This window comes from Mesoplodon mirus (genome assembly GCF_964341445.2).
Source record: "Mesoplodon mirus genome assembly, chromosome: 16".
Taxonomy (NCBI): Eukaryota; Metazoa; Chordata; class Mammalia; order Artiodactyla; family Ziphiidae; genus Mesoplodon; species Mesoplodon mirus.
Window position 1 is genome coordinate 51,079,844 of NC_138992.1, and position 72,089 is coordinate 51,151,932.

At 36.0% G+C, this 72,089-nt stretch overlaps 2 protein-coding genes across 2 annotated transcripts; both read right to left on the reverse strand.

Moving 5' to 3' along the window:
* Positions 1-649: 649 nt before the first annotated feature.
* Positions 650-35,208, reverse strand: LRRCC1 (leucine rich repeat and coiled-coil centrosomal protein 1). Its single transcript, XM_082601624.1, has 19 exons — positions 35,035-35,208; positions 32,581-32,786; positions 32,203-32,268; positions 27,024-27,191; positions 24,869-25,044; positions 24,560-24,769; positions 20,123-20,319; positions 19,709-19,847; positions 18,609-18,757; positions 14,262-14,466; positions 13,594-13,733; positions 12,006-12,207; positions 11,278-11,463; positions 10,360-10,534; positions 9,292-9,455; positions 6,109-6,317; positions 5,879-6,016; positions 3,228-3,363; positions 650-1,337 (listed from the first exon to the last, which is right to left on the reverse strand). The coding sequence occupies exons 1-19, from the start codon at positions 35,121-35,123 to the stop codon at positions 1,215-1,217; spliced, it is 3,078 nt and encodes a 1,025-aa protein (XP_082457750.1). The 5' UTR covers positions 35,124-35,208; the 3' UTR covers positions 650-1,214.
* Positions 35,209-51,065: 15,857 nt separating this feature from the next.
* On the reverse strand, positions 51,066-65,014 carry LOC309791999 (solute carrier family 7 member 12-like; the record flags this gene model as incomplete). The annotated part of the gene is made up of 4 exons (XM_082601206.1): positions 51,066-51,353; positions 54,102-54,463; positions 57,112-57,243; positions 64,348-65,014. The coding sequence occupies 4 exons, from the start codon at positions 65,012-65,014 to the stop codon at positions 51,066-51,068; spliced, it is 1,449 nt and encodes a 482-aa protein (XP_082457332.1).
* Between the last annotated feature and the right edge of the window lie 7,075 nt (positions 65,015-72,089).

Below are 72,089 nucleotides of genomic sequence, written 5' to 3' on the forward strand. Positions count from 1 at the left end.
CAACTGTTAGTTATATTGTTGCTTTATATGAAATAAATCGTATTTTCTTACTGCTTTCAAGATTTTCCCAACAGTTTGACTGTAAAGTGTCTAGGTGTGGTTCTCTTTGTGCTTATCCTGGGTTTTACTGAAGTTCTTGAATCTGTAGGTTAATCTTTTTCATCAAATTTAGGAAGTTTTCAGCTATTATTTCCCCCAATATTTCTTATGTCCTCCCCTCCTCCACAGACTCCCATTACATATATTGACATGCTTGATGTCCCACGGATTTCAGTATAAATCTTGCCTATAACAAAATGGGGCCCTCTCTTTACATTTACATTTTTTCTGATTCCATTTAATTTTAAAAACTTAGTTCACTGGCTATTAGTTAAGAATTAGGTATTATATTCTAAGGTATATATTAAGTATAAGTATATATTCTATATACTAAGGAGAATAGTATTTAAATCTTTGTTCTGAATACAGAGGAACATAAGAGATGACAAAAGTGAAATAGTAATAAGTGAACTGATATGAAATGGAAGAAAACTGTTTCCAGTTACAAAATAAGAATTCTCTTCATAAATAATAACTAAAAAGGGAAAATGAGAGAGTGACAGTGGAACAGTAGTGTTCCTCTTGAGACAATGTTTATAAAACCTTAATATAATCTTTAATGAAAAAGTCATATGCATTATATAAAAAGGGGTCATTATGAGTGATGTGGAGATACACATGCATTCTTAAAAATACCACATCCTTTATACAGATTTAAAATATTTTTTAGCTACATTTATGAGCATTTCAAAAGAATGGCGCTATGTCAACTAAAGGACAACCAATAAATATAATTAGTTCTTCATCAACACAGTAAGGTTAACAATATTAAAATACTTTCCCTCATATAGTCAAAATACTAATCTTAATTTTCATTAACATATTTGTAGGCAAATGTGTAATTAACAAACAATGTATAGCACAGAAACGAGAAAAAGTGTTTTAAGTTTAGTTATTTTGATAGGTTTTTCTAATACACATATTGTCAACAATTTACTATAAAAAACCTACATATACAATTAATAAATACTTGATCAAATCTTTTAAAATATAATCAGAATGAAATGTGTAGAAAGAGACATTTCAAAGTCATAGCAGTTACTACTATCACAATATTTAATCATTTTTACAATAGGTCTGCTGGTTCATTTCAATTCAATCCATTCTCAGAACCATTACATTTCTTGCTGAATTTGATTTAGAGCAAAAGCAAGTTGCTTAATTTTTATTTCCATTGCTTTTTTGTTCTTGCATGTTTCTTCCAGAAGTCCACGCATTTCTTCTTCAACTTGATGAACCTAAATCAACATATAAATTTTATAACATTTACATTTCTTAATGAAAATGTATTTTAAAAAATGCAAAAAGTGAAAAATTTATTCTTATACATTTTGTATTTTGTGATGTTCATTTAAAGCACAGAGGTTAATAAAATGTTAACTTGTTCAAATACTAATAGGGAAAATGTTATACTTTATACAAAGTACTTACATGTGTATTTTCCATTTATTTCTCATAGGTTCTTGTGATGAATAATACATGGTAATTTATTTTATATTTATTTTATATTTACCTCTATTTTATAATTTAGAAAACTTGTTCAAGTTGTGTAGCTTCTCAGTAGCATATGTGGATGATACCCAGTCTTCTGACTTAATCTTTCCACTGTCCTGTGCTGATTAGGAATGCTGAATCATGAATTTGACTTACCCTTATAGACTTTAAAAACTGAAACAACCTCCGTTTCCAAAGAAACTCTTTAATTTAAATACTGCATTTCTAAAATTGCTGGTGGTGGTTATAAATTACCATCTTTTTGAGAGATCATCTTATGATTTTATTAACCTACATTCTCCTAGGATTCAATGTATTTGATGCTACTGATTTCTGCTTGAAACTCTCTCTCCTATCATACAACATTCCTGAGAGTACTACCAATATCATCATCCCTTTCTGTTTACTCCCCTCTTCCTAATCTCTAATACAGACTTCCTAATTTTTTTCCCTTTGAAAACTAACATTTTTCCTAATTTAAATGATCACCTCTATGATCATTACAATTTTACTCTATTACAATTTTTTTTCATGATTACCACATTTAAGCTTTGGTGAATTTTTTCTATTCTCTAACAAACGCCTCCCTTTGATATTACATCATATTGGCAAGATGTCCATAATCAAACACATTATTTTCCTTTTAGCTAAAGGCCTAATTTTATACTTTATTTAGTAATACCTAATGTACTCTTGTTCAACAATCAGTAGATTTTAAATAAAATATCTGAAACATGTTAACTTGAAATGAAATAAAGAACTAAATTTTGAACAAGTTATATTTCCTTATTCATTGTGATTATTTCCAAAGACCTAAATCCCTCTTTCTGGTTACATAGACTCCTGATGCTAATGTCATTTAATTATACAACCTTGATTATACTATATGAAGTATTACTTTCCTTTTCTATTAACTCTTTTCCTTTTCCAGTTGCTGATTTCTGAATCTCCAGTCTTAAAGATATCTGTTTCTTATTATTACTTCAAAATCAGGGAAAAATGGAAATTCATAACTGTCTGCTCATCCAGTGGATTTTAACAGAGGGGTCATATAAGCAGCACCTGTTGAGAAAAATACCTGGGTCTGATCCCAGTCTTAGTGAATGAAAGTCTGAGGGGGAAGCACATGCATATGTATTATTAAAAAGCTCTGCAGGTAATTCTGATGTTTGACTCTGATTTATTATCATCCTAACCCATTCCTTTGTCAATGATATTAAAATGAGAAACTTGATAGTTTTGAACCCTAATTGATAATAAAACACTCCTTGAGAACTTGTCCTAGGTAGTGATGGATTGTATTTAATACATTCACATTCTCATCTTGCCTATGTGTAACCAAAAGGGCTTCCAGCTGAAATTGGCTAGGGATACAGAAATTTTTATGCAGAGTTCATGGAGTAGGTGCACATCAGAATCAAACTTATAATCTTGGTTTCATTAAAATTATATTCTACAACTAATCTAAGTATTACCGACATTTTGGTCTGGCTTCATAACTGTACTGGCAATTTTCTTCATATCTATTTGGTTATTAAATCATGCTTCCTTTTCTCTTCTATCATTGTCAAAGATCCAATTTACTTAGCTATAACAATTTAATACTGATTATCAGTGAATTTTACTTACAGTACCTTTAAATTTGCAGAATCAATACATTTCTGCTTTTCACTTGCCAGCTGGATTATTTCAGCTTGATGAGCTTCAACAATTGCAACAACTTGTTTTTTAAAGGCATCATCCATACTGTGAAGCTTTTCTATTGCATCCCTTAAAAACAAAACAAACCCACATATCTACTGGTACATATAAAAATTAGGCTGCTTTTTGTCTTTTTAGATGGAAGCTCTTGCATTCATATTTTAATGGAAGCATAACTCCATTAAATAGCAAAGGGCTATCTTGGGTAACTAAAGATATAAGTAGTTCACCATCCAACAGAATCTTAGTAACAGAAGAGAGTAAGGTAACATCAATGGAAGTTTGTTACACTATTACCCTATGAAAGTTAGAGTACATTGGTTCTCATTTATTTTGAGTCTAAGAATGTGGTTTATAAGCACCTTCATAGATGGTACTATCAATCTTTTTTTCCTTCATGTATTAGCAGTGTGATAATAATTTGAGGTATATACACTATAGGAAGGTTCAAGTTTGTAAGCATTTATGTCTGACTTCCCTATGTTAACGCTTAATGGATAAAACCCTATGTTAATAAATTATAAGCAGTATTCACAAAATTTTAGTGCTAAAAGTTTCTTATAGGCCAAATACCCATTCCTTTATATTAAGTATGAATACTTTTATTAAAAACGTTAAGTCCATAATGAACAAACTTCCTGGTTTTGGCACAGCCCATTGTAATAGTGGACTGAACACTGGGACTGAAACTGAGCAGGACCCCGTGGGGCTCCTGGGCATGGAAGCCTTTCTGTGTCCCCATTTCTTGTTTGTAGGGAATAGACTCCAGCCTCCATGACCTTCCCTGAGTTCCAAAGGGCAGATTCAAACAGTTGCTAATGAGGGAAGGGAGGGGATGCAGAGACTAGGGAGAAGACCACCTGACACCAGATTAAAGGAACCAGAGAAGCTCATCAGGAGACCACCTGAGGCCAGATTAAAGGAGTGCAGGCACTGCACACACCCTGATCCTTATTAGCCGTTCCGCCCTTGAACCATTGCTATAAAACTCCTCACTTCCCAGGTTGGGACACAGTTTTTTGAGGCATGAGCCTGTTGTGTCCCCCTTTGCCCAGCAAAGCAATAACGCCATTCTTCTCTATTTCACCCGGAACTCTGTCTCTGAGACTTGATTCAGCACCAGTGTACAGAGGATGAGTTTTCAGCATCAGGACCATGAATCAAGTCTTTTTTTTTTATTCCCAGTTGCAACAGTTGGTAGCTATGTGACTAAGGGCGAGTCACAAACTCTGTGTTTAAAGTTTGTCAACTATAAAACACAATAATCCTGCCTGTTCAGCCAACCTCACAGAATTATTGCTGGGTTCAAAATAAGATATAAGAAAAAAAACAATTTATACATTATAAGAAACTATGCAAATAAAATATATTCTTATGAACAATAATTTACTTATTTTATTAAAATTCCATTAAATTAAAAATCATATTACCAATCTTAGTCATAAAAGCATTAATGTATAAAATCAGGCCTTTATTGTTTTGCTCTTAAAGACATGATAAACAATGCAATATAAGAGATTCTAAAAATTGTCAGGCTTTATGATTCTTATTAAGTTTAGGAACTGCTAGTTATATGAAATGATTGTTTCTTTTAGGATCAAAAGGACTCCAAATTGCAAAGCTGTGACCAGCAGGAGAGAAAACTGCAATAGGTTCCAAGTCAAGGTCTCTGTATTCGTGCTTGGTTGTAAAGCAAAGTGGAACAGGGTCCATTAGCAAATAAACAAATGACTGTATTATCAATCAAAACTTTCTGGGGAGTATAACAACACCTTTTCAAAGAATTAAAATATGAGAAATCAAATTTCCAGGTTCTATTAGACTTGATATAATGGGAACCTACCTCTATATGAGATTTTTGGGCTACCTATATGCCATGTTATCTATGCCATTCTGTATCTTGACATGAGCACTGGTCACTAAACCATGCTACCTAATTTTTAAGGCAGTCAACTTTGTAAATTATTTTAAAAAGTCTAGTTATACAGCTTACAAGGTAAAACCCTCATTTCCTCTACAGTATTTTATAAAATCCATAAAACAATGGCATATATGTATACATTTTCTTCCCCTTCTTTAAAATCAACTCTTATCCTCAGCTGGTGCAGGCCAACTGCTACTTAAACCTGTTTTAGCTTCTTCAGGAGCTCACTGTTCCTGGTAGTCAGTGATTTCCTCCTCTAAACTCCACATACAACAGCCAAAAATATCACTTGCTGCTTTCATTCAAACAGAGTTTGAAAACAATAATCACAGTAATAAGAATGAAATATTTACACAGCAATTACTATGTGTCAGGCACTATTTAAATGCTAAATAACCCATACAAGCCATATATATCTATATATATATACATAAATATACATATATATAAAGTTTAAACCTCACATCAAACATTAATGTAGGAAGTATTATAATCTTCATTTTATAGATAGAATGGAAATAAAGTACTTGGCAAATACCTATGTCCAGCATGTTTTTACCCTCCTCACCCCCATCCCCTGTCCCGTTCTACACAACCCACCCATCCCAATTCAGTTTTATGTTTAAAGATATCCCACATACTTTAGGACTTAGTCCTTACTTTTGCAGTTCAATACTTTTGTCTCTTTCTGCTTTAAGTTTCCTTTCTTTGTTTTCAAAGTTTTCTTTCACTTCTTTTACTTGCATTTCAAGATGACACAGAAGCTCTCCTTTGCCATGCCACTTCTGATTAAGTGTACTAATATGAGAAGAAATAATTTAAAAAATAAAATTGGTTATATGAAATTATTAAGCCACATGTTATTTCTCAACAGGAAATTCGTATAATACCTGTAAGCTCTTCTAATTTCTTCAAGTTCTAATTCCTTTACTTTCAACTGCTGTTTTAGTTTTTCTTTTCTTTCATTGTGTCTTTCTAGTTTCTCAATTATTTCATCCAGTTGTGAAGATTTTTCATCAAGTTGTTCTTGGGTACATTTTTGTATTTCAGTGATCTTTTCGTGTAAAATTTTGATTTGTTCCTCTCTTTCCTGTAAACACTTCATTTTTACAGGAAAAAAATCATTATTTAAAAAAATAATTATTTTTATTAATCTTATATTTTCTTTTTTCTTTTTTTTTTTGACAGTTTTGGCTTTATTTATTTATTTATTTATGGCTGTGTTGGGTCTTCGTTTCTGTGCGAGGGCTTTCTCTAGTTGTGGCAAGCGGGGGCCACTCTTCATCGTGGTGCGCGGGCCTCTCACTGTCGTGGCCTGTCTTGTTGCGGAGCACAGGCTCCAGACGCGCAGGCTCAGTAGCCGCGGCTCACGGGCCCAGTTGCTCTGCGGCATGTGGGATCTTCCCGGACCAGGGCTCAAACCCGTGTCCCCTGCATTGGCAGGCAGACTCTCAACCACTGCGCCACCAGGGAAGCCCAATTTTTATTAATCTTGAATGTCTCATTTCCTAATTAATTCAGTATGATTTAAAATTATTATAAAAACTATAGATTAAAAAATAAATTGAACATTCAAAGAATGTTTTAGAAAAGATTTACAGAACATTTAAAAAATCACAATCAATAAGGAATAGCACTACTACTATGTTTTAACTGCCACTAAGAAAGATGCACTATTTACACTTTTTATTTCATTAAGTTAGTAACTACCAACCACACAGAGGGAGTAGAAGGAAAAGAAAACTGTACAATGAAAATTTCAGTTAACATGGAATACAGCAAAGACTTATGTTCACTGTGCCTGTATGACACAAATTAAAATGCTATTCCTAGTATGCTAACAAGCGTCTTCTGCATGAGGATGATCAAATACTTTAAAATAAAGTATGATTTCATCACTATTACAATGTCACATGAAAATAGGCTCTACATCCCCCAAAACTTCCTTTTATTACATCTTCTATACTGTGAGTCATACTTTATCCTCTATTTGCATATTACAAATCAGAGGATAATGAAAGCCCAAGACCACCTTAGGCACTGTTAAGCGTTTGCAGGTATTAGGCCTTATATGGGTTATTTACTTCAACGAACATGTTTGCTTTTAGCGGGTATGCCTGGATGGCTGGAACAGCCCTGCTATAACACCAACTACTGATATCAGTCTCTGAAAGTGAGAAAAGATGAAATTGGCAGTTTTTGTTTTTACCCTGTTTCCCCTGTCCCACCTTGCCTTTTTTTCCCTTTTGGGAAGAAGATATAGGCAAACAAACAAATGCTGAACAAAGCTAATTTAGGCATGAATTCATCAGTGTTTTAAAAAATGTGGTTCAATTCCTCAGTGTGTTATATATATCTAAAAATTCTAAGCAAAGGTATCAGGTAGTCTTCTAGTCTTGACCAACATTTGCATAAAAGGAATGAATTGTTTATTCTCTCCTCACAACTCTCGTACTTAAGAGTAATACTTAAGTACTTAGAGGAGAGCACTCTTGACACATATTATATTAGGAATCCACAGAAGCTATAGAAGATTCTTATGAAAAACCCCATTAATAAAAAGAATAACATTGTAGCATCAGAGAATTTTGTGATCCGTACTTAAAAGTACCAAAATAATACACAGGAGGAGACCAAATCTCAGAAGATTTGTTTCTGATTTCCAGTCAGAAGCTAACTACAGGATCTACGTAATTGAAAACATTGAACTCCAAATTTTGCAGATTAGGTCATTATCCCTTTAAGTTATTAGCTATGATGAATTTACTGCTAAAAGAAATTATGCCTAGCTATCTCTGTATGTTCTGTGATTAGATGGAATGCACCATTAATGCTCATATCTTTGAGACTGATACAGTGTTCTTTAAAGTAAATGTACTAAGTTGTGAAAAGAAAAATGATGGGTTGAAAATCTGAAAACTTTTTTTTTAACCCAAAATCTAAAACTAAAAGTCATCTGTTTTTTGGCTCCACTATTTATTCATTTCTAGTCATTTCCTCCCAAAACTCTGCTCAGAGATTAATAAGCAGTAGTCTTACTGTGGAAGTAGTTATGTCAATCACAAGTATTTTACCAAGTATAGATTTTTAAAACAAGAAAAAATGCTCACTGCTAAAAAATTTAAATAATTTTCAGTGTAGCTTGGCATGTATGACAGATATAATTGAAATTATGGTTTCATGCAAAACCAAAAAAACCAGTATAATTGTTTAGGGTTATACAGTTCAAGCATTCACAGCCTAAATCTAGCTATGGATATAGCAACATGGTGATAAATATGTTTCTTTATTTTCTGTACTTGATGAAGTTAAGTTCTCAAGGAGTTTCTTAAAAATGACTAAGGGAAAAAAACCCCAAATCTTAGGTAGTTATAATTACTCTAAAGAATGAGCTCCTAACTTTTTGGGTGATAATCTTACTTACAAGTTTCTTAAAAACCTTTTCTCAGCTATTTTTATACCTTAAAGATAATCTCTAGAAGAAAATTTTGGAGTTCAAATTTGATTCACTGTTCAAGCTAACTTTCAGAATATTTCTCTGGAAATTTTCATATAAGATACTTTGAAACAAGTGATCCTGTTAGTATTCTCTCTTAAGATAGGCCATATTGAAGAAGAGGGTAAAAACGGTTTCCCTTGGGAACAAGCTTGAATCTTTTACATTCTTTCTATTCAGATACTTTAAAATACAGGATAGTAGGTTCCGTCATAATTTCGAAACGTGAATTAGCAATACTGGAAGATACTAAACAAGGAAAAGTTTAAATAAAATATTTGTTTTTGTGGTTCCTAACCCTTTATGGACACTACTTCCAATTATTTCAAAGGGCCATAATAACATTTTCCATAAAATTTTGAGGTAAAAGTAATTTCAAGTTAATAAGTTAATAAATAAATGTCATATATAACTTTTAAAAGCAAAGAGGCAAACATAAAAGAAAAAACATGATAATATGTCTTAAATTCCATAACAGTTGGGATGCATTGAGACAAATATTTATTATTATACTTTGATCCACAGATTTTTCAAACTTTCCACATGTTCTTTTCCTATAATAAAATGTCAAACTTACTTCTTTTAATTTTCCAATGGTTTCAGTTTGGTCTTCTACGATTTTGCACTTAATTCTTAATGTGTCATTATCACGTTCATTTGCCTTTCGCAGAGATTCATTCTCCCTACACAAACTTTCAATTTGAGCCTCTAGTCTCCCATGATCTTGGGCTAGAGAAGATCCTAAGAAACAAACATCATCAGTAAAAAACTTAAAAAGACCTTGGAGAATTTATATTTTATGAACATCTAATTTTACAATGTATAATATAGTAAATAAAAAGAAAAGCTGAATAAAGAAACAAAATATATAATAGCACAATATGAAGAAGAAAGGGGAAAAGAACAAAAAGCCCTTCTAATAAACAACTGTGGCTATTTGAGAACCTAAAACCACAAATCATGAACAAGTAACTCAGACATGAAATATTTAATGGGTCATGTTATGCTGTCCAAACAAAATCATATAATAGATTTCTATATGGAATGGACAAATGAACAATGTTCCATTTAGGCCAACACCTACTACTCATAATTTGTGAAGTCTCTAAGAATGCCTTAAAATGGTGTATATCTCTTGCCTTACGGTGACTGGAAAGGGAATGAGACTGAGGGTAAGTTTACCTGAACCTAAAGTGGTTTTCATTCATAAACGATTTCACATTTCTCCACATATAACAACATAAATGTTACCAACATTTTTAGCTAAAAAAAAAAAATGAATGCTGCATATGTACAAATAATTTAAAATCACTAGATAAGAAAGAATTGTTTTCAACAACCTATTCAGTTGTAGCATTGTAAATATATACCTGTTCAGAAACGTAACCAAATTATAGTGGGGAAGAAAACCAACAGCAAAAAATCAGAGCTATAACTTCATAACAGGTGTAATAAACTACTTCCCAATCCCTAAGTATAATTTCATTCCTGTTTGACTGGCAAATGACTACTTCTCCTTTCATATACAGGGTCACCTTCTTTCTTGGTATGTCTAGGCAGAGTTAAGCCCTTCCTTTTCTAATACCCAGATTTGTTGCATTAGCAGAATGGGCTATTTTTTCCCTTTGAAAATTGAGAATTTTACCCTGTTGTGCCAACTCATGTCCCCATACTTTTCTTTCTGTCCTTAAACCATAAATTAGCGATTCCTTGGCTGCTAGTTCGGAAATAAGCTGCATTTTTTCATGCTTGAGAAGTTCTATTTGAATACTCTTCTGCTTGTCATCTTCAATTAAAATTTCAAGTGTGTTGACTTGATTCTGTACACCACCAAAACACATTGAAAAAAATGCAAAGTAATTATTATATTTAAGGGCTTTATTTTTTTTTTGCATTTTATGAGAAAAAATGTTATTTAAGCAAATACAAATTAAATGTTCCTAAATTTTACATCAGAAAATGTTTAAATTTTATTAACTAAAGATAAATGTAGGTCATGAAATAAAAAGTCAAATTTTAAGAGCCTACTCCTTTAAATGCTCTGAATTTTATTTAATATCTTAAAAGAGCAACTATACATGTAATGCTCAAAATTTCTCATGAAATACTGAATATTTATATCAATAGTCTAAAGGTTACTTATAGAAAGTGAGTCCTTTTGGGCAAAATACCACTAATATTTAAAATTGAGACAACAGAAATAAAGTAGTTAAAAATTATTATAGTTAGGTATATGTAAAAACAACCACTACCACAAAATTAATACATCAACAATTCATGTATTTCCCAAACTTCAACCACCTCTATCACTGTAAAACTGGTACATTTACTTAGTATGCTTCTTAAAATTAATTCACTTATTTTACTTAAATACTATTTTAGTGTAAGCAATACAATCTGTGCAATCATGGTTTATCTCCTAATTATATTACTTTTCACACACGTAAGAATATATAAGTAGTGTTATCTAGTTCATCATTGTGTACTTCCTAAAATCATCACAATATTTTTGAGAAAATGACATAAAAAATTAAAAAGGAAATATGATGTTACAATGTCTTACCTGTAAATTTGTTGCTGTTTCCTGTTTCAATTTAGAAACTTCGGCCAGTTTTGTTTTTTGTTCCTTCACCATACTGGTTAGATCTTTAATTAAAGAGGAAGATTCATTTTCTTTTCGTTGAGCCCAAACAAGAGCATGCTTGCTCTTTGCTAATTCAGCTGTGACATTTTCAAAACCATCTTTAACCTATATTTCAAAATTGCATTGTAAATAGCAGTTCTGCAAATATTTAGAAAATACCTGTTTCTGGAAACAGCTTACTTCTTTCATTTTTAGAATGTGAATAAAATTCACATATAATTGGCTTTGCAGGCTAGCCAGGCTGTATGTGTTTGTGTTGTAAGTCCTCAACCCTGCTATTATAACATAAAAGCAGCCACAGATACTATGTAAACAAGTGAGCATGACTCTGTTCTAATAAAACTATTTATAGAGCCCGGAGACTTTAGTTTGCCAATCCCTGCTCTATAGTAATAGAGAATTCAGGTTTCCTAATTCCTATTCATGCTCTCTTTACTTGACCATTTATAACCTCACTTAACTTTGGCAATAGCAATGAAGATTAGCTATTATTTATGTGAAGCAATAAGGCTCTAAGAATTTAAGTAATTTGGTTAAGATCATATAGCCAACATGCAAATAGAGCTAGAATTCTAAAACATAGTCCTCTTATCAAACCATATCTTGTTGATTCTGTTTTCAATAAAAAGCTAGATGCCAATTCTTACATCTTTAAATCTTCTGGCTTCAACAGTTAAAGCAATTCGGAATTCATTTTCTAAATCCATATACTGTTGGTTTAATGCATCAATTTTGTCTTGGTATTCTTTTATAACTTGTTCATGTTTTCTCTCTTCTTTAGCAATTTCTTTAGCTAAGGCTTCCTGGAACTCAGCTTCACTAAGAAACTCCCTTGTTTCAAGGTCTTTCCTGGAATGAAAAACAAATAAAAATCTCAGGATGCTGTTTATCTGGAAAGAAAAACTTTAAAGGTCTTTAAATAGTTATTAAATGTTCTATATTCCCTATTGTTAAAGATCAGCTCCTCACTTTCACACACAGAAAACTAGGGAAAGGGTGGTAGATACAGAAAGAATATGAGTTTTGACTGCGTATTCAGTGGTGACAGGGATAAGAGGAGTATGCCAAATCTTAACTTCACTGAGATAGTTCAGAATCATTTTATGGTTTCTAAAATTCTTTGGGTGCATTCACAGAAGTCAGGTTCTGTCTCACTGCATCTTCTACTTTGGTTGAGTCTTTGACATACAATAAATACAGTCTGACTGGTCCTGGTGGCTGGTTAATTGAAAACAACAGTTATGTGTGAAACTTCACCAATCTTTTAATATAGGGCCAGTTTTTTAATTTAAATGTGAATTCATTCTTCAGAGTTCTCCATTATTTTTCTTGAATAAATCAAACTCATCACACAAAACCCATTATTTCTGGTTTTGGTTTCTTTAAACTAGAACAAGTTAAAAGATATCTGAAAAGAAAATTAAGTGCCAATTTTTAGATTTTTGTGATTATTTGCCCCCCTATCTTTTATAGTTGTCTTGACCACACATATGATGACAGTTTTCCCCAGAGCATCAAAATTTATATATTAAAATTTGATTTACACAAGGACAAAACCAAAACAGGCCTGAGAACAAACACAATTAACTCATGGCAATCATACAATTCAACTGGTAGTAAGCAGATAACTAGCTGAATGTGCTTAAATTACTGTGGACTCTAAAAAGCAGGTGTTGGACCAAATCTGGCCTGCTGCCCTTCTTGTGGGGAAGTAAACTTTGACTGAAACACAGCCACGTGCATTCATTTATGTGCTGTCTGTGGTTACTTCTGTGGTACAGAGATAGATAGGCATAACCTGAAAAGCCTAAAATATTGATATTTTCTATCTGGACCTTCACAGAGAAAGTTTGTTGAACCCTGCTTCAAAGGGACAAAGAATACTGATAATTTAACAAGTAGTTACTTGGAAGTCAATTAAAACAGCTTTCTCTGTATTACAATGATCAACTTTTAGTTGGGCTTAGAGAAATGGAAAATGAGCTTCATTGCTATAAGCCCATACCTCAACCTCAATAAAGTTACTGATTTGTCTTTAAGCTACTAGTTCTAACTCTAAGACTGATTCTAAAGCATACATAAAAATGTCATTCTCCATGAGCTAACTGTGCCAGACTTCACCACTGCTGAATCACTGTCTAGTCTTGGCAGGGGCAGGGGCAGGGGGGAAAACCAAATAACTTTTTCCAATTTTTAAATGTCCATATTTTCCTAAAATATACATATTTCATTTACCTGTGTTCTTGTTCTTTCAGTGCAAGAAGTTCATGAAGTTGTTGCACCTGTTCCTTTTCTTGATGAAGAGAAGTTCTAAGTAAGTTTATTTCTCTATCAGCGGCTGCGGCTTTGAGTTCCACCTCTTGGATAAGTTGCATCTGAATAAAATACACACCATTACAGTATTTAGATAATAACCTCCTCTGCTTCTATTTTAATGTCAGTTCCCCAAAGACAAGTGCCTTCTAAATAATAGGACCTAGTGACTAAGCTGATTTTCAAAATTTATGAAATAATGCTATGGTCACATAAAGTGTAGTCTTAGAAGCATCAAACACATTAGCATTATTAGCATTACCTCTTATTTCACCACAGACATTATTGAAAATTCCCAGTCAGAAGGCATGAAAATTAAAAGCCTCCAAGCACCCCAAGGAGACATTTAAAAACTGGCTCTTAAACACAAGCCTAACAACTTGCAGCATTTCCACCAACTCTGCTTTGTGAATGCTGGCAGCCCTAATTGAAGAAATGATTCCATAGGTTAAATTACTGGCACATTTAAACTAATTTTTGGATTCGGCCTAACATCCTTTATGTTTACTATATAATGACATAATTTGTTTCAGGACAGAAGCTATGAATGTGTTAATTCATGGGACTGATAGAGTAAAATAGAGAAATACCTGTGCTGCTTGCTGTTGCCCTTTTTGTCTCTCCTTTTTTTCTAATGCTTTTTCCAGGGTTCTTAAGTGTCTAACGTGATCCTCTTGTTGATCTCTTGCTTTAATTAATTCAATAGTTAGTTTTTTAATTTCATTTTGAAGTCTGTGAACCATAATTTCGAGTTGTAGTTTGGAATTTCTCTCTTTAAAAATAATTTCCTTTAGCCTAAAGCATAAATCAAATGTTGCTTTAAGTATATTAGACACATAGAAGGATAAAAACTGTACTAAACATTAAAAGTTACAGTAGAGAGGAAGATTTGAAGTATGTTCCAAATTCTCCTTAGATAAAAAATGTTGAAAAACAGTATGCCTTTCGCCCATCCCTGAAACTAGCATTGGGCCAAGAGGGAAGACATTTTACATAAATTAATGAAACTTTATCTAAGAAGATGTGGTACATATATACAGCGGAATATTACTCAGCCATAAAAAGGAATGAAATAGTGCCATTTACAGAAACATGGACAGACCCAGAGATTGTCACACAGAGTGAACTTAAGTCAGAAAGAGAAAAACAAATATCGTATAATATTGCTTATATGTGGAATCTAGAAAAATGGTACAGATGAACTTACTGGCAAAGCAGAAATAGTCACAGATGTAGAGAACAAACTTATGGTTACCAAGGGGGGTGGGGTGGAACAAATTGGGAGACTGGGATTTACATATATATACTACTATGTATAAAATAGATAACTAATGAGAACCTACTGTTTAGCACAGGGAACTCTACTCGGTGTTCTATGGTGACCTAAATGGGAAGAAAAAACCTAAAAAAGAGTGGATATATGTATATGTATAAGTGATTCACTTTGCTGCACAGCAGAAACTAACACAACATTGTAAAGCAACTATACTCCAATAAAAATTAAAAAAAAAATACAAAGCTGTAGTAACTAAAACGGTATGGCACTGGCACAAAAACAGACACATTGACCAATGGAACAGAATAGAAAACCTAGAAATAAACGCACACATATATGGTCAACTAATTTTCAACAAAGCCCCTAAGAATACATAGTGGAGAAAGGACAGTCTCTTCAACAAATGGTATGGGGAAAACTGGATATCTACATGAAAAAAAATGAAATTGGGTCTTATCTTACACCATACACAAAAATCAACATGAACTGGGTTAAGGACATAGACATAAGACCTCAGACCATAAAACTCCTGGAAGAAAACATAGAAGGAAACTCCATGATAATGATCTTGGCAATGATTTTTCCATGGGGACACCAAATGCATGAACGAGAAAAGCAAAAATAAACAAGTAGGACTACATCAAAATAAAAAGTTTCTGCACAGCAAAGGAAACAATCAAGAAACTAAAAAGGCAACCTGACAAATGGGAAAAAATATTTGCAAACCATATATATGATAATGGGATAATATCCAAAATATGTAAAGAATTCATGTAACTCAAAAGCAGAGAAACCACAAAAAAACCAATTTTAAAATGGGCAAAACCTTCAAATAGACATTTCTCCAAAAATACGCAAATGGCCAAAAAGTATACAAAAACATGTTCAATGCCACTATTCATCAAGAAAATGCAAATCAAAACCACAGTGAGGTATCACCTCACACCTGTTAGGATGGCTATTATCCAAAAGCCAGAAGATAACAAGTCTTAGTGAGGATATGGAGAAAAGGGAGGCCTTATACACTGTTGGTGAGAATTTAAACTGGTGCAGCCATTATGGAAAATAGCATGGAGGTTCTTCAAAAAATTAAAAACAGAACTACCATAAAAGTGGGATCCACCAATCCCAATTCTGGGTATATATCCAAAGGAAATGAAAGCAGTATCTCAAAGAGATACCTGCATTCCCATCTACACTGTGGCATTATTTGCAGTATCGAGATATGGAATCAACCTAAATGTCTATTAATGGATGAATGGATTAAAAGGTTATAAATAAATAAATAAATAAACAAACAAACAAATAAATGCCATATTAGTCAGCCTAATAAAGAATGAAATCTGGCCATTTGTGACAAAACGGATGAACGTGGAGGAGATTATGCTAAGTGAAATAAATGGTGATATCACTTATAAGTGGGATCTAAAAAAAGTTGAACTCATGGGACTTCCCCGATGGTCTAGTGGGTAAAACTCCACACTCCTAATGCAGAAGGCCCAGGTTTGATCCCTGATTGGGGAACTAGATCCTGCATGCATGCTGCAACTAGGAGTCTGCATGACGCAACTAAAGATCCCGTGTGCCACAACTAAGACCTGGCACAGCCAAAATAAATAAATAAATATTAAAAAAAAAAAGTTGAACTCATAGAAACAGAGAGTAGAATGGTGGTGACCAAGGGTCAGGAGTGGGGGGAATGTTGGCCAAAGGGTACAAGCTTTCAATTATGAGTAAGTTCCAGAGACCTAATGTACAACATGGTGACTAAAGTTAAAAGTAATGCATTGTACACTTGAAATTTTTTAAGCAAGTAGATATTAAGTATTCTCAACACACAAGAAAACAACTATATGAGGTGAAGGATATATTAATTCGCTTGACTGTGGTAATGATTTCACAATGTATAACAAAACATCACATTGTACATCTTAAATATATACAATTTTTATTTGTCAATTATACCTCAACAAAGCTGAAAAATAAAATATTGAGTTTGAGAAAAAAATAAATTAATGAAACTTTATCTTTTGTGAACTTTACTATTCAACAGCAAAACTACAAAACACATTTTTTCAGGCATTGTGCTAGATGTCAGCTTAAAAGCCAGCAAGATGAATAAGATACAGCCTGGTCTTCAAGGAGCTTAATATCTAGCAGAGGGGACACAGATGCATTTATAAAGAAAGCTACAGGAGAGAAGCAATATCTGAACAGATACATGGAAGTCAGCTCTGACTTCCCTGTATCTTCCCCAGACACTAAGTACTATATCCTAGTACTATACCACCTCTGTGTTACTTAGAGCCTTTTGACTAAAAACTCTTAACTAGTTTCAGTAAGAAAGGAGAATTTATTGACCCACATAACCAATTCAGAGGCTGGGGTGGCACTATTCTGAGGGACAGCTGAAACCGAGGATATGAATACCATCAGGTCTCTCTGGTTCCCTATAGGCTGGTTTCAGTTTTTCCTACGGCAGGCTTCTTTGTAACATGCCAGGGAGATGGGGAAGACTATAAACATCTCTGACAGCAGTGAGAACCAAACAGAAAAGGTTATCTTTCTCTAGTTCAACTTAGAACTGAGCTCTGGGAAAGGCTCTGGTTAGTCCAATTTGGTTCATATGCCCACTCCATGCAGCGGTCACTGTGGCCATGTGGGCTAAGGCCAGGGGCTCACCTCTTAACCAATATTATAGGCAGAGAGGCAGTTCATGACAGAACAGAAGTCAAGTGTTTGAAAAGGGGACAACGAATAGCAAAGACATAGCCTCATGAAGGAATTTCTGAGCTAGGCAGCCACTCCAATGTGTACCTACTATAATTGCCTACTATAATTGTACTACTAGGCAGCCACTCCAATGTGTACCTACTATAATTACCTACTATAATTGTACTACTAGGCAGCCACTCCAATGTGTACCTACTATAATTGTCTACTATAATTGTACTACTAGGCAGCCACTCCAATGTGTACCTACTATAATTGCCTACTATAAGTGCTCATTCAAGGAGAAGAAGAGATAAAAATTGAAAGAAGCCCCATGGAAAAAATCTTATGACCTTTAAGGAAAAGCATAACTTTCAAAATAATTGCCTATAGGAAACAGAAGAGAAAAGTTATTGTTATTTCAGAAAACCGTTTGGTATTCACACATCTTGGAATAAGACAATCCTGTATTACATAATTTACTACAGAAAAAAAAAGAGATAAAACGGGAAATGGAATAAGATGGAATAAAAACATTAGAATTAAGAAACTTGGGTTATCTGGTACTGAAGCCCATTGTTGAGAAGAATATGCAACAGAGACTGATTATGACCCAGAATGCCTAAAGAAAAAGTGTGCCAAGCCCCGTCCTTTACAGAAAAAGTCTGCCAATCCCAGCTCTACACTCTTCATGTTTTTCACTTATAATACTTTTTTTTATTGATCTGACATCTCCCAGCTTGAGGGCTCAAATTAATATCCTGAATCCTTTGTTAATGTAAAAAACTGACAAAGCCCTAAACCTTTAAATAAAATTAGTTCAAACCAAAACCACATGCATAGTTTTTTTTTATCATACTACAGCTAGTTTAAACTAAGGCATTCCAGTTCCAAGTTCAGCATTCTTTGTGCTATGAGATAACTTAAGGTTTATAGACTTTCCCCTTACCTATCTGTAGTAAGAAGAGCCAGGCTATGAATATCTTTTTTTTCATTTGCATGTTTATGCAGTTCATCAATATAATCCATAAGTTTCTTTTCAGTTTGTTCAGCTTTCCATCTCTTCTCTCTCTCTTGGTCTAGTTCCTCAACAAGTGCCTGAAAGAAAACAATATTGTTATGTGAACTTGGAAAAGTTACCTAACCTCTCACTGCCTCAATTTTCTCATTTATAATGTGGGAATAAGAGCATCTAATTCAAAGGGCTGTGGTGAGAATTAACCAAAAGAATGGAAGTAAAGCATGTAGAACAGTGTCTGGCACAAAATAGCCACTCAATAAATGTTAGCTGCTATTAATATTGTCATAATGATTTTTATTATTTTCTAAATATTAAGGCCTTTATACCTGAGAATAAGGCTACAAAACCAATAGCATGAAAGGTGTGAAATGTTTCAAAAAGTAATCATACTATTGGAAGAATAGTGCACATTACAATCCTAAGTATAACCAGTTGTTCACAGTAAAATAAGGGTAAGTTAATAAAAAAGATAAGATAAATCAATGTGTGCTAAAAATTCTTAACAACATGTGAATGATTAAGGAAAATATTGAAGAATTTAAAAATTCTTGAATGCCTCTTAATCTGGAATCCATGGGTCCAAAACTGGGTTTCAGGAGAGCCCATGAATATCCTGAAATTATATACAACATTTTATGAGTTTCTCTAAGGAGGTTTTTCTGCAAAAACCCATAGATTTCCTTAGATATTTAAAGGAGTCTGAGACTCATAAGTTAGGAACCACTGCTTTAGGAAGAATTCAAAAATTCAGACATGTTTTCTCCTCCACAAGCATACAACAAAATGATTTCACTGAAATCTGATCTTAAATAAATGTGTAATTTCCATTCCTTTAAAAATTACAAAAATAGTAACATTACACAAAATCTGGAAATCAGGAAGGGGAAAATAACCCAACCGCAACCCCCAATAAAATTACATGAAATATTTTTTTGCTCATAAAAACATGCATAGTTTTTCTGGGACTAACTTTGAATTTAAAACTAAGATTATTCATATCGAGTTTTTCTTAATCTCTTAAATCATACCCGGTAAGTGGCATTTTCTGAGCTACCGTTGTTTACTTTAATTATTTCAGTCTTCTGATTTTCTGATTCTTCTAATATATTATTGTTCACTAAAGATGATGTTTCTTTAAAGAAAGGTTGTTTTATTTTATGATTACAACTGCAAAGAAAAAAACCACAAAAAATAACTCAAAGAAATGTATAATACTTATAACTATTTTTCACAACTTAGGTAATGACAATCCAGCATAAAGAGAGACTTTTATATAAATTTATATGAAAGTACCGACTAAATTTGAGGCTGCAAGGCTGAAAAGTCAAATCTTTTGACATTAGAATAGTAAAAAAATATGACCATGAGATAGCTTTAAGAAAGAAGCCAGCAATAGTAACTTCTGTGTGCCTTATCTGAATTTCTGGAACTAAAAGAAGTACCTTATAAAAGCATTGTTGTTTTTACTGTGGTGCTTAACAGTTTGAATAGTTTTGGAATAATATGGGATTTTTGATCTTCGAGGAATTTTTCTATTGCTTTCTTTTCTGTTTCCATAGTCACTTTCAGAAGTCACATCCGTGTCTCTTTTTGGTCTGAGATCTTTCTCAGGAACATTATCTATTAAAGAATTAGAAGTCTAGAATAAAAAAAGCAAAGTTTTTAAAAAGTTCAATTCGGTATAAAAGAACATAGTTTGACATTTTCTAAAATGTTATAACTTTTTACAAGATTAAAGATTTATAAACTAGGTATGTTTGGAATTAAAGACAAGGGATTCAACTTCTGGTATGGACAAGTAAGCTCCTATGAGGTTGACGCTCTCAAGATAACAATTACAAACTGGGGAAAAATAAAAACAAAACAACAACAAACAAACACTACTTGGAATCCTGGAAAGTGAACAAAAGTAGTCTTATTCTAGAGGAGAGTTGACACCTGGAAATATGACCAGAATAGATCGTTTCTGCTTTATGGCTTTTATCCTAAGAAAACAGCACAATTGGCACTATGTAGGGAGTCTTAAAACTCTGGTGGAAAACCCACAAACTTTTGGGTCTGAAGAATCTGAGGATAGTATGGAATAGACTGCAAGAAGCCCAGCAAAGGATTAAAAAAAAGCAGCAGTTAGTCAAAGCAAGTTAAATGCTTGCTATAACAAAACTATTAACATTCTTTGGAGGCCTATAGCAGCATCTCGATTCTCCACAAAGTAACATTCACACTGTCCAGGACAAAATCCAAAATTACTCACAGTAGGAAGAACCAGAAAAATATGACCTATTCTCAAGAGAAATGACAATCAATGGAGACCTGAGAGGACCTAAATGTTCAAATAAGCAGAGAAGAACTTTACAACAGTGATCATAATTATGCTCAATGATATAAAAAGTGCTTATCATGAATGAAAAGGAAATTCAGCAGAGAAGTAAAAATTATTTTAAAAAATGGAAATTTTACAACTGGAAAATACAATGTCTAAAGTAAAAATTGACTGGCTGGACTAATACAGAATGAGGTGATAAAAGAAAGACTATGTAAACTTGAAGATAGTTCAGTGGACTTATTCAATATGAAGAATACAGAGAAAAAAAGTTGATAAAACGGACAGAGCATCAGGGGATTGTGGGACACATCAAAAGGTCTAAATGGAATTTGAAAAAAGAGGAAAGAGGGAATGGGACAGAGAAATATTTGAAGCAATGATGTCCACAAATTCTGAAATTGAGTAAAAACATAAATTTACATTGCATAATGGTAAAAGAGTCAGTTAAATAGGAAGAAAAAGTAGTCATAAATGTGTATGTGCTTAGTAAGAGAGCTTTAAAATATGACAAGCAAATGTTGAGAGAATTAAAGGAAGAAATACACAAATCCACAATCATAGTTGAAGAATCTAACATCTCACATGCAACTGATAGAACTAGACAATAAAAATCAGTAAAATTAAAACTGCTGCTTAACAAAAGACCCTTAAGGAAATGAATATGCAACCCACAGACTGGGAGAAAATATATTTGATAAAATATTAGTATTCAAGATATAAAAGGAATTCCTATAACTCAGTCATAGACTAATCACTCAATAAAAATATGGGCAACATTTTTGAACACTGCACAGAAGATTCAATAAGGACATGAAAAAGTGCTTAACATCACTGATCATTAGTGAAATGCAAATTAAAGTCACAATGAATATCAGTATACACCCACTAGAATGGCTAAAATAAAATCAATGCTAACACCAAACATTGGTGAGGATATGGAACGACTGGAACAGTCAGTTTACATTGTTGGTGGGAATAAAATGGAACAATCACCTTGGGAAAGCTCTGGCAGTTTCTTATATAACTAAACAAACACCTACCCTATAATCTAGAAATTCTAGCTCTAGCTATTTACTGAAGAGAAATGAAGACCTAAGTTCACAAAAAGACTTGTACTGTAATGTTCATAGCAGTTTTATCCACAAACCTGGAAAGAACCCAGTGGTATATCAAGGGATAATGGAAAAATAAACTGTGGTATACTCATACAACAGAATACCACGCAGCAATAAAAATAAACTACTGATACACATAATAATGGACTGATTTCAAGGTTATTCCGAGTGAAAGAGGCCTTACACAAAAGAGTATATATGCTGTATGATTCCACTTATATTAGGTTCTGGAAGGAGTATTAAATAGTCTATGGTCAAAGAAAATGAGAAAAGTGATGGCGAGGGTGGGGAGTGCAGGAGAGGAACGCCTGTGAGCAGCAGCACGAGGGAACGTTTGACAGTAACGCTTACCTTCCTAAACGTTTGGGTAACAGGCCTATGTACTGTCAATTCAGGGAATACACACATCTTTATTTTACATCAAAAGTAAAAAAAAAAAAAAAAAAAGTAAAAGTAAAGAAAACTGTAAAAATATACTGAACTATAATGATATGATACGCAGGCTTAAGTATTTAGGGGGAAGTATACTGATATGTGTGATTCACTTTAAAATGTGTCATAAAATAAGACAGTTTGATAAATGAGTAGATGGATAGACATATGATGAAATAAGTATAGTAAAAGGTTGATGGTGGAAACTAGTTGGTGGGTATACTGCTAATTCACTAAGAAATTCTCTTAAATTTGCTCTAAGTTTTAAAATGTTCATAATAAAATGGTGGGGGAAAATGAAAACTTAAAGACAAAACAGCCTTTCACAGAGAGAATTCTAAAAATCAGTGTAACAACTATAAGTCCAGTAATTAAGAAGAATAATCATCAATATATTATAGCACATTTTCACTTTATGACTTCACTTATAATTTAATTGTATATATCAACTGAAATTCAAATTGTATGTTTACTCTTTATACCAAGTAAGTTAGCAAACAAGAAGTCCTTCTAAACATTTTTTACATGCATAGCAACAAATCATCCTTTTTCCCCCAGAGAGCTAGACTCCTATTCTTAGTTATAAAGTAGGAAGAATTATCACTAACTGAATAAGAAGCATGACAGTGGAAAGAATACCAGGTTGGATATCAGGACATTTGCCTTTGAAGTTCAACTCTGCCTCACTAAAATAAAGGACTCTTAAATACACTGCGTTTCTTTTCTATATAACAAGAACAACAATATATTAATCTCTATCTACTGATTCTTGATTGAGTTATTGTGAGAATGAAATGAGGATGGCATAAGAGAAGCTGATAAGTTCACTTCAAATTTAGGTTATTAAGCTTAAATCTAAGTTCTGACATTGAGAAAGAAGAGCCAGCCATTCTAAGATGGAAGATGAAACCTGAAGAGATGAAGAGCCTAGTATCTCAGTAATATGTTATCAATGATGTCAAAGAATGCATCTGCCAGCATTCTTGTCCCAGATCTACTACAGTCTACCTCTGTGGCCCAAATTGAAATCTCTAGGGATTTTTGGCACACAGAATCCTTATAGTCTTATTCACGCACCCACCTAAGGTAGAACTCATGTTTATCAAGCATTGCTAATGTTATAGCTAAGACAATAGTTCAGGATTATTAAAAACCCATCGAACCTTAATCATTCCATAAGCATTTTCCACTACCCACCCCCATTTTGAGAAAATATTTAAATATTAAAATTCAACTACAAATTTCTAGGTCAAACTGACTTTTGACTAATAGCCTTTTGGGCCTATCCCACAGTCTTTCTCCCCCATGTCCAGGTAGGGGATAAAGGAAAAATCCATTTCATTCTGGGAGGTGTAGTGTTCAAGGAAACAACTGTCAGTATAGATCAGAGCAAGAATGCTAGAGAGAAGGTTGGAGACTCAAATAGTAGTAAATTCTAGGAATTATGGATCATCCACATAGTTCAAAGATTTCTAAAAACCAGAGACCCAGTAGCAGGGATAAAAAAGGATTAATATTTCAAGAAAGCAGAGGTTATTTGGTAAGGGTCTGCTGTAAACAGGAATTATATAAAATAACTTGCTATTTAGCTATAGATTATAGAAGTGGTTTTGACCATGAAACAACTGAAGAGAAAGTAGAAGCCAAAAATAGCTCACATATCCTCTATGTTAATAAGCACTGAATCCAAAGAGTTCTATTTACTTGAAATAAAAGGTGGGTGGGTGGAAATAATAACAAATAATTCCTTTGGTGCAGAACAACAAAGGAATTATATAATGAAGATTTGAAGGAGGACATTAAGGAAAATGAGTGAAAAATGTTTTTTTCTACCACTACTACTACAATAGAATCCTATTTTAAAGAAAGAAAAAAAACATGCACACCAATGCAATAAATATAGATTGTTTCTGGTGGGTCAGCTTGTATGCAATTTTATTGCACATTTTCTTACTATTTTTTTCTTCAACAAACACACTGCTTAGAAAAGTAGGAAAAATATTTACTTCATTGAGAAGCTGTAAAATTTGGTCATCTAATTTCTGAAGTTTCATCTCATTCTGATAATCATTTTCATTATTAACTTTCTCTGGCTCAGACGAAGGACACACAGATATAGAGGATGTCAAACCAGTATCTGCTGGTGTACTTGCAAAGTGATCCAAGGGAGCTACCTCATCGATAGGTGGTGTTACCACTGGCATACCATCAAAGATCTATGACACAGAAACAAACCAAAATCCTTTAAATTTACATTTATTTATTAATTAAAATTTGAAGATATCTTTTATATTAGAAAAAAAAACGTACTATACCTCATCTTCGCTTATATTTAGGGGAGAGTCAGAAGAAACTAAATTATCCAAAAGACCTTCAAAGCACTGTAGGCGTGATGAGCTTATTTCTGCCATATTTACTGGTTCACCAAATATGTTCTTACAATCTAGGAGTCTAAGCTGTGGCAAAGTCTGGAGCATAACTGCTCTGTACCCTTGGAAACAAATCATTCAAAATGAAAACTGAAGCATAAAAAGAAAGGTTAATTATTTCTAGAATGAAGTAAATTTATCAGCTACCAGATATATCACCTGAATGATAAAATTAGTCCTGGAATGCAGCTAATAAACGTGTAATAAAAAACTACTTAGTTCTTCTCCAGTACATAATCATTAAATACAAAACAAACAAAACACTACCCCCCAATCCCTCCCAAACAACCCTCCTGATGAAAGTCAGAAAGTTAAAAAATCATCATTTCTGGATCTATCTTTCATAAAATTGCTGTAAAGCTATAAATGCATGAAACCAGTAGCAATTCATTCCAGACAGAAAACCAAACATATCTCTTGTTTATCTGTAATATGATTAGTATAGATGTAAATCAGGATGATGAGAATAACAATCAGAGAAGCAAGAATTTTGCTAGTGAGGCCATAAGCATTAACAAACTTAAACATTCCTACTTTCTCCTCTTAAATTCCATATAACTAGGATTAAAACAGACAATCTATCAAGTATTTAAGAATATGTTTATTTTCCCTAATTACATATGAGAAGTCTGGCAAATTAACATTAATTTGGTGTTTAGGCTAATAGAAACACTTCAATTTTGATAAATTTTAAAACCAAGTAAAATAAAGTGGTTGGAAGAACTATAAAAGAAAGAAGTCTGGAAAATTCACGTTAGAAATTTTGAGGAAAGAAAAGTAATTTCAGTAATAATTCTGGGGAGAGGGCAACTGTGTTCAGAGAAATACCTCATCTAGGAAAGAAAATGAAAAACAAAGGTTCAAACTATAGGAACTAGAGGTTCTTGAGACGAGATTATTAGGCAAAAAATCCACCTCGTGGGTCAGTAAATTAAAGTTGTCTTAGGAATAAGATTTTTTTTCCAAGAAAAGCGTTTCCCCCCAAAATGGAAATCTGCTCTGATTTTTAGGGAGACTCTATCATAATACGGGCTTAGGAAAATAGTTGATCTCAAATCTAATATATTCTTTTGCAAAGTAAAATTATCGAAATAGGTTTCCATTCTGGGAAAAGCCTTCTCATAGCTGCATATTAATGAGAACACAGCCTCTGCAGCCAACTTCTACCCAAACACATCTTTAGAATGTATATTCATATTCTACGTTTGTATCTTATTGTTGGGTTAAGCAATTTGAGATAAGTGAGTTCTAGAAATGGCAGCCTGGTCTGCTTTAATTTTGCCAACCTCAATGATTTTGAATTAGATCAGATGGCATTTCAGCAGCATCTTCTATATATCTTGTATCTTAATAAGTTTAAGCTTATATTAAGTTTAAGCTTTCTTCTTAAAAAAGTCATTTACTTGTTAATAATTTAACATATTCACATGGTGTAAAATTCAAAAGGTATTCAGTAAAAAGTTTTCCTAACATTTCCTGATTCCCAGATGCCCTTTTCTCATTTCCTGATCCCTACCTACCTAATACTGAAGTTAGCCACTATTATCAGATTTTTGTATAACCTTCTTGGTATTTTATATATATATACTCAGCAAACACACACACACACACGTGTTATCCTTTGCACACAAATGGGAGCGCATTATACACAATGTTTCGCAACTTGCTTTTCTTTCTCTTAACAGTAGTGTATCTTGGAGATAACTGCTTATCAGTAGCTAAAGAGATTCTATATTCTTTTTTATGGCTGCTTAGTATTACACTATAAGAATATATCATAAGCACAATTTAATTTTGAGGCATTCACTTATCAAATATAAAACTGTCTAAAGAGAATTACTTATCTCTTCAGCTTGTGTTCCTCTTTTAACAGCAATTTAGTTTGTCTTAATAATTTATTTGCAATTATACTTTTCCAAATGCATAATAAAAAGTTGCAAAGCTTAAGACAAATTCAAGGAGGTCATAAATACAAGTTGCAGGAAATAAAGGAGCTCTGAAAATCAACTGTTACAAAAAGTATTAAATTAATCGATCATACCTGGTAAATGACAGACAGGATTATCTTCTCCATTTTTCTCCAAAATAAGATTACTCAAGAAGTGCAATCCTACCGTACACTGAAGTAGGTGATGGATACTATCTATACAATTACTATGTAGGTCAATATATCTAAGTTTATGTTTAATTCCATGAAGGGGCATCAAACCTGCAACAGGAAAAAAAATTTTTTGATGTCACAACAGTAATTTTTCTAACAGCTAACTAAAAATAATTTTTATATAGGTTGTATTTCAAGAGGCAAAGGAGTAGCATTAATAAGACCCTTCTGTAAACAGCTATATCTAATGAACAGGGTATCAGCAAAGTCAATTGTTGTTTTGAAGAAACAAAGGTTTGGCATCTCTGAGGCCTTAGCCCAGGGGAACCTGGGCTGTTTAAACAAAACAAATGGGCCTCCCCAGGCCCATGTACTTTTATGAGAATAAGAATAAAGCAATGGCTTCAGGCTCTCAATCAACACATTATTTTTAATTAGGAGGCATAAGCTAACACTCCAATTTCATTGGTTTGGGCATAAAATAAATATAAATAGCACCCATTTGATTTAGCTCCCTGGTAACATTTCTTGCATGAGATTATCTAGAGCATGGTAATGTTAGAAACTAGGTTTGTAGCAGAGGCTACTGGTTCCTGGCACAACTCCCTGGCCAGCCTGACTTCAGCTGCAGCTGTGGTGGACAGGGGCCATGCCTCAGAATTTTCTTCAAAATGGAGCTTGTTGAGCAAGAGTTTAGCTCAGAAGTGTGAAGGAGTTAACACCTCCAGGAACCCCTCAACAAAAGGAGAATCGTCCATGGCTGAATGCCCTAGCCTTCCTTCTTCTGGAAGGACCATTCTGAGATACACTCTACACTGTTCCGATGAAGGTCTTATTTTTCAATTTTGCCTAGTTTAGTACTCTCCATGTATAAATTCAACTTTACTCACCTCCCCGCCCCCCTTCAATTTCTTCAACCTGACTGGAATACTCTTCTCTCCTCAATGATCTTTATCATATCTGGCTAACTTCTACTCATCTTTTTTACAGGGTTGCCTCTTATTTTCTTCATAGTCCTCATCACTAACTTCTGTTCATCTGTCACACCCTCAGAAAAATCTTTGACCACTCACTACAGGATCAGATTTCCTATCAAGCATTCTTATGAGTACTCAGCATTTCTTCTTAATTTACCATCACATTTCTAAGTTCCTGTTCCATGTTACTGGTTCTTTCTTTTATGTTGTAACTTCATGTCCCTTTTATGTTTTGATTTTAAAGTGCCCCAGGGCGCATTCCTGGTCGCCCCCTTCCCTATTCATACACTCTCCAGAATCTCCTATAGTGTCACGGCAACAATCAACACTGATGTGCCAAATCTACAATACCAACCCTGATGCCCTATCCCCAAACCGCAGGTCATACACATACACACACATATATCTAATAGGGTTCTCGAATTTAAGATAGGATCCTTCATTCTTATCCCTTCATCTCTAAACCTGTTCCTCCTCCAACCTTCCCCATGTCAGGAAATAGTACCATCATCCACCTGTTACTACAAAGAAAACTCTTAATTATCTTTGATTCCTTTTCCCTTCATCTCCTCATCTCAATCCATCAGCAAGTTCTATGAACTCCACATGCAAAACATAATGTATTTACTCCTCTACATTGTTTCCATCTTAGTCCAAGTCTCCATCTTCTCTCATCCAGACCACTGGCATAGCTTCTTGTCATCTGACTTTCACCCCTGTCCTACTGAAGTCCATTCTTCACCCACTCAGCAGCCAAAGTGATCCTTTAAACAGATGTATTGAGTCACTTACTTGTTTAAAGCCTTCCAATGGTTTCCTATTGTACTTAGAATAATATGCAAACTTTTTACCCTGCTTATGAAGCTGTATGTGATCTGACTTTTGCCTGTTTTGTTATCTCCTTTTTAAGCACATTAATCACTCATTTGCTATGCTCTAGCCACAGTAGCCTTCTTTCTGCCTTTATCATGGCAAGTTTGATCACACCTTAGTGTTTCTGCATGCTCTTAATCGTATGAACTGTCATTATTTACTTACTGAAGTGTTTCTGAACATATAAAATATTATCATTCTAAGAATTATCTATTAGAACTTATAGTTTTGCAGAAAATATATACAGTAGAGTTTGATGTGTTTTAACAAACATATACGGTTATGTAACCCCTACAACCGAGACAGTAATACGTACCTCTTAGGGTTATTTCAAGAGTTAGAGGAAATGTGAAAATGAAAAAATAATCTGACTTTATAAAGCAAGACACATTTTCTGTTTTATTATTATTGATGATCAGCCCATCTTTTATGAAATGAAGAGGATTTATGCCGTCCTTGAAAAAAGTATGAGCTAGAGAAGAGGGAGGACAGTTATCTAGGAAAAGAGGAAGAGAGGAAGAAAAAGTAGAGGGGGAAATAAGCAATAGGCATAAGAAAGACAAAGACCTGGGAAGGAGGGCAATAAAAACCACAGGCAGGTGCTCACTTCGGCAGCACATATATACTAAAATTGGAATAATATAGAGAAGATTAGCATGGCCCCTGCCCAAGGATGATACGCAAATTCATGAAGTGTTCCATATATTTTAAATTGGGAGATTGGGATTGACATATACACACTACTGTATATAAAAGAGATAACTAATAAGGACCTACTGTATACCACAAGGAACTCTACTCAATACTCTGTAATGACCTATGTGGGAAAAGAATCTCAACAAGAGTGGATATATGTATATGTATAACTGATTCACTTTGCTGTACAGCAGAAACTAACACAACACTGTAAATCAACTATACTCCAATAAAAATTAATTAAAAAAAACAAAAACAAAAACAAAAACATATATGGTTATGTAACCCCTACAATGGAGACACAGAACATTTTCATCACCCAAATCACTGTGTCCCTATGTAAATCAATCTTCTCTCCTCATCTTCAACCCCTGGTAACTAATGATCTCTTTTCTGCCCCTGTATCTTTGGCTTTGTCAGAATATCATATACATGGAATCATACAGTGTAATCTTTTGTGTCTGGCTCCTTTCACTTAGCATAATTCTTTTTAGATTTATCTATGTTGTTGCATATATCAATAGTTCATTCCTTTTTATTGCCAAGTAGTATTCCATCCTGTGGATGTATCACAATTTGTTTATCCATTTACCAGGTCATAGACAAATGGGTGGTTTCTAGTTTTTGGAGATTATGAATAATCATGTAAACATGATTATATTAAAAAGTGATATAATCATGTTAATATTCATGTACAGGTCTTTGATTAGACATGTTTTCATTTTTCTTAGGTAAACAACTAGAAGTAGAAATGCATGATATATGCTAAGTATTTGTTTAACATTATAAGAAACCTTCAAACTGTTTTCCAAAGTAGTTTTACCATTTTGAATTCTACCAGCGATGTATGCAAGTTCTAGTTGCTCCACTATCTCACCAGCGTTTTGTATTTTAAGTTTTTAAAAGTGTATCTATTCCAGTAGGTATGAAGTGGAATCTCATTATGATTTTAATTTGCATTTCCTTAATTACTAAGGATGCTAAACATTTTTTTAAATCATGGGCTTGTTTGCAACTTGGATATCCTCTTGGGGAAGGGTCTGCTCAAATCTTTTGCTTATTTTTGGGGGGAGGTTGACATGATCTCATTTATTTGTTTTACTTCCCCATTACAATGTAAGCCCTGTGATAAGAACTTTATCTATTTGTTGTTGTTATTTTTTCATCACTACAGAAGTAAATTGAATGAACTATATTATCCAAAATTCACACTTTTCAGTTAAGGAAATTGCATCCAAAGAACAATATACGTTGCTCAGCATCACACAGCAGAGACAGAGCTAAAGTTAATACTCAATTCTAATACTTTCACATTTTGGGGGAAAAAGGTTTTTAAAAATTAAAATACTGTTGCTACTTTGGTTAAGGGTAGGGACTAGGTCATTGTATTTTATTCTTTTGTGTACTAAATACCTGGCATAGGGTTGTATTTTTCTAGCAGGGAAGAAAAACAAACAAATAATAAGACTGTTTCAAATATTGATAAGGATTATGAAGATAATTAGAGAAATTCTGCTAGTTCTGACAGATAATTTTAAGAATTATCATAAAACTCCGTTCATTTTATCAGTGTATCACTTTAATCAATTAAAAGATTAACAAGTTTTAACCTTCTTATATACGGTAAAGTCAAAAAGAAAAAAAAAAAAAAATCCTGGGACTTTCCTGGTGGTCCAGTGGTAAAGAGTCCACCTTCCAATGCAGGGCACACGGGTTCGATCCCTGGTCAGGGAACTAAGATCCCACATGCTGCGGGGCAACTAAGCCCGCGTGCCACTATTGAGCTCGCACGCCTCAACTAGAGACCCCGCATGCCACAAACTGCAGAGCCCATGTGCTCTGGAACCCGCGTGCCACAACTATGGAGCTCACGTTCCACAGCTAGAGAAGAAAACCCTGCACGCCACAGCTAGAGAGAAGCCCACACACCACAACAAAAGATCCCACATGCCTCAACTAAGACCTGACACAGCCCAAAAAATAAATTAAATAAATAAATAATAATAAATCTTTGAAAGAAAAAAAACCTTGATTGTTAATTTGCTATAGCCTTTGGAATGCTATATACCTACACTGTCCAATATGGTAGCACTAGCCACATGTGACTTTTTAAATTTAAATAAAAATTTAATTAAAATTAAATAAAATTACAAATTCAGTTCCTCAGTGTACTAGCCACATTTCAAGTGCTCAAAGGCCATATCTGTCTACTGATTGCCATCCAAGATAGCACAGATACAGGATATTTTCATCACTGTAAAAAGTTCTGCTGGAACTATTCCTCTCTACATAATAGTATATTAATTATCTAAGATTAAAACATTATTCTCCCGAAGTAGGTTCTTTCTAACCAAGTTTTTTCTGTTACTGATTACTCTGGTTTTTATTCCTAGTTTTTTATTCAGCTGTAGCTTTAGCACCAACAAAAAACAAATATGACTGAGAAACACCCTCTAGATAAGATTTGTGGTCAAAAATTGGATTATTCAGTTCTTCAACATGCATAGCTCAGTCTAACTCATTATACATGGCAAATACTCAGCATTATAGAAAACATAAGCATATCTACTTACCACTAAGATCATTTATGTGGTTATAAGATAAATTCAGTCTAGTCAGACTAGTTAGTGTTTTAAGTCCTAAAACAAAATAAAGCCATTATAAGATTCAAATAATCAATTAATTAGAGTTATATAGTATTACAATACTATTTCAGATTGCTCTGAAGCAAATCTACAGTCTGATAACAGTGAAATCAATTCTGTTGGTATTTTACAAAATAATTTTTTTTAAATTGTAACTTTTCTAGAAGAAAACTTTTTATATAGAGTTTTAGGGTCAGTTTTGAAAAGTTTATGATAATACTTATCCCACTCTTTTGGGAAGAAGATGAAATATGGACTTAAATCAGCTCCCTTATGTAAAGTATTAGATGAAAATCACTTACAAACCTTCTATTCTTGTGATCAAATTGCAGGACAAGTTTAAAGTACGTAGTTTTGTCAGTGTGGTTAGCCCTTCAATTTGACTTATTTGATTAGATGACAGATCTAGATGCTGTAAATTCCAAATGTGATCCATGGCTTTGATCTTCGAGATGTTATTGCAATGAAGATTGATAGCACGAAGGGCTGAATCTAAAGATAACTCTGATATGCTACAAAGGAAAATATGTATTATCGAAAACAAGTAAAAAATGGATTTAAAATCCATGACCAAATAACTAAAATTAACCAAACAGCATGTAGATAGTAAGTATGTGCTCTCTTCATTCTATAATAAAATCCTTCCTACTTGTGGTAGCCTTGAAATGTCTCATAAGGTACAGTGCTTCTTACAACTAACCAGTATTTTGGACCATTATCAAGAGAGGCAAGGGATACCAGGCATTTCTAGCTTTTATATGCAAACAAAGTCATCAGCACTGAGTGAAAGCAGTTATTTGTAAAGTCAGTTCCTGGAATCATAACACCCCAAGTTCAAATCTGCACTCTACCACTTTTGCTGTTACTTGAGTAAATGAATTAACCTCTCTAAACCTGTTTCCTCTGCCCATTTAATCCTCACAACAACTCCAAGCAGTAGGTATCTAAGGATGCCATGGTTTACAGAAATTAAATAACTTGTCCAAATTCTTGTAGCTATTACCAAATTGAGCCAGTATAAATACAGATCTGGCACTGGAGTTTACAATCTTATTCTCTTCACTGTCTGCTATGTCTGTTTACCCAGAATGTAGTTGATTTCAAAATAAACCATTAGTTTTTGCTATTCGTAGTGAAACAGTCCCTGTCCTCCCTTGCTGAAAGTTGGAAAGCATCTCCACTAAATGGAACTCATCTCTTCATTCTGTCAATTACTGCTATTTTTAACTGGAACCTCTTCTGAAGATAGGAGTTCCAGGAATATAAACTACAGTGCACATAATTCAGAGATGCTTGAACTGGGACACACAATGTCGTTGGCATCTGTTCTATGTTCTATAGCAGCTATAGTAAAGCTGTAGGAAATCTAGTCGTAGGAAAATGAGAAGTTTAGCAGTCAGGGAGTAAAGGGAAAACAAGGAATTCAAGTTTGCTTCCAAATTTGCATTAAGAATCTCAAATTTAAAATTAAAACATGAAAAGTATGAATAAGTCACAAGGTCATTCAACCTATCCTTTAGTCTTCAGACAGAAGCACATAAGAACCCCTGGCAGAAAAAGATAAAGCATTTCTAAATTTCAAACTAGCAATCTCTAAATGTGACTGTTTCAAATATTTTCCAATTATCTTGCTTCTGTCATTTACTGAGCTATTATTTAGTGCCAGACCTTATGCTATTAACACATGCTCTTAATGGCAGCCATCTATTTTCTGAAGCATTTCAGTTTCTGGAAATTAGTATTGTGCGTATAATGTAGTATAGCCGAAAGAGCAGACAGTGAAATTAGATAGAAATGCTTTTGAATTCAAACTTAATCCACCAGCTGCATGATGTTGGGAAAGTTATAAAGATCCTCTGAATCTCAGATCTGTCCCTCGTAAAATTACTACCTTGCAGAATTGTTGTGAGGATTTGTGATAATATATGTAACATGCACACATAAATGGCATTCAGTAAATGGCAGCTATTATTAAATATAAATATAAATATTCTTTTGAAAGACACCTTCCTGGGGCTTTCTGGCAAATTTTAGATGAGGATCCAGAACAAGTTGCTTTAATTATCAGCAAGGTGCACAGAGAGGGCAGGTGACAAAGGAACAGTGTGTGGAATGGCACAGAGAAGCCTACTATGGAACTGCCCGCTTGTAGCTTAGTGTGGCTAATCACAGGGTAAGAACAAATTTGTTCTTCGTGAACAAATTTGGGCTGCATTAAAGAGGAAAGCAGTGAACTAAATGTTATGTTTAGTATTTTCAAGAAGTATAACAGTATATGTATCACAGGGCTCTGCAAAGTAATTAGACCAGGAGCTAAGACAATCAAGGCAAAACCAATGAAGAGCAGCAAACTCTTGCTTTACAGCTGTCAGAGATACTACTTTGCCACTTTCTGTCACAGAGAAAGAGCAAAGGAGAGAGGACAGAACCCGCGAAGACCAACAATTACAGGGCAAGCAAAGAAATAACTGCCAGCAAAGAAAGGAGAACCAGCGAAGAAGGGAGGATGGTCAAACGCCGGCAGGGAACCGGGACGTGGGGCAGTTTCCAGGGTGCTCATTAGTCCCTGGAGGAAAGGAAAGGGGGCGCATTGGATTTCGATCTGGCACTTCAGCAGCGCAGTTGTGGCGGAGAACGGCGGGCGACAGCCAGACGCCTTCGTGTGCGGTCTCGGTAAAGCTGCCCCGCGCCTCCGCTCCACCGAGGCCGCCTGCTGCCCACGGCCCCTGCCGTGCGGTCTCCGGTAAAGCTGCCCTTTACCTCCGCAGGCCTTTGTCCATGAAACACAGATCCCCGAAGCTGCTCTCGTCGTCCTCATTCTCGACTTCCGGCTCCACCGGCGCCTCCATGGCACCGGCGACGCAGAGGTGGGTCTTAACCGGCGCCCAGCGCTGGGTCTGATAGACCGGAGCACGCCTCCCGGGTGCGCGGAAGTCCGGCCCTAGGGGGCGGGCCGAGGACCCTTGCTCCAACCGACAGCCGGCACTTTCCCGCCCCGACGGTGTCGCAAAGTCAGAAGCCCGAGCTTCCCCAACGAGGCCTTCCCTCCCTTTTACGGTATCTACGGCGCGACTCCTGAGACTTGCCGTAAAGCGAAACATTTTGCCTGGCCTGTGGTGGTTGAGGAAGGAATGCGTCTTTCCTTTGTGCTCTTCTGTATGATTTTTGCGTTGTAGGCGACTGACTTCTGAAGGCGATTTCACAAGTTTGTTTTTACAGACCTGTAGACTTACAGACCTATAAGTTGTTCCCCCAGGTTATTGCGTCTACTGGATGCCTTACTTGTGCCAGGCACCTCACTATGCAGTGAGGAATAAGATGAAGCCCATTCTCGTTCCTGGAAGCATTCACAGTTCAGTGCAGGAAACAGAATTGCTGTGCGGCAGGGCCAGTGCTAGGAATAGCACAGAAGCATGTAGGCCAACTGTATATTCCTGTGGGTAGTGGGAATGTTTTATAAAAGGAAGTCATCAATAGATCACTGAGCAGAGTCTTGCTAGCTCACAGTGTGTTCTGGACAGAATGGCATTCCAGGTAGGAGAACAATACCCAAATAAGGTCCAAGAACCCTCCTGGTTACATTGCTTTCTGAGTCAAGGGAATATTTTTAAATGGAGACAAAATGTTTATCTCAACCCTGGACCAGTCACTATCCTAAACTAAAATCTTCCATGGTTCCTCACTAGTGACGGAAGAAATTTTCACGTACTGAGGCATGGGGAAGTCATTCTGGCTTATAGATGATTTGGCTTTATGCTAACTGGAACAGCCTACCTTACATCAAACATGCATTGTACATCTGCTTTAACCTTTAAAGGAAAGAATGCGTTTAAAAATCAAAATGGATTAACTGATTCAGGCATTCAAAATGGAGCTGAGAGGCCTTGTAGATGTGGTTTCAAACACATTCCTGCATCTTCCAGAACTTGAATTTTCTGAACTGCATCAAACTCAAGGACACCACCAGCTGTTTTCAAAACAATATCTGCTAGCATCTGCCAGCTGCAACATTATGGTCTCAAGGTCTCCACTTGTAACTATGCAACCATTTCAGACCCCAACCTAACCTTGCTTAACAAACACCCTTACTTCTTACCAGCTCCAAGCCCAATTCTTGACAATTTATATAATTTTGCTGTTTTTTTGCTTTCCCCGTTTTGTTGCACAGCAGAGCATAATTCAAGTACTTCTTGAATCTGTGTCCCCTGGGCTATAGTTCTTAGTTTGGCTGGAATAAAACTCTTTCCTATTTTTATTATAGATCATTTATTGATTATTTGTGTCAACGTTGGCCATCAAATAAAGGCCTAACTTTCTAATGTTGAAGATATATCCAGACTTAACTGTCATTAGTCTCCTATTGTTTAGCTGTACCTAATATATTCTAAAACTTGTATCCACAATTCACTATTTCCTATAGCTGCATGCTTTACCATGTGTCTGCAGCTCCTTTTAACAAGAGGTGGAGGTATGAACTCTTTACTGGATCCTTGATTCTGGGCTTACATGTTAGTTTTTGTTTTGGTCAATAGAATTCATTGGAATTCTAGTGCTGGTCCCAAGACATCTAGTGCTAGGCCTCAGGACGTCTTGCACGCTTCTGTTCCCTCTCTTGGAAGACTGCCTGAGCTGCCATTTGAGCAAGCTACATGTAGCAGAAACAAGTCACCCCAGCTAAGGACACACAGATGCATGCATGAGCCCGGAAGCAGCTAGCTGAACCAGTGCAAATTGCCAAATAACAGAAATAGGAGCTAAATAAAGGGTTTTGTTTTGTTCTGGAGGAGATAGGATTAGATGACAGATAAGTCATTAATACGATAACTGAATATCAATTAAAATAGAGATGTTTTTCAATGAAGATAAGTATTATAGTCTAACCTAAAACAAACAACTGATATAAGAAACAAGTCATTCTGCAATGATATTAAATGTACTGGATATTTCCTCCAAAATTATGTAATTAATTATAATTAATTAAATTAATTAATCAAGATATTTATTATAGTTAGTAGAGTTTAAAAATATAGATTGTATCTGGGTTACCTCAGCACTTAAAGGTTGATTGTTTTTTTCAGAATGATAATTGGATGAATTTGTATTTCTATTATTTGCCTGTTAAAATCACAAGTGCTTAGAAACCTGCAGTTCTGCTTCTAATTCTTAATCTGCAAAACAAAAATTATTAAAGTAGTTTCTATAGGAGATCTCAGTTCTAAAATTCAAAAAACCTATCATTAATAGGTTGTAATTGTAAATAATTGTAACTGTGAATAATCTGTCATCAACTCTTTTCAATAACTACATTCTGCAGTTTTATTTTATATTTTTAAACTGTACATCAATCTGCCTAGGACTTGCTTTACATGATATCTATGATGTATTCATGGGTGCAAAATGGGCAATATATCTGGAATCAATCTTATCAGTGTGACATCAAGTATGAGATAGGCAGTCAGGCTGGGGCTGGTGAGATGGCATTGCTGGGGAGGTAGAGAGAATAGTATCTATTCTGTAAATGACAAGTTGTTTAGAAAGGCTGACGTGTGGTGAGGGTGTATGTGTGCAAGAGAAGGCAGGAGATGAGGATAGAAAGTTAGGCTTGGGTCAGATCTTGAAGAACCTGCCATGGTCAGGTTAGTTGATAGTTGGTCTGAAGGAAGGTGATGATGGAGTGATGGGGTGGTGGTTGCAGCAGCTGTGAGAGTGAGATTGAGAGGATATGCAAGAAAACAAGATGAGTATTTAGGCAGGAAAATGACAGGATTAGATTTGTGTTTTATAACATGTCTAGAAACTGAATGGAGGCTGGATTGGAGGGAAAAGATTGGCAGCAGGCGTTAAGAGACAGTTGCAGTAAACCAGCTGAGAAAAATGAAGGCCTGGACAAAGGCCCTAGGGGTGGGACTGATGGGAGAGAAAAATACCTGAGGAGAAGTTAATAGCATAGATTTCATAAACTTTGTTGACTGATTTGGATGCAGGGTAGAAGGCAACTATAGTTGTTAACTTTTTCTTCATTGATATTTTTTGAATATCCTTTTGTGTTTTACCGCATTCCTGTGAGACCAAAATGTAATGGTGATATTAATCCTGTTATTTACGTTTGTCTTTTTCTGTTAGAATCAACTAGCACTTTTATGCTAATTTCTCAGACAAGATACACAAAGGCATCATGTGGCTTTTTAACCATCTAAAAATATATAAGCTTTTTTCAAAATAAAACCCAAAGCTTTAAAAATTTTATGATGACTTGATACATTCAGATACCAGTGCAGAACATCAGGTCAATGGCATGGGAGCATAAGATCAGTCCCCTTTGTGATTTCTGGCTTTGAAAAAATTTGCATCACTCATGAATTCTAGTTACTTAGTTGTATGCACCACCCCCTCTAAACACTGGGTAGAGCATGCCAGAACGTCCTAGCCTTTCATGGCACTGGCAGTGGGGCTGATTTTGGCATAGTTTGCTGGGGCAGCTAAGTACAAAGGAAAAGGGATGAGAGCCTTGCTGTGCACCCAGGCACAGCTCTGCTAGGTTGGGAGAAGGCTAGGGCTTGAGGCTTCTCCACAGGAAAGCGGGAGAGCAGTGGAACTGCCTTCCATCCTGGCCCCTAGTTAGTACATCAGTCGGACACCAGAGGGAGTATAAGACTACGGGCTCCTGCAGAAAGAGAACTAGAGACTAGAAAAACACTAGGAAAAATCTACAAAACAGAGTTCGTTTTTCAAAAAGATAAAATGGAGAAACTGTTAGACTAACAGAAAAAAAGAGGGAAGACTCATTAAGCTAAAAAAGATGCCCTACATTAGTTGATTAAGAAAGCATAATTATCTTAATGAAGCAAGAGTCATTTAGTAGATTCAATATTCTTTCTTTCATAATTTAAATCTTAGCAAGTGAAGGGTAGACGATGGTGCTGTAACTAAACAGCATTTTCTAAACACCTACAGCAAACATCATACTTAATATGAAACATTAGAAGTATTCTCATTAAAGTCATGAGCAAATCAAGGATTCCTGCTCTATTTTTAAAATGAACTAGAACCAATGTAAGAAAGAAAAATATGTTTTAAGAATTTAAAAAGAAGAGATTAAACTGCTTTTATTTGCATAAGATATAATTTTCTTCATAGATTCTCTTGGATTTTCTAAATCAACATAGCAACAAAAATTGTAAGCTGTGGAATAAGTCTAGCAGGAAGTATGCAAAATTTTGTGTAAGAAACTGAAGTTTATCAAAAAGTTTAATCAAGAGAAACCTTTAATCATTATTATGAAGATGTCAATTTTCCCCAAATACACTTCAAATAAAATTCCATCATGAGAATCCCCACTGAATCTTTTATAGAACTTGACAAAATTATTCTAAAATGTATATGGTTTCAAAAATTAATTTTGAAGATGAAAAAGGTTTTATATTTGAAATGACTATAAAATTTTAATGCAAAAAGTTTTAATGACGATCTCTTCAAGTTCTTTTTTTGCAGAAAGTTCTTTTATTTATTTATTTATTTATTTTTAACATCTTTATTGGAGTATAATTGCTTTACAATGGTGTGTTAGTTTCTGCTTTATAACAAAGTGAATCAGTTATACATATACACATGTTCCCATATCTCTTCCCTCTTGCGTCTCCCTCCCTCCCACCCTCCCTATCCCACCCCTCTAGGTGGTCACAGAGAACTGAGCTGATCTCCCTGTGCTATGCGGCTGCTTCCCACTAGCTACCTATTCTACGTTTGGTAGTGTATATATGTCCATGCCACTCTCTCAATTTGTCACAGCCTACCCTTCCCCCTCCCCCACATCCTCAAGTTCATTCTCTAGTAGGTCTGTGTCTTTATTCCCGTCTTACCCCTAGGTTCTTCATGACCCTTTTTTTTCCTTCAAGTTCTTGATGGTCACCATCGATGAGAAACTTTGCTCACTCAAGTAAAAAGTAAAACAAATTTATAAAATTATTTTTTTCACAGTCTTTTCCTGTCTAACCTCACTGCTTCCCCACCTACGCTCCATGGACACCTAGAACCTGGCAAAGAAAGGCTGAAATATATAGCCAGATGGTAATAAGATTTGAGCAGCCATTCTTAAGGGATAAACAAAAAGTTTGATCCAAAGACTGAGGAAAGTAACAGAGGATCCAAGAAGTCTTTTGAGGAAATAATACTGTGCTCCACTTCTAAGAAAGGTCATCCCCAGCTCTGTGTGACTGAGAGTGGAGATCAAAGTCAGCACAGCACAAGCAGCCCAAATTCTCAGGGAGACAGCTACATTCAGTGAGGAATATTTCAATACCCCTTTAGGAGACAAAGATTCCTGCCCCTATTGTGGCACTAAACATTAAAACGTTTACAAAGAAGAATCCTATTGCCTTCAGGAGTTGCATTCTTGGCTGTTTTTTGTTTTTTTTTTGTTTTTTTTAAATCCTGAAAAATAATTTTAAAATTTCATGGGGATTGCTGTGTCTTTATACTTTCCTTCCATATTCCTGAAAGCCTCCCCAAACAGTGACATGGCTTTAATTTAGCCATCTCATCCTTCCACAAGCGTTTTATTATTAAACTTAATTTGGTTTTAAAAATGATTTACTTGTGAATTGTTATGCAATGTTGTGACCTCTTTGAAGGCCAGAGTTAAAATGTTTCACACGTTAATTATTTTTTTAAAAATTGTCTATGCCACTGAACAAGTTAGTCACAACTAATTAAGAAAGGACGATTTCAAAGGTTCTGGGTGGAGAAGTCTCCACTGGAGGTATAACAATGATATTATTTAACTCAAATAATACTTTGTAGATGAGTATCTAAGGAAGAAGTTGTAGTTTAATGGAAAGAATGTAAACTTTGCATTCAAGTGAGCAAAGGTTTGGATCCCCCTCTTCCACTTACTTGCAGCATGGTTTTTAGCAAGTTGTGTTATTTTTTTAGAATCTACATTTCCTTATCTGTGAAATGAGGATAACAATTTAATATTGTAGTATAAGCTCCATAGTATTGAATGAGATAATAGATGTGAAACACCTGTTGGATTACCTCACATATTAGGATTAATTACACCACAATTAGGATTAATTAGTATATCTATATTGGGCCTGAGTATATATGCAAACCAGTCTAGTATTAAATTTATGTAAGGCTACTGCTCTTCCACCAGTTTATAGGCATTAATTTATCCAATGTATATTTATTCATCAATTCAAACATTTATTCCTCCACTAATTTTGTAGCAGGATCAGCTATAGAGAAATTAACTTGTGATGATGTTTTGTTCATTTCACACATGGTATGTGAAGGAGCCAAAGATGACCTCTGTATACTGGACTCTAGGTTGTCTGCTTCCTCACAGCAGGCTGAAACCCATTAGTTCTAAAGCCAGCAAGCAAGTTTTTAAACATTCCATTGTTTTAAATATAGTCCAAATAAGCATATTTTAGCCATTTAGAACTTGCCTGCTTTGCATGCCCTGTGAAACTGCACACAACTTCTGTTAGCACAAGTAAGGTAAGCTCAGGGCAATAAAGACTCTACATCACTGCTGCCCTTGGAAACTCTCTGATCCAGAGACTGAATGCTGTGCTGCTGAGTGACATCTTCTAGATGCACAAGCCTCTGTCTGATTCTCCTTTCCCCAGGAATTTTCTTGCCTTCCTCCCTTCCAGTGGCCTGCCATGGCCTCTGGGAAGTCTCATATGTGAGTGACTTCTCTCACTTGCAAACCAGTAAGAGTGCTGCCCAAGTAAGTCGTGTATGTGCTCTCACAAGCTGATCTTATCCTTTCCCTTTATCAGCCTCAAAATCTCTAGACCCCCCTAAAATGCAACAAATATTTATCTAGTACCCACTATATGAAGGATCAAAACAGTCAAACCTTCTATATTCTAGTCAGAGGAGAGGTAAGCAAACAAACACACATGTATAATATGTCAGGTGGTGATGAGTGATGGATGGTGACTGTGTGGAGGCAGGAGAGGTAGTGATGTTGGTGTCTGTGTGGAAGGAAAGGGTTAATAGTTGGCAGATAAATATTTCCTCAACTACAAGATATTTTTACCAGGTATTTCAGCTCTCCTGTAAAAAAAATGAGGCCATTTATAAAAAATAACTTCTTATATAATCTTTGAAAGTGGCTTCATTGTAATATATAGTATAAAAGAAAGTGACTTTGCAAATAGTATGAGCTTACTTGATCATTTTTGTTGAATGCTTACCATGCATTCAGAATCTCTACAAGGTCTGACAGAAGGGATTTTTATCTCACAGCAAGTCATTAAAGACTGGAGACAGTGACTGCTTCTTCAACTGCAAAGATAGCAATACAAGATTTAAGGGAACATCAAAAATCAAGGAAACATGACAGCACCAAAGGAATACAATACTCTCCCAGTAACCCAAAGATATGGAGGTCTGTGACTTACCAGATATAGAATTCAGAATAGCTGTTCTAAGGAAGCTCAGTGAGCTACAAGAAAACACAGAAAGACAAGTCAGTGAAATCAGGAAAGCAATAAAACAGTAAAACAATAAATGAATAAAATAAAAAGTTTAACACAGTGATAGAAATAATAATAAGAAGAACCAAACAAATTCTGGAGCTGAAGAATACAGTGAATGAATAGAAACATGCAGTAGAGAGTATCAACCACAAAAAGGATCAATCAGAAGAAAGAATCTGTGAATTAGAAGGCAGGTCCTTTGAAGTTATCCACTTAGAGGAGAACATAGAATGGAGGATGCAAAAGAGTGAAGAAAACCTATGTGAACTATAGGATACCATTAGAGAAATAATCTATGAATTATTAGAGTCCAAGAAAGACAAGAGATGGAGAAGGGGAACAGAAATCTTATTTATAGAAATAATGGCTTAGAACTTCTTAAATCTGGAAAGATATTTAAACATCCAAGTTCACAATGCTAATAAGTACTCGAATATTTCAATCCAAAATACTCTTCTCCAAGACACACTATAATAAAACTGTCTAAAATTAAAGACAAAGAATTTTTAAAGCAACAAGAGAAAAGAAAAATCTCTCATACAAGGGAACTCCCATCAATCTATCAGTAGATTTCTCAGCAGAAACCTTCTGGGCCAGGAAAGAATGGGATAACATATTGAAAGTGCTGAAAGTAAAAAAGTGCAAACCAAAAATACTTTACCTGGCAAAGTTGTCTTCCAGAAATGAAGGCAGGATAAAGACTTTCTCAAACAAAAGCTGAGGGAGTTTATCACCACTAGAACTGCCTTAAAAGAAATGCTGAAAGGAATTCTTCAAGTGGAAAAGAAAGGACACTAATTAGTAACATGAAAACATACAACACCCTGGTAAAGGTAAGTATATAGTCAAATTCAGAATAGTCTGATATTTTAATGTGGCGTGCTAACTACTTACCTCTAGTGTAAAGGTTAAAGGACAAAAATATTAAAAATTTCTATAGCTACAATAATTTGTTAATGGCTAGAAAATATAAAAATAAGTAAACTGTGACATCAAAATGAAAGGTTGGAAGCGGGGAGTAAAAGGTTGGGGTTTTTGTATGCAATCAAAGTTAAGTTGTTATTGAGATATCAACCAAGATGATAGACAGCCAAGAGTAGAAAGAGCCTGAGCTTACATCCTCTCTGGGGCACACCAAAATTACAACTATTACAGGACAACTATTGATGAAAATGACCAGAATCTACCAGAAAAGATGTTCTGCAACTAAAGATATAAAGAACCACAATGAGATGGGTAAGAAAGATGGAGTCATGGTATAGACAAGACCCATACCCCGAGCTGGGCAACCCATACACAGGAGAATAATTATAATTGCAGATGTTCTCCCCAAAGAGTGAGGGTCTGAGCTCCACATTGGGCTTCTTAGCCCAGAGGTCCTGCCCTGGGAAGACAAGCTGCCAGAACATTTGGCTTTAAAAACCAGTGGGCTTACTTTGGGGAGTCCCAGAGTCCCAGGAGGCTAGGGGAGAAAGAGACTCCAATCTTAAAGGGTGCATGCCCAGGGACCCAGGGCAGAAGCAGTAATTTGAAAGGCGTCTGGGTCAGACCTACTGGGGGAATCTACTGGAGAAGCAGGATGCAACTGCAGCTCACCCTGGGGACATAGACAGTAGTGACAGCCATTTTTGAAAGTTCTTTCTACCACATGGACACTGGTGCTGGCAAATGTCATGAAATGTAAACAACCTACCATGTACACAGTAATAAATACAGCAAGTTAGGCAAAATGAGGCAACAGAAGAACATGTCCCAAATGAAGGAACAAGATAAAACCCCAGAAGAAGAACTAAGTGAAGTAGAGATAGGCAACCTATCTGAGAAACAGTTTGGGGAAAATGATTGTAAAGAGGATCAAAGAACTCAGGAGAAAAATTAATGCACAGAGTGTGAAGTTAGAAGTTTTTAACAAAGACGTGGAAAATATAAAGAACAACCAAACAGAGATTAATAATACAATAACTGAAATGAAAAATACATTAGAATGAATCAACCATAGACTGAATGATACAGAGGAATGGGTCAGTGAGCTGGAAGACAGGATAGTGGAAATTACTGAAGATGAACAGAAAAAAGAAAAAAAGAATAAAAAGAAATGAGGACAGTTTAAGAGACATCTGGTACAACATTAGAAATCATGCAGAAAACTTGAATAGACATTTTTCTAAAGAAGACACAGAGAGGGCCAACAGGCACCTGAAAAGATGATCAACATTACTAATCATCAGAGAAATGCAAATCAAAACCAAAATACATGTCACATTTCACCTGTCAGACTGGCTATCATCAAAAAGAGCACAAATAACGGATGTTGGAGAGGATGTAGAGAAAAGGAAACCCTAGTACACTGTTGGTGGGAATGTAAATTTATGCAGCTACTATGGAAAACGGTATGGAGGCTCCTCAAGAAACTAAAACTAGAACTACTATATGATACAGCTATTCCACTCTTGGGTATATATGTGAAGAAAATGAAAACACTAGTTAACAAAGATACATGTATCCTAGTGTCCATAGCAACATTATTTACAATAGCCAAGATATGGAAGCATCTTATGTATCCATCACCAGAAGAATGGATAAAGAACAAGTGGTATATATATACAATGGAATACTACTCAGCCATAGAAAAGAATGAAAATTTGCCATTTGCAACAACATGGCTGGACTTGGAGGGTATTATGCTTAGGGAAATAAGTCAGACAGAGAAAGACAAATACTGTATGATATTGCTTACATGTGGAATCTAAAAAATAAAATGAATCAAATATAATAGAAATGACTCAAAATTATAGAAAACAAACTAGTGGTTACCAGTGGGGACAGAGAAAGTGGAAGGGACAAGATGGGGTAGGGGATTAAGAGATACAAACTACTATCTACCAAATAAATAAGCTACAAGGATATATGGTACAGCACAGGGATATAGCCAATATATTATAATAGCTACAAATGGAGTATAACTTTTAAAAATTGTGAATCACTATGTTGTACACTTCTGACATACATATTGTAATCAACTATATCTCAATAAAAAAAGGAAAGAAGAAAGTACTTTGTGTGTGTGTAAATGTAGATAACAGAAAACAAAGTTAAGGCATAATATCATTACTCAGAAAAAAAGTTGTTATCAGATTAGACTTTTATATCTATAAGATGTTTTATGTAAGCTGCATGCTAACCACAAAGCAAAAACCTACAGTTGATACACAAAAGATAAAGAGAAGGGAATCAAAGTATACCATTATGGAAAATCATAACAAAGACGGCATAAGAGAAAGAAAGGAACAAGGGAACTACAAAACAGCCAGATAATCCTTACCTGTCATAATTACTTTAAATGTAGATGGATTAAATCCTCCAATCAAAAGGCATAGAGGGGCTGAATGGATAAAAAAAGTCAAGACTCAACTGTTTTCTGCCTAAAAGAGACTCACCATGGCTTTAAGAACACACAAAGACTGAAAGTAAAGAGATAGAATAAGATATTCCATATAAATGGGAACCAAAAGTAAGTAGGAGTAGCTATACTTATATCATACAAAATAGACTTTAACTTAAAACTGTAACAAGGGACAAAAAAGGTCAGTATATAACAAAGAAGGTGTCAGTTTATCAAGAGTTTATAACAATTATAAATATGTGCACCCAACATCAGAGCATCTGACTGTATTAAGCAAATACTAGCAGATTTGAAGGGAGAAATAGATAACAAGAATAATAGTGGGGCACTTCGATATCCCACTTTCAACAATAGATAGATCATCCAGACAGAAAATCATTAGGGAAATGTTGGACTTGAACTATATTTTCGACCAAATGGACCTAACATATCTAGACATATATATAACATTCCATCATTCAGTGTTTCTGCTGAAAGATCAGCTGTTAACCTTATGGGGATTCCCTTGTGTGTTATTTGTTGTTTTTCCCTTGTTGCTTTAATATTTTTTCTTTGTATTTAATTTTTGATAGTTTGATTAATATATGTCTTGGCCTGTTTCTCCTTGGATTTATCCTCTATGGGACTCTCTGTGCTTCCTGGACTTGATTAACTATTTCCTTTCCCGTATTAGGGAAGTTTTCAACTTTAATCTCTTCAAATATTTTCTCAGTCCCTTTCTTATTCTCTTCCTCTTCTGGGACCCCTATAATTCAAATGTTGGTGCATTTAATGTGGTCCCAGATGTCTCTGAGAATGTCCTCAATTCTTTTCATTCTTTTTTCTGCTCTGTGGTAGTTATTTCCACTATTTAATCTTTCAGGTCACTTATCCACTCCTCTACCTCAGTTATTCTGCTATTGATTCTATCTAGAGAATTTTTAATTTCATTTATTGTATTGCTCATCATGTTTGCTCTTTAGTTCGTCTGGGTCCTTGTTAAATGTTTCTTGTATTTTCTCCATTCTATTTCCAAGATTTTGGATCATCTGTACTCTCATTGCTCTGAATTGTTTTGCAGGTGGACTGCCTATTTCCTCTTCATTTGTTTGGTCTGGTGGGTTTTTACCTTGCTCCTTCATCTGCTGTGTGTTTCTCTGTCTTCTCATTTTGTTTAACCTACTGTGTTTGGGGTCTCCTTTTCGCAGGCTGCAGGTTCGTAGTTCTCATTTTTTGTGTGTCTGCCCCCCGTGGGTAAGGTTGGTTCAGTGGCCATTGGAACACAAGACTGGTGCCTGTGTTCTGGTGGTTGGGTCTGGATCTTGTCTTTCTGGTGGGCAGGACCATGGCTGGTGGTCTGTTTTGGGGTGTCTGTGAACTTAGTATGATTTTAGAAATCTTCTGCTAATGGGTGGTGTTGTGTTCCTATCTTGCTAGTTGCTTAGCATGGGGCGTCCTGCACTGGAGCTTGCTGGCTGTTGGGTGGAGCTGGGTCTTAGCGTTGAGACAGAGATCTCTGGGAGAGCTCTCACCAATTGATATTACATGGGACTGGGAGGTCCCTGGTGGTCCAGTGTCCTGATCTCAGCTCTCCCACCTCAGAGGCTCAGGCCTGACACCCAGCCGGAGCACCAAAACCCTGTTAGCCACACAGCTCAGAAGAAAACAGAGGAAAAAAGAAGGAAAAAGAAAGTTTAAAAAATTATTAAAAGAAAAATATAAAAAATAAATTATTAAAATAAAAAAATAAAGGGCTTCCCTGGTGGCACAGTGGTTGAGAGTTCACCTGCCAATGCAGGGGAAACGGGTTCGTGCCCTGGTCCGGGAGGATCCCACATGCCGCGGAGTGGCTGGGCCCGTGAGCCATGGCCACTGAGCCTGCACATCCGGAGCCTGTGCTCCACAACAGGAGAGGCCACAACAGTGAGAGGCCCGCGTACCGAAAAAAAAAAAGTAATAATAATTAAAAAAAGAAGAGAGCAACAAAACCAGTAAACAAATCCACCAATGATAATAAGTGCTAAAAACTATACTAAGATAAACATAAAAATCAGAAACAAGTCATTGGCAGACAGCAAACCCCAAGTCTACAGTTGCTCCCAAAGTCCACTGCCTCAATTTTGGGATGATTCGTTGTCTATTCAGGTGTTCCACAGATGCAGGGTACACCAAGTTGACTGTGGGGATTTAATCCCCTGCTCCTGAGGCTGCTGGGAGAGATTTCCCTTTCTCTTCTTTGTTTGCACAGCTCCTGGGGTTCAGCTTTGGTTTTGGCCCCACCTCTGCATGTAGGTCACCCTCAGACATCTGTTCCCCACCCAGACAGGATGGGGTTAAAGCAGCGGCTGATTAGGGGCTCTGGCTAACTCAGGTTTGGGGGGAGGGTGGGGTACATAGTTAAAATTGGAATGCGGGGGGAGCCTGCAGTGGCAGAGGCCAACATGACGTTGCAACAGCCTGCAGGGAGCAATGTGTTCTCCCAGGGAAGTTGTCCCTAGATCATGGGTCCCTGGCAGTGGCGGGCTGCACAGGCTCCGGGTGGCTGCCGGGGTGGTGTGGACAGTGACCTGTGCTTGTACACAGGATTCTTGGTGGCTACAGCAGCAGCATTAACGTTTCATGCCCGTCTCTGGTTCCGAGTTGATAGCCGCAGCTCTCACCCATCTCTAGAGCTCGTTTAGGTGGCGCTCTGCCTCCTGTGGGCACATGGGAAAGGAATCCCCTCTCCTCGTGCACCCTGAAACAATGGTCTCTTGCCTCTTCAGCAGTTCCAGACTTTTTCCCGGACTCCCTCCCGGCTAGCTGTGGCGCACTAACCCCCTTCAGGCTGTGTTCACGCAGCCAACCCCAGTCCTCTCCCTGGGATCCGACCTCCGAAGCCCGAGCCTCAGCTCCCAGCCCCCGCCTTGTCGGCTGGTGAGCAGACAAGCCTCTCGGGCTGGTGAGTGCTGGTTGGCACCCATCCTCTGTGTGGGAATCTCTCCGCTTTGCCCTCTGCACCCCTGTTGCTGCGCTCTCCTCCATGGCTCCGAAGCTTCCCTCCCCCGCCCACCCCCTCCCACCCCCGTCTACGCCAGTGAAGGGGCTTCTTAGTGTGTGGAAACTTTTTCTCCTTCATAGTTCCCTACCAGAGGTGCAGGTCCTGTCCCTATTCTTTTGTCTCTGTTTTTTCTTTTTTGCTTTTGCCGTACCCAGGTACGTGGGGAGTTTCTTGCCTTTTGGGAGGTCTGAGGTCTTCTGCCAGCATTCAGTAGGTGTTCTGTAGGAGTTGTTCCACATGTACATGTATTTTTGATGTATTTGTGGGGAAGAAGGTGATCTCCACATCTTACTCCCCCGCCATCTTGAAGGTCTCCCCCTGCCTTCTCTTTTATCTGTATCTAATCTCCCTCTATCTCTCTTTTATAAATACATCTGTGATTACATTTAGGGCCTACATAGATAATCCAGTAAAATGCTCCTCATCTCAAGATCCTTAATCACATTGGTAAAAACTCTTTACCATATAAAGTAAGATTCAGAGGTTCCAGGGATTAGGACCTGGTGATCTATATCTATCTATATCAATATCAATATCAATATCTATATCTATCATCTATATCTATAAAATGAGTTAAATATTTAAAAATATATATATAACCTTATACATATATATATATATTTTAAAAAATATTTAACTCATTATTTAATGAGGGAACCAGTGAGATGTTATAACCAGTTTAAAAGAGAATTCAAACAATGTGCACACATAGGCAGTCAAGAATGTCGAAATAAATTTACAAGTAGAAGTAAAAGTGGCCAGTATCCATGGTAATCACTGCATCCACTAGACAAAATTCACTTATATCTCTATTGTCAAAAATCATTTGCATTATTATGAGTATTCTGCAACTTAGAGTTGTAACATAGCTTAAAGACATTGAAAAGCACAAATAACTAAGAAAGGTATACTAGACAGGACATCCAATAAGTTCCCCACCCCGATTTCAAAGTCTTTAAACAAGTTATCATGACATTCTCTCTCTCTTTTTTTTTTTAAATAATGCCTTGTTTATTTTTATTTTTACAAGGACAAAATAAAGTCATTATTGTTATTACTGGATTTTAGAAACTTTAGTGTCTTTATTTCCTTTTTAATGCCAGTTAATGTATTGATTTTAGGGTTCCACAAAATTTGGGAAACATTTTGATGAACTTCTCTTACTAGATATGAAATTAATTGACCTGGACGTATTTTTTGAGGGCCATGATTTAACGTATCACACTTTATATAGGCTAAACACAGAGACTTGAAAGTAAAATATGTTCTTTTAATTGGTATCACTGCGAAGAGTTTAAACCAGTGAGTAGAAAGTAATGCATAGTATTTATCAATATCAATTACAGATTTACAATATTTTCTTTATTTTTGCTGATGCAACTATATTCATTCATTCAACAAATATTAAGTATCTGCTATACACTAAGCACCTATGAATTTATCTTCCTGGCAATGACTTTTTGTTTTTTTTATTTACTTGTTTATTTTATTGATATATAATTGACATACATTATATTAGTTTCTGGTTTACAACATTATAATTTTTTTACACATGGAAGTAGGCAGTAATTAAGTGACTAAGGCATATTATGCCTTTTAAACTTTGTGTGTGTGTGTGTGTGTGTGTGCACGCATTTAAAATTTTTGACCAAGAAGAAAGTGGTGAGAAACATGTTGGGCACTATGGAACTAAGGCTTCAGTTACAAGGAGAATAATTTGAATTGTAAGGAGCTTGAATATGTAGCTAGGGGGGTGGCTTTGATATGTGTAACTGGGGGTTGTGCAAGAGGTAGAGGCTTTGTGTTTGTGTGTATATATTTTAAAGCAAAGGTTACCTTTAAGAATGTATTCATTCATTAAACATTTTACATTTTAAAGTTTCTTATTTACAAAGATTTCTTTAAGGTCTTTTTTTCCTGTTGAAGTACCTTCATCATGGTCTTCAGATGGTGAAACATTAAACAGTAATTGTAAATAACAAGTGATTTTGACAAAACAGACAGAATGTTGATTAAGGTGAACATGAATCCAGTAACACAGGAGTCCACTGAACATAAAGATAAGCCCATAGACATGCTCTATTTTAGGAGCCTGAATCAATGGCGTCAAAATCAGAAACAAAGATATAGCTATGCATCCAAATATAAATGGCAAAGGCACCTGAAAGTAAAAAAAAAAAAAGATTAAGATTAGTGATGACGTTGTCCTCAGGTTTCTATAAACAACATAAGAACATTCTCTTTCTTATGGAACAAATGTTTCCAAACTATTACATTACAGAAAGTAAATCAATGGCAGACTGATTGATTGTAAAAAAGTGGAACTGTATTTTATTCATTCTGTAGTTTTCATGAATGCCTACTCAATTCATCAGATATTGTCATTTATTTACTAAAATTAGTTATTCATTTTTAGGCATAGAAAAAAAATACATTTAAACATCATCAAAAATTAACTATGTCATTCTAGTATTAATCACTGAAGCATTCTTAGTTTTGGTAATTTGAAAATCCAGTAATGTCATAACTGAAATATTTGTTTATAATGCTTCTTTAAGGGAGCATGTGTCAGTCTTTCTTAGGGCAGCACCATCAAGTAATAGAAACAACAGCAATACTGGAATAAGAAAAGTCTGGTTAGAAATGCAATCTCTGTTATTTTAATTGCTCATTCTTTCAAGAAATATTCACTGAATTGCTTGGTGGCATGTGCTATGCTAAGGATACAGAGGTATTTAGGACAGATAAAGAAGGTTCTTCTCCAGGGAGCTTGTGACACTGACTAGCAGTATAACTTTGGTCTACCTAATTAATCTGATCTTCAGATCCATTTGCAGAGAACCAGAAGGTGGTTCCCCAAGTGCCTGTTCCACAGATACCCCAAACATGGCACAGTGAGACCCTCAGGGCCCCACACCCCTACCACAACTGAAGGAAGGACACGGTAGGTCAGCGGGTACTAATGGATCATTAATGTTCAGAGGTTTTTAATCAAATATTCCTGAAATATGTGTGTGTTGTGTGTTATTACAGTTTAAATATAAAGTCTGAGTGTCGAAAAAAATAGAGTCCTCTTACACTCATTTGCAAAATGAGTTTTTTTATCTAATGCTGGTCTCCTAAAATCTTTGTCAGAACTGCATACAGTGTACTTCAGTAAAATGTGTTCAACAAATGGCATTTCTTAATTAACTTTATAACAGTGATTTGTATACATTTCTTACTCTTCTATGAGGCTAAGAAGATTCTTGATGGAAAAATTCATCTTTGTTTCTATGAACTGCCTAGCAGAGTGCCTGAAACATAGCAGATAGTCACTGCATATTTATTGAATAAATGGATGACTGAAATTCAAGATATTATTGTTTTCTTTTTTCAACTTGGGACATGGCCATTTTTTGGGGGGGAAGAAAGTCAAAACTGTCTAAGCTAGTGTTTCTTAAAATATGGTCAATCGACCTCTCTGCATAAGAATTCCCAAGATAATTGATAAATATACAGATTCCTAAGGCCCAACTAAGACCTAATAAATTAGAACCTCCAGGGGTGAGACTGGAATTCAGATTTTTAACAAGCACACTCAAGTGGCTTTATGGTCGCTGGCATGAAATATGGGACTATCATTTTATTTTTCTATACAATCTCTACAACCAGGACGTATCTTAATTATATGGGCCCCCGGATTATATTTACAACATGATTAAAGAATAAAACAAAGACTGTTTGGAAACTTTTAGGATTTACATTATAGCAAGGTATGGCTTATTTTATACCAAGGCAAAATAAATGAAAATTAAAAAAAGAAATGAGGGAAATAAAGAAACATGGATAAACAATAAATTTGGCTCACAAAATGCATGCCACAAAGCCCCATATAGATTCTGAAAGCAGGCCACCAAAAGGCATAAGCAAATCAGTTGTTTAGAAGAGCCCCAAGTATTTCTGATGCTAAGATCAGAGAAAATTTCCTCAGTGGATCCTTTATAGAATAAAAAATTTCATCACTATCTTTTCAGTAAATATAACAAAAATTTGGTCTCTGAAATCAGGATGTGTGGTTTAAATCCCAGCCCTGATCCTTTTATCTAGAGTAATTTACTTAATCTCTGAGATCTAGGATTCTCCTGAGTTAAATGGGGGGTAAAGCTAAGAAAATCTATGCCAGCTGTTTGACCTGAATCTGCTCACCCCTCCTTCTAATTCACTTTCTACACTATTGTCAGAATGGTCTTTTCAAATGAGAGTCTGATTTTATTTCTTTTGCATATGGTTACTTAGGCAGTTCACACTCATACAAGCATACCCATCTGAGGGGGCAAAAGGGGGCTGATATCTAGCTCACCAGGCTCTGTGGCTGGGGCTGCCTAGAGAGAGTGGCGCTTTGTTATATTTTGCACAAAGACACTCTAGGAAACTACAGTAGCCCTGCTGACATTACTTAGAGGATAGTGATTCTATCTTGCTAGTTAAGTTCAGGTTCAAAATTTTTGTAATCACCTAAACTGAGGTTTAGATTAACATCTTATTGTATAAAATAAAGACCCTATCAAGGCCATACACAAGAAGAGTATGCCACATCACCCTCATTTGTTCATGGACTGAGGAGATGCTTTTGAGCTGGGCAAAAAGCCCTCCCCTCAGAAGTGTTATTGCCTAGCTCCTGAAAGATGACAAAAAGGATAGCATCTGTCTTCATTGAGGAGAATCAGTTTTGATATTTTACTCTAGAAACATCAGACCAAATGCAGCCCATACAGTCAATTACACATCAGTAAGCTGGGAAATGGAGGTTTGGTTCAGATGCATAAATTTGACTCATGACTGGTTAGAAACATCCCATATAGAATAAGAAATTATATTCCTAGACAGAGAATAGAAGTTTAATATTAACATTTTAATTTTGATTTACCTTGTAAGGTCTAGGTAGATTGGGTTCCTGGTACCTTAGTTTAAGTAAACCTATCATATGTAATCCTCTTAAAAACCATGTTGCTAATCCTGAATATTTTATTAAATTGATCAAATCTGAGGTTATAATAACAACTGAAGTTAAGATGATTATCTGGCTGACAGCCATGGTTGGACACGAGTGGTTATTGAGCATCGAGAAGACCAAAGGCAGTTGTCCTTCTTGGCTTGCTGTGTAGATCATCCTTGATGCTGAAAGCACTGTACAACACATGCTGCTAAATATTGAAGTTGAAATTCCAAAAGAAATGACCCATTGCATGGAAGGGATTATTTTGTCCGTCCAGGTGACAGCAACAGCATCTATGAAAATTTTAGAAAAATTTCAAAAAAGTCAGTCCCTTTGCTTGATTGAAACTATGGCAATAATTCTTCACTTTCTCTGCAACCATACCCTTTGTAATATGATGTTGCAGCTCCTTCCAAGAAAGGGAGTCTCTTTACTTATTCTTGAATACAGTCTGGCCTTGTGGTCTGTGTTGGTCAGTAGAATGCATTGGAAGGGGTGATTTGCCACTGCATTTCAAACTTTCTAAGACTAGCTTGTGCATGGGATTTAGGAGGCACTTTTCAAGATTCGAAGAGTATTAAACTTAGAATAAATCTTATAAGTGGGACATTAAGCATGAGAAAGGCATCTAAATCAGGTGGGGGGTGGTGAGATGGCATTGTGAGGGAGGTAGAGAGATAGTATTTATTCTGGAAACACAGTAAATTGTTTAGAAAGTCTGACATGTGGTGAGGGTGTATGTGTGCAAGAGAAGGCAGGAGATGAGGATAGAAAGTTAGGCTTGAGTCAGATCTTGGAGAACCTGCCATGGTCAGGTTAGGAGTTGAGAGTTGGTCTGAAGGAAGATGATGATGGAGTGATGGGGTGGTGGTTGCAGCAGCTGTGAGAGTGAGACTGGGAGGAGATGCAGGAAAACAAGATGGTGGAATATTTAAGCAGGGAGATGACAGGATTAGATTTGTGTTTTATAGAGTCATCTCTAGAGACTGAGTGGAGGCTGGATTGGAAGGAGGAAGTTAGAGGTGAGCGTATACATTAGGAGGTTATTGCTGTAAAAGAAGTAAGAAAAATGAGGGCCTGGGCACTGAGTGGGGGAAGGAAGAGGAGGGAACACCCAAAGAGAGAGATGTTAGTGATGTGGGTCTTTACAGACCTTGCTGCCTGGTTTGGATGTAGGGTGAAAGGCAAATTATAGTTCTCCCCCTCATTTTCATAGTTAAAAAAATCTCCTTTAGTGTGTTACTGTATTCCTGTGAGACCAAACTGTGGGAAGCAACGTGTTTCTTTTTACTTTTAGAAATTTATATTCCTCTTTTTCTTTTAGAATCAACATAACATTTTTATACTAGTCTCAGAGAAGATGCATAAATACAACTTTTGACTTTTGGGACCATGAAAAATATTGTTTTTTTAAAAAATGAACTTCAAAGCTTCTTATTTTTGTAAAGGCTTTGAATGCAGATGATAGAGCAGAACTCCACTTCAGTGATGTGGCTCACTAGACTGATCCTCTTTGTGACCTCTGGCCTTGAAAACACAGGGGAATTCTAGTTACTGGAGTGACACAGTCAGCCCCTCCAAAACCACACACCGTATACGTGTACATAGACCCCTGTGCCTATCTGTATATACAATATTTTTGGAGTCTATGTTTCTGTTGATGTATTATTTGACCTCTATCCAGAATATTTGAAGAGTTAGTTGTTCTCAATAAATGAATTTTCTAGATAACCAAACTTCTCTTCTTTCAGGAGAAACTATTTTTTAAAAATTAAAATTTTGTAGAATTTTTCTAATATATTTCAAATACTACTCTGCCTTTTTAAAGTAAAGTGAACATAATTTAACATTTTTTTAAAAAGACCCAGTGGTGTCATAAAAATTCATCACTTGATTCTGTGGAAATATAATTATTTGGTATTAAAATTTTTTTTATCTGATCATAAGTACAACATGCTAATTGTGGAAAATAAGAATGGTATAAAAAAGGAAATAAAAGATATCTTGCAATATTATCATTCAGATGGCGCCACTTACTATTAACTTTTTGTTGTATCTCCATTTAGTCATGTGTATGTTATATGATTATATGTATTAATAAAATTCATCATGTGATATATATTAATAAATATTCATACTATTGCTTGCTTTGCTAATAGGCCCTATTAGTGGTGGTTATGCTTTGATTTGGTTTGCTTGTGTTGAGGCATTTTAGTATGGTGGTTGAGAACACAGGTCTTGGAGTCAAACAACCTGGATTTGAGTCTGTCTTTTTCAATTACTAGCTGTGTAACTTTGAGCACCATGCTTGATGGAATTGGGAAGAATATATTTTTGAAGGTCAGATCTCGCAAATTGCTGTCCACATTTACAATCCATTACTAGCAATAACCTGAACAAGAAGTAATCTTTTATCATTAGAAGAGCATGACTGAGACCTATTTTTGAATCTTATCAATGCTGTTCATTATTTAACTCCCCTTGCTACAGTTTCCTCATCTGAAAAATGGAGACAATGAAGATGGTACTGCTTTTCCAAACAGCTATTTTGAGGGCAGGTATCTGGGTGCACCTTAAAGGGTGGAACATCTAACAAAGTGTTTCTTCTTTGCCTTCTTGCCTTGCTTGCTCCTGTTTCTCCTCATCTCTTTCCTCTTTCTCCTCCATGTCTCTCTTCCTCCTCTTCATCCTCCTCCTCATTCTCTTTTCAGCTCTTGCTTCTTCACATTCTTCTACCCTCCGACCTTAGTCTTTAGCATGTGCTCTTTTTTTAAATAGATTGTTTAGATGATTATTTTTCCTTTCTTGTGAAAACCAAAGCAGGACCACATCACATTTACACTCTTATGGGTGTATCGAAAAAATAGCAGTATATAGGAGTCCCTGTTTATTCAGAGGAGGTAGTAGTGACTATTTCCTCTTTGTCTAGACACATTCATACCTGCAGAGATGATTTCCCTGGGAGTCAAAACTGCCAGGTAGGATACATTAGCCAGTAAGTAAATCACAGCCACCATGGGAAGGACAGTAATCAGAGATTTGGGAATATTTTCACCAGGATTTTTTATCTCTCCTAAAAAACACAAATAAACTCATCAGAAAAGGTCATATTATTATGAGACTTTTGAAGACTTCGTTGTACTGAAAAGGATGAGAAAGTATTATTCATGTGTCTGTTGTTTCCTCATTTGCTTGACTGATTCTACTCCTTTGAAAGTTTTGCCTGAAAACTTGGATTTCTCACCATCTTATACTAAGAATCCAATTATTCCAACTATTTCATGATTATGGATTTACTGTGATGGAAAAGAATATTTAATGTATGCTACTATGTATAAAATGGTAAGCTACAAGGGTGTATTGTACAGTGCATAGTATATAGCCAATATTTTATAACTATAAAACTATTTAAAACCTGTGAATCACTATGTTGTACACATGAAACTTATATAATGTTGTAAATCAACTATACCTCAATAAAAAAGAGAAATAAATGAAACAGGGATGGGAGCAGAGTGGGGGGAGGAAGTTTGTATTAAATAAGTTAGCCGAGAAATGACATTTGAGGGAAGACCTAAAGGAAGTGAGGGAGGGAACTATGTGAAGGACTCAGTAGGTAGCTGTCTATGCAAAGGGATCAGTTGGTGCAAAAACAGAACCCCCCTCCCCCATGCCATGGCAGCCTTTCGTGAGCGCATCTATGTCTTGCTCTGTCACAGAGGTTTCCAAAGTGTAATATTGAATATCCATGATAGCATCAAGGACATACTGTGCTTTGTCTACATTTCAAATACAGAGGAAACTGCAGGGACTCAGAGAGGTTAAGAGACTTGCCCAAGGTCACACAGCAAATACGTGGTGAGGGCAGGATTTTAACCAAGTTTCGTCTGACACCAGACAGTAACCACTGCACCCTCCAGCCTTCATGTAACTAGATCTCTTGGACCTTGAGGTGATGGATTTCTTGGACAGAAGGTGCCGAGTTCTTTTTGACACTTACTCCCACCCTCTCGGATAGACGTCCTCAGTTGGGAAAATCTTTGAGCTCCAATACATAATAAAGTTTTTAAACCAAAAGCAGGGATGAGCTCAAGGCACCTAACAATGTTTGGGTCAGTTTCTGTCAATTGTAGGGGCCTTTTGGTCAGTTTCTGTCAATTGTAGGGGCCTTACCTCAGGTGAGGAGACATTGCATCAACAGTGAGTTCCTAAAATTGACATATTATCTCAAAATTCCTAAACATCATACTGTTTTTCTTAAAAAGGAAGTTCAGGGGAGTGGTTAAGAGCATAGGCCTGGACCTAAATGGTCTGGGGTTCTAACCTGGCTGTGACCCTTACTAGCTTCTGGACTTTGGGAAACAGGTTTTGCAGTTGGCAACAAAGATTGCCAGCCCACAGATTTGTACAAATAAAAAATGTACAATTGTTTAAAAAAAAGACTGTTTGGTATGTAGCATGTCTCTTCATCCCATCTGAGATATGTAATTTCTTCCTTTTTTCAGAAGTAACGGTTCTCTCATCATCTCTTTCCCTCAAGCAAATTGACCTCTGAGGAAGTTCCTTTCTCATCCTTACTCTCCCAAGCAAACTTTTCCTACCTAGGCAAATTTACTGTATTAAAATGACTACTGAGTCATCATAAGTAAGAAAGGTGTGAATGGAATTCAGGATCTTATGGGCTATGAATAAAATAATAAGAGGAAAACAATTTAGAGTCCATCAGGCAGTCAAGAGATTGTTTGAATCTACCCAAGCAGTGAAGGAAATTTGTCGTAAGCCATGTAGAAACAAGACAGTCTGTCCATCCAATTTCCGATTGGAAAGAAATCAGGCGATATTGATATAAAATCAGTGTCAGCTGAATTGTGAGGTCTTGGGGTCCCCTATTACTATAGCAACGGTGTGACAGAACCAGCCTGTGCATATGTGACTTGAAGCATCAAGTGCTCAGATCACATGTCTTATCTTGAATCTGGGAAGTGTAAGTAACTGTGTAAGCTGGGATGGCCCACCCAGCAGCTTCAATCACCTGAGATAGTCACCCTGATCCCCTGTGTGGGTAAATGACTTTTCAACTTGACTGGCAGGTTCTCCTCTCTTGCAGCTTCTGTGAATAATGGCTGCTAATTCCCCATAGTTGAACCCTTCTCCTGAGGATTGCCCTTAGTCCTTGGGTGATTTGGTAGGGAGGGGAGGAAGTTGTCTTGCTTAGAAAAATCTAGAAGTTTACATTCTCCCCTCAGAGGCGGCCCACAGTCATTTATGAACTGGTAAAAGGTACAAAAGCCCATCCCTAATGCCTCAAGTTGGGAATATTTTGTATTATTCTTATTCTAGCAGTACTGTCTAAAAAAATATACTGTGAGCCATTTATGTAATTTTAAATTTTCTAGTAGCTACATAAAAGAAAAACCAATGAAATGGAATTATTAATATATATTTATCCCCAGATATCCAAAATGTTATCATTGCAGTATGTAACATTTATAAAAAAAAGTATTAATGAGCTATTGGACATTGTTTTGCTCATTCAAGATTTTGATTTCTGGTGTGTATTTTACACCTATGGAGCACCTCACTTTGACTAACTACATTTTAGATGCTTACTAGCCACATGTGGCTGGTGGTTACCAGGTTGGACAGTGTGGCTCTGTAGGATCTGGCAGAGGCTAGACTTCAGCTGAAACCACATGTTTATTCAGCTCCACCCCCCCACCCTGTCCTGTTTCCTTCACTCCTCACAGCTGTCTCTTGGAAGTAGGCCCTCAATAAAGTGCTTGCACAAGGATCCCCATCTCAGGCTCTGTTCCTAGGAAACTGCAACAAGAGAAGCCACAATGTTTCAATTTAAATACAACAATGATCAGGTAAATGAAAACCTTTGATACCATTTATTTTCTGCTAAATTACACAATTTGTGCCAGTGTCTTAATTTTTATGAGAATCTGGCATGTTAGATAACCTGAAAGAACAGCCTTGCTACTTAAATTTTAAATGTAAATGAATTTTCAGATGTGCGGTTTTAAGTTGCAAGTATAGGAGACATTGTTTATAAACAGTATTTAAGTATACAAGAGAACTTAAAATTCATCATATTTAAGATAATATTTTAGTGTTACAGGACATAAGTGATTAGAAAGGCTTTGCAAGTCAGACATTTAAAGTGTTTAAAAATTAAATACATTTTAACATGCAATTAAAACAGTTTATAAATTGTGAATGAGGTTATATTCTTTAGTGACATTTAATATGTTCAATTTAGTAATCAACCACTTATTAAAAAACAAGAAAAAGTGAATTTTATGTAAAATTTTTAGTTTTATATATGTATATCATTATTTATAAGTTAAAATTAATGGTTTATGAAAAGTTATGATTTTTAATTTATACCACAAGAAAATTGACTAATAATTTTAACTCCAACTTTGGAAAGTTATAAAACTCACATTAACATCTAACATGGATTTTTTTTTCTTTAAGAAGAGAAGAGTAAAAGATAAGAAAAATTTAACCTGTGCCAGCTTAACACTTTCTTCCTCATTCTACTCTTTTCCCACCACTGTTCAAAAAACAACATCCTTTGTAAAGAGTCCTTTGAGAATATTGTCTCTTGGCTCAGCCTGGCCATTTTTTTTTTTTTTTTTTTTTTTTGCAGTACGCGGGCCTCTCACTGTTGTGGCCTCTCCCGCTGCGGAGCACAGGCTCCGGACGCGCAGGCTCAGTGGCCATGGCTCACAGGCCTAGCCGCTCCACGGCATGTGGGATCTTCCTGGACCGGGGCACGAACCCGTGTCCCCTGCATCGGCAGGCGAACTCTCAACCACTGCGCCACCAGGGAAGCCCAGCCTGGCTGTTTTTAATGTGGAAATTTCCTTATCCTCTCTAACAGATCCCAACTTTGGTCAAATCCTTAGGACCTGGGAGTATTACCAAATTTTAAGTGTGTCTAGGAAAACAGTGGCTTGTGTTTCCTGTGGTATTCCTGTCTTCAGTGTAAACTAAGACCAGGGCCTCTGATCTCCAACCATAGGAGAGGAGCAGCTTATGGTGGGGGCTCTATCTGCTTAGACTCTCCTGCTTGGTCTCCCATAAAGGGAGGGGAAAGTTTTGTCTAATGAGCCTTTTCTTCGCTCTCATGTGTGCACAACTTTAGTTTCTGGAGGACTAAGCTGGATTTCTTGAGGGTGAATGAAGTCTGTCATAGATTTCCATCTTGCAGCAACTTAAGAGAATGCGTGCTTCAGGCTCACCAGTCCTCAAGAAGTCCTTTTTTTCCCCCTGAAACTGAGATAAAGTACCCCTCCCCCCCACATCTGCAGTTTCACTTTCCATGGTTTCATTTACCTGCCATTAACCGTGGTCTGAAAATATTAAATAGAACATTCTAGAAGTAAACAATTCATAAAGTTTAAATTGCATGCTGTTCTGAGTATTGTGATGAAATCTCATGCCATCCTGCTTGTCCTGCCCAGGACGAGAATCATCCCTTTTTCTAGGATCCACGCTGTATATGCTACCTTCCTGATCCCTTAATATAGGAAAAAACATTGTATATATAGGGTTCAGTCCTATCCATGGTTTCAGGCATCCATTGGGTGTTTTGGAATGTATCCCCTGTGGATAAGGGGGGACTATATTGCAACATGCTAAGTGTCAGGAGGGTTTCCAAGTATTCATGTATATTCTGTCTCTGAAAAGTTCCTCTAATAGGAAGCCAATCAGGGTATTGATGCGACCAGAAGTCACCACTTGTTCCGGGCCACTTGTGCATAGACCTGGGGAACTACTGTTTTCAAGTCTGCTTGAAAGCCCTGAGGCTTTGGCAGAGGAGTGGTTGCAAATCCAAGCGGGTGGGGCCATTATTAATGCAACTTCCTTAAGGGTTAACCAATACTGTATATCTCTATTTCTCCACCTAAATTCCCTTCACTAACAACGGGAATTCTAGGCAGATTAATAAATCTGAGGCTCTCTTTAAACTGCTCACAATATTAATGTGCTTTGTGTGATGCTGATTTTCTAAACAGCATACCATGGTATCTTGTCTGATTGTTCCTTGCAAAAGTCATGTTATGGAAGCAGTGGCCTTTTGTCCTTTTGTAACTGAGTGGATAGAACTCAAGTCCCAATAGTTCTCTATGTCACTAGAGACTCCTTTGAATATTGTCAGACCTGCTACTGAGATGGATGCACTGATGGCTTTGGGACCTAATATAATTCCTTATTTCAGAGGTAAATATAAAGGATGTACAGTGGTGCTTGGGATGCAGTATTATCCCTTTGGGAGGCCCTGGTATAAGAATCTAGACACAAGCTATCTATTCTGTTTACGATTAGTTAGGAATATGACAGCTCAGGAACTCGGAGAACCAAACTTGAGGGAGATAGTTCTTTCTAGCGAGAATCACCTTATTTTGAGACAGAAGAAGCCAGATCTCTAAATCTGGTAAGTTAATGAAGTGCTGGTTCTGATAGCCAGCCCCATTCAATTAGCCACAAGTTCTGGTCATGTTACTGTACTCATCGCATTCGACCTTCTGCTCTAATAGTCTGCAGATCCAGAAAATTTCACTAGACATTTCAAATACAACCATATTGATCTGAAGTTACACTTCTCTATCAGTTCCAGGTATGGGATTCTTGTCCTTAGTTCAAGGTTTAACTTGTTTGATAACAAATCAAACCAAGGAGTAGGGGGAGAATGAGATGAGTGCTTCAAACAGAATTGGGTCTAAAGCTGCATTGCACTGTGTCTTTAGGTAATGATCACTATTAAGGACACCTGGGCTTGCTCTAGTGCAATGCTTTACTTTAACCAAGGGGTGCACCAACATCTGTGTATTTATTTTTGCAGAACCCACCACTGCCCACTGACTAGGTGACCCTTAGAGGATGTAGTTCCAAAAGCAGTGACCTGTGAAACTCTGCCTCCATATATATCCAATATTTTCACTTATGACTCATGTGCCTTTTAATGGCCAAACTAGCAGCAAGGTGACTGCTGGCATAATTAATTTGTGCTAGGTAAATTAAAGTCTTATTTGAAAAGCCTTGATATTTAAAAATTTGTTAATTTTATTGCAAGAAATTTCAATGTTACATTTGTCAATTAAAAAAGGAAAATGCTAAAGTACTTAAAATCATATCAACTGTTAAATTTTTAGTAATCTACATGAGTGAGCAAAGTGTCTCATTGGGGAATATAAAAAAAATTCAATAATTCAAGAATTTAGAATTTGAAGAAATCATCACTAAATGTTTTGATAAAGTATTAAGGACATTTCAAACATAAAATCTATAGCAATGTTATATTTAGAGGAACAAACTCCAGTTTCTTATTAAAATTTTTGCAAAAATTTTGTTTGGAAGTTTTATATAACTTCAATATTTAATATATTCCTTAAATTTTAATATTCCTATAATTTTAAAATGAAAAAGAAATATAGTGAATTGTTTTCTATTTATTTCTTTTGTTTACTCTAGAGAGCTATGCAACTATTACCAAATTCATTTGGTACCATGACATCAGAGGGGGTAGCATTGCCCTGCAGAAACAACAGTGCATATAAGCAGGGAAGCATGGATATTACACCAGTCCTTGAAAATGTAAAAAATGGGAAGCATTTTAAATACCACTAATGTGAAAGTGCAGTAAAGCCATTCTAAGGAATATTATGCAGCAGTTAAAAGAATGTGTTAGATGACTAAGAACTAATATGGAAATTTCTCTAAGACATATTGTGGAATCAAAATTAGGATGTGACATTTTACCAATGTGGTAGGGGATATATAAAATCTGTGATAGTTTTATTTTTTTACAAATGGATTATGTTAATATATTTCTTATATAATTGATATTTAACTCAAAATGTTTTGAAAAATTGTTAGAATAAAGTACGGTAAAATCTGAGAGTGGTCTTAATTTTCTCTTGAAAACTTTATAAAATTCCCAAGTTTGTGATAGGGGAATGACCTGAAAAACACTAAATTCTGTGTATATTATATAGATAAGTATCTACCAAGTCTTAATGATGATTAAACTACATACATGTAGAGCATGCAGAACAGATTTAATTCAATTCCCCACAAATAAACAAATCAGATATATCTTTCTCCACAGACTTGTAGACAAAACTTTATGCCTGCGACAAAAATATTTCAGAAAAAGATTTACCTGCTATGCTGTTCAGGATTGACGTGCCAGAATATGCAAACAATCCTTGTAGGAAGGCTTCTGCAATCTGTGAAACTTTAGGAAGTTCAGCATCGAAAGCGTTCTCAAACCTGGCCATGTTCTCTTTTTTCCCAATCCCTAACAGCACAATCCCAGTGAGGGAAATAAAGCAGAGGACAGTCATCTTTGCCACAGTACTGATAGTTTGAAACAAAGCCACTGTTTTCACCCGTCGAGTATTTAGAAGTCCCAAAGACCACAGAATAGCCAAAGCTAGACACTTCTTTGGTAGCTCTGGAGCTGGGCACCCGGCATAGAAAGGCTGAATTGTATAGGTAGATAATAACAAGGTTTCAGTAGCTAGTCTTAAGGGATGAGTAAAAAGTTTGATCCAAAGACTGAGGAAAGCAACAGAGGATCCAAGAGATCTTTTGAGGAAATAATACTGTGCTCCGCTTCTAGGGAATGTTGTGCCCAGCTCTGCGTGACTGAGAGCGGAGATCAAAGTCAGCACAGCACAAGCAGCCCAAATACTCAGGGAGACAGCTACATTCAGGGAGGAATATTTTAATACCCCTTTAGGAGACACAAAGATTCCTGCCCCTATTGTGGCACTAAATATTAAAATGTTTCCACGGAAGAATCCTATTGCCCTCAGGAGTTGCATGCTTTTGCCTTTTTCCTGTTCTTTTTTAATCCTGAAAAATAATTTTAAAATTTCATGGGGATCGCTAACTCTTATACATTTCCCCCCATGATTCTTCTGCAAAGTGCTTTCTTGATTTAAACATTGTCCTTACATAAGCATTTTATGACTGCCGTTAACTTGGTTTTGAAAATGATTAACTTGTGAATTGTTCTAAGATTTTGTGAACTCTTTTAAGGCCAGAGTTAAAATGTTTCTCATGTTAATTATTTAAAAATTCAAATATGTCTGGTGATGGCTACACAACATTGTGATTATGACTAATGTCACTGATTTGTACGCTTAAAAATGGTCAAAGTGGGCTTCCCTGGTGGCACAGTGGTTGAGAGTTCGCCTGCTGATGCAGGGGACGTGGGTTCGTGCCCCGGTCTGGGAGGATCCCACGTGCCACGGAGCGGCTGGGCCCGTGAGCCATGGCCGCTGAGCCTGCGTGTCCGGAGCCTAAAAAGGTCAAAGTGACAAATTTAGTGTTATATGTATTTTGCCACAAGTTTTAAAAAGTTGTAATATACAAAAAACGTCTCTAAATGGGAGAGTCATATGGTATGTGAATTATATCTCAACCACAGGTACTCTTGAGGGAAATTTTACCCTGAATTGAACTTACTGCTATTGGAGATAGATGAGGTTGCTGGGGTTTCTATTTACTGATTCCTGATCCAAGGATGTTCCTAAGCATGCAGTAGATGGCTGTCTGGATTATTTATGGTATTACTTGTAGTTCTGGAATTAGAGCTGCACACAAGAAAAGGAGCTGGGGAAAAAAGAAAAAAGAAAAAAAAAAAGGGAAGGAGCTGGGGATGGACCACTCCAAGTACATAGAACTAGCAAGTATTTAAGCTTAGGGACAAGAATGCTGCCATTGGAGGTTTGAAGTGATTGGACTCTTGATATATTTTTAAAGTAGACCCTATAGAATTTGCTGATGATTTAGATGTGGGGTTATGAGAGATTGAAAGGAATAAGATTGACCAAGGTATGTGGGCCTGGCAACTGGAAGAATGAAGGTGTCTTTACAGTTTCTATTTATGAATGTATCTATCTGCCTTTTGATGACCTTTTTTCACTATTAAATTCAATGTTGCATGAACATTCTTTACAATTTCTTCTTTAATCAATATTTGAGTTTAGGATATTCATAGAAATGGAATGGTTAGTTCACAGGGTTCTGCTGTTTTATTAGATGATTTCAAATTTCACAGCTTTGTCAACATTTAGTATTGTCAGACTTAAAGTTTTTGCTGATCTGGTGGATGTGAAAATATATCCCAGAAGTATATTAGACTTGTGCCCATATTATACATGTTTACTCTGCTTTCTGTATTTCCATCTTTTACTTCTCTCTCCATGTTTCTGTCTAGGTATTTTATTTTGATGTACCTTCTGATTCACCAGTTACATATTGTCAAATGCTTCTAGGGGAGAAGTGATGCTGAATGTCAGGCTCACTTCTCCAGTTTTCTTTTTTCTTCAGGATTTTGACTGCTTAAACCCTTACTGCTTTGCTATATTTCTTATTTTTTCAAATAGATATTTTAATATTTTATACATTTTTAATTATTTTTGGTGGAAGGGTTGCTTTGGTACAAGCTAGTTCACTCACTTGGAAACAGAAGCCTCTACTTATATCTACATGTACATAACAGGCAACTTCAATACTGATATGTTAAGGTGGAACTCTTGTTAACATTCTAATTTGTCTCAAGCCTCAGTAGACTTCATTACCATTCAATTGATCAAAACTATATTTAAGGGGCTTCCCTGGTGGCGCAGTGGTTGAGAGTCCGCCTGCCGATGCAGGGGACACGGGTTCATGCCCGTGTCCGGGAGGATCCCACATGCCGCGGAGTGGCTGGGCCCGTGAGCCATGGCCGCTGAGCCTGCGCATCCGGAGCCTGTGCTCTGCAACAGGAGAGGCCACAACAGTGAGAGGCCCGCATATCACAAAAACAAAACAAACAAACAAAAAACTATATTTAAATATCTTTGATACTTTCCTTCATCCCCCACATCCAATCCATTACCAAGTCCTCTTGGTTCTATTTCCAAATCATATCTTTATTTGACCATGTGTCTCCAATTCTACTCCAAATAACTTGATTTTAGTCACCATCATTTTTCTTTTAGGTAATGGTGAAAAACTCTGAACTCATCTTTCTGCTTTAGCTCCTGTCTTTTCCAACTCATTCTCCATAGAAAAAGATAGACTACTCTAAAAGTAAATTTAATGTTCTTTCATTTTTTGATTAAATTTAGAATTAGGTACATTGTGTTTATTTTCACTTGTAAATTCTATCTTTTGACATTTTCATACTATTTGATGCTGGTGTGTAATTCATAATTGACCTTAGACTCAGATTAATTGCTTAATAATTATTTTCTTATTAATTCTAATATATTGATAATCATTTAGTCTGTAGATAATGACAGATTTGGTGTTTTTTCCTTTTTGTTTTCCTTTCTATTGTTTTAAAATCTTTTGATATCTAGGACATACTTTAGAGAGATAAACATACAAGAATGATCACAGCAGTATTGTTTCTCTTTGTAAAAATTTTAAAACCATATAAATGTCTGTCAAACGGGAGAATGAAAATATATATTTTACTACACTTATGCAATGCAATATCACAAAGCTGTCAATATGAATGAACTAGAGATAATAGTGTTAATGTATATATATTTAAAAGCACAAAATTGAACAAAAGAGCAAGTTGCACTGTATATATACATAATATACATAGTATGTGGCTATATAGTGTTAATATTAGAAAAGAATGTCATCTATTATTTATGATTCCTACATCTGTGATAAATATATAATGGTATTCAAGATAAGGGCTACTTCTTTTTTTTCTCTTTGGCCACGTCACACAGCATGTGGGATCTGAGCTCCCCCAGCAGGGATCGAACCTGTGCCCCCTGCAGTGGAAGTGTGGAATCTTAACCACTGGACTGCCAGGGAAGTCCCAAGATAGGGGCTACTTCTAAGGGTAAGTGGGGAAAGGAGAGTTGCCTAGCACTCTTTAACAATATTTGTAGTGTTTCATTTCTTAGGTTGAGCGTTTATTATTCTTTATATTTAAAAAAGTGTCTAATTATTACTTTATCAGATTATATGTACTGCTTACAACTCTCCAATGGCTTACTATTGCCCTTAGAATAAAATATCAACATAATATGGTCTATGAGGCTCTACAAGATCAGTTTCCTGACTATTTTTTCCAATCTCCTCTCATTCCCCTCTCTTCTTGTTCAGGACACGTGAGTCACACTATTCCTCAAATCCTTCACCAGTTCCTAGTTTTCTTGCCTTAAGAAAGCTCCTTCTTTGGGTCTGTTTGCTCATTTGTAAAATGTGGATAATAAAAGTACATAATTCATTGGGTTATTGTGAGAATTAAATGTGTTAGAACATAAAAAGTTCTTGGAATGGTACCTGGCATATAGTAAACATGCAGTAAATATTAACAATTATCATTGTTAGTATTAACGTCACTGATGACATAATTTGATCATGAAAGACCTCTCAGGGGAAGCAGTATTTAAACTGAGAACTTAAGATGCAGAGACTGGGAGGGAGGAGAATTTCAGGAAGAAGGAAGAGATATGCAAAGCCTCGTAGGTGAAAAGCAACTTGACGTACTCAGGAGCTGAAAGATAGGTATTGTGTCTGGAGTATAGTGAGTGAAGGGGCAAGTGACTGAAGAATGATCAAGGAGGGTCTTTTAGTTTTTACCTTACAAAGTTGTGTAATAATGGGTGTTGTATTTGTACTGTAACTCAGGTAGGTCTTCCTTGGGGTAGCCAACATCTGAGATGATCCATACACTCTTGTGTATTTCCCTCCCACACTGTGCTACCACTACTTGTGGTCTGTGTGACAATAGAATACAGAAGAGATGGTATGTCAATTATAAGATTATGTTACAAAAGACAGTGAAATTCTGTTCCCCCTCCCCTCTCCTTCTCTCAACCTCTATTTCTCTCTCTCTCTCTCTCTCTCTCTCTCTCTCTCTCTCTCTCTCTCAGATTACTTGCTCTGGGGAAGGCCATTGGCCATGTCATGAGGAGAATTTATGGGGAGACCCACCTGGTGAGGAACTGAAGCCTCTCATCAAAAGCATGTGAGTGAGCCATCTTGGAAGAGGATCTTTCAGCCTCAGTCAAGCTTCAGATGGTTGTAGTCCTCCTGGTCCATATATTGATTGAAATCATGATATACTCAGATTCAGACTCTCCCAGCTAATGCTCTTTCAAATTTCTAGCTGACAGAAAATATGAGATAATAAAGGCTTGCTTTTAATCACTAAATTTTAAATCACTAAATTTTGAGGGTAGTTTATTATACAGTAATAAATAAGTAATATACCTAGCATTGTTACACTAGCAACCTCAATAAAGCCAGTGCAAAGGGGATGGGATCTGGTGAGTGCAATGTAGTAGTGGGTAAGGGAAGGCATAAATTAGAGGTCTCATAGGTGTCCAGGAAGTATCTCTGGACTCAACAGGAGGATTTAGTTTAGTTCCTCCTAGCTGGTGAATTGAAGATACTAGTGGACACATTCCTCTTCTTATTTCTAATGCCTCAGGAACTGGGCAGGACAAAGTGTTGTCATTCTCAGCAGTTAGTGACTCCCTGTCAAGCCTCTTTTAACTTAAGATGACTATGCTTGGAACCTGACCAGGGAAATGATGGGCCATGCTGTATTATGCTCAAGTAAATTAGTTTTGTCCAACTCTGGTGTTCGTGTCCACTTGAAGTTACAGAATTAATATAGTACTAATCTCCGTGCATTTTTCCTTATTCTGTGGATTCTCCACAAAGAAATTAAGGCATATATTAATATTTCATGTGTCTCTATGCTAAGAAGTTTCCAGGAATTATTTCATTTAATCTGTACTCAAATAGATTTATGGTTATCCTTATTTTATCTATTTATTTTTTTTGGCCACACCCTATGGCTTGTGGGATCTTAGTTCCGCAACAGGGATTGAACCAGTGTCCCCTGCAGTGGAAGCATGGAGTCCTAACCACTGGACCACCAGGGAGTTCCCTATCCTCATTGTAGAGATGAGTAAAGAGGCTCAGAGAACTTTAATAACTTGTCAAATATCCACATGCCAAGTTAGAGTCAAGATTTGAAACTAGGTCTTTTGATTCTAAATTTCATGCTCTAAACCACTGCTCTTCACTGCATTCCCATAGTAACTAAATACCTTCTCCCTGGAAGTGGCAAGATGAAAAGTTAATATACATCATTTTACCTGATTTTCTTTCAGATTTTAAAATTATTTTGTGTACAAATGAATTTTTGCAAAATGATTTCCGTTCTGTCCAAACCATTAGGCTACTTTATTTTCTCCCTACATGTTAGAAATATGGGTCAAATGGTCATAGACATCTCAGCTAAAGCCAGATGGATAATTTTTGAATCATCTCTCCTGTATATAGAACATTTTTTCTCTTGATCTTTATTTAGTATCTCAGAAAAATTAACCTTCTAAGTGTTCATGTTTATAATGTCCTTACTAAGTTTTACATAGACTTTTTAGATGCCTGATTTCATCTTGAGAGTCTCTGGTTAATAATCAGCATAATAGTTACATAGCATAATAACTTGAGGTGATTGAATGCTAAAAGTGGCAGTAGTACTCATTCCTTTTGTTTGTCTGTGCCTTGATTGTTGGTTGGAAGTAGAGATAAAGGGACTGGCTTTAAATTTCTGCTGAACATATTTTGTATTTGCTTCAATATGGATGATTGTGAAGGGAATTCTAGAATCCTCAGAGGCTTTGGACTTATTTATCTGGTCCCTGCTCCCACTTTTTCTTCTATAAATGTATACGCATTCAGAGTATTGAGGGCCTTTCTCTGGATTAGAATCCTGGTACCATATCTGGTATAAGGACATCTATTCATAGGATGTTAAGAGTCTGGGGACCCTCGTGTACCCACAGCACTGTATCTGTAAACTCCTTTGACCCTGCACTGTAGCTTGTGTTATTAGTAGCTTTGACTTGTGCACCTTGAGGTGCATAAATGTGGACCAATTTTCCCAGTAAAATGGCCAAATGTGATATACAGGGTTTGAGAGGCATTCCCTTTGGAGTCCAGGACAGGACACTTGACAAGTAGGGTTGGCCAGTTACATGGTGGTTTTAGAACTTTAGAACTGAAGCTCTGGAACAGCAAGTCTTCCATGCAATGGAAACCTGGGAATTATGAGGCTGCTTGTAGTATGTGGAGCATCCAGAGCAGTTCATTACTGCTGGGCTCCTGCACTCGAAAATGGTTTGTTTTAAAATCAAAACCACAATGAGGTATCACCTCACACCTATCACAATGGCTATGATCAAAAAGACAAGAAATAATAAATGTTAGTGAGGATGGAATCCTCAGTGACTATTATACTTAGAAATAGATATCCAGAAATTCTAGAAAGACCACAGTAAGTGAATTCCTCATTTGTGCTGTGGGACTACAAATGTCACTTATGAATGGGAGATTGAGGTCATGATTACTGTTTTCGCATTGTTTTCATACCTACCCTTTGGCTGGGGGCTTTAACTTGCCCTGATTGAAGATGACTGTGGATACTACTCTATGGAATGGATGGGCTGGCTCTTTGCAGGTAGGATGAAAGATTTTGATCAGAGAAGGACATTTCACAAAACTGGGAAGTGCCTCCTTAAAGGCAGTTTAAAGGAAAATTTAAAGGGAAAATCCTTTTTTTTTGAACATTTAATTCCATATCAACCCTAAACATCTTTTTCTTTTTAATAAAAAATGAGATATGGGGGTGAGGAGCAATAAACTAGCTGTATTTGGGACTAAGTTTTTAAAATAAATTTATTTACTTATTTATATTTTACTTTTGGCTGCATTGGGTCTTTGGTGCCGCACGCCGGCTTTCTCTAGTTGTGGTGAGTGGGGGCTGCTCTTCGCTGTGGTATGTGGGCTTCTCGTTGTGGTGGCTTCTCTTGTTGCAGAGCACGGGCTCCAGATGCGTGGGCTTCAGTAGTTGCGGCTTGT

Bases quoted from the DNA above. Each gene is read 5' to 3' on its own strand.
- LRRCC1 (XM_082601624.1), bottom strand. From the start codon at position 35,123: ATGGAGGCGCCGGTGGAGCCGGAAGTCGAGAATGAGGACGACGAGAGC. The intron at 19,848-20,122 runs GTACTTCTTTTA...TTTTCTTTGCAG, and splicing joins AACAACAATGCTTTTATAAG to TTGTAATCATAAAATAAAAC. The intron at 11,464-12,005 runs GTAAGAATTGGC...TTTGAAATATAG, and splicing joins AAGCCAGAAGATTTAAAGAT to GTTAAAGATGGTTTTGAAAA.